The 57,862-nt window shown below is 32.3% G+C and overlaps 3 protein-coding genes across 4 annotated transcripts; 1 reads left to right on the forward strand and 2 right to left on the reverse strand.

The window, feature by feature from the left end:
* The first annotated feature begins 4,327 nt into the window (after nucleotides 1-4,327).
* LOC139527403 (uncharacterized) lies at nucleotides 4,328-8,363 on the forward strand. The gene is made up of 2 exons (XM_071322814.1): nucleotides 4,328-4,428; nucleotides 6,450-8,363. Exon 2 carries the CDS (start codon nucleotides 7,148-7,150, stop codon nucleotides 8,183-8,185), a length of 1,038 nt encoding a protein of 345 aa, XP_071178915.1. The 5' UTR covers nucleotides 4,328-4,428; nucleotides 6,450-7,147; the 3' UTR covers nucleotides 8,186-8,363.
* A 5,658-nt stretch (nucleotides 8,364-14,021) lies between these two features.
* Nucleotides 14,022-34,272, reverse strand: LOC139527404 (sodium/glucose cotransporter 4-like). Of its 2 annotated transcripts, XR_011665355.1 has the most exons (15): nucleotides 34,115-34,272; nucleotides 26,735-26,803; nucleotides 26,111-26,215; nucleotides 25,886-25,945; nucleotides 25,396-25,500; nucleotides 24,839-24,947; nucleotides 24,011-24,091; nucleotides 23,292-23,521; nucleotides 21,678-21,813; nucleotides 19,818-20,076; nucleotides 18,817-18,979; nucleotides 17,262-17,483; nucleotides 16,412-16,517; nucleotides 15,155-15,616; nucleotides 14,022-14,629 (listed from the first exon to the last, which is right to left on the reverse strand). XR_011665355.1 is itself a non-coding variant. In XM_071322816.1 (14 exons), the coding sequence occupies exons 1-14, from the start codon at nucleotides 34,205-34,207 to the stop codon at nucleotides 15,393-15,395; spliced, it is 1,962 nt and encodes a 653-aa protein (XP_071178917.1). In that variant the 5' UTR covers nucleotides 34,208-34,272; the 3' UTR covers nucleotides 14,022-15,392. The 2 variants fall into 2 exon arrangements, 1 of the variants encoding a protein (XP_071178917.1); XM_071322816.1 differs by having other exon boundaries at nucleotides 14,022-15,616.
* Nucleotides 34,273-37,450: 3,178 nt separating this feature from the next.
* LOC139527405 (uncharacterized) lies at nucleotides 37,451-45,250 on the reverse strand. The gene is made up of 3 exons (XM_071322817.1): nucleotides 44,696-45,250; nucleotides 42,686-42,745; nucleotides 37,451-37,894 (listed from the first exon to the last, which is right to left on the reverse strand). The coding sequence occupies exons 1-3, from the start codon at nucleotides 45,210-45,212 to the stop codon at nucleotides 37,533-37,535; spliced, it is 939 nt and encodes a 312-aa protein (XP_071178918.1). The 5' UTR covers nucleotides 45,213-45,250; the 3' UTR covers nucleotides 37,451-37,532.
* Nucleotides 45,251-57,862: the final 12,612 nt, after the last annotated feature.

Genomic DNA, 57,862 nt, shown 5'->3' on the forward strand with positions numbered 1-57,862 from the left:
AGTCCACAAAACACTACACATATTGTATGCACTCTCACATTCATCTGAATAAAAAGAATACTAAATCTTTCTAGTTTCTTTTTTAAACCTTTATCCTTACAGGTGTAGAAAAAAACCGGTTGTCTTCTATTCCGTCCGCAATTTTAGGGAAATTAAGTCTATATTTAGAATCATGGTTGAAACTGAAACTACACTGACATGTATGATAAAAATAGAACATGTTATTTTTGCCTTATCAAATATTAATTTCGAAGGGATAGCAATTTTTCTTTTGTTGTGCTTTTGTCACGTTTGTTTATCTTTTTAAATTTTTTGATCAAATGCAATTTTGAAATAAATATAAAAAAAAGTGTGGTGCAACAGATAATTGCAAGTGACAAGTGAAAATGTTTCTTCTCAAGTCTCAATTCAAGATTATTACTGAATAGAGTAATCATTTTCTATAATAATAAGGGGCTGAAAAAAATAGTGTGTTTAACTGAAAACCAGTTGTATCTAATGTTCATAACCTCTGCAAAAATACTAAAAGAAGTTATATGTTTATCGAACTTGATTTCACAGTATAAGAATTTTGCACAGTCAGCTCTATTTTATCTCTCATGAGTCGTGGTTCATTGCACCAAATAGTTTTGTTCTTAGATGTAAGGCCTAGGTCAAAAGGCGAAGAAGTTATGGCCTACATGGTTGTGTATTCACGAAATACACAACATAAAGTAGACCTTGAGGTCACATTTGAAGGTCACACAAAGGTCATCATGATGCAAGACACTTAACCCCGTGATGATACATCCACATGCCAAATATTGAACTTACAGGCCTAGTTCAAAAGACGAAAACAAATATGGTCATTATGTACTTTTTAAATAGATTTTGCTCTTATTTAATGAACAAATGTGAGTGTGGGACGTATTTAAAACTTCAAAACCAAAAACTCTAACGGATAAATTTATAAAAAAAAATTGCAAGAACAACCGACAAGTATAGCAGTCCAAATGCTTAGATTTAAAATTTAAAAAAAACAAAAAATTTCTTCAAACACTAGAAGCACAGCATTCACTTTTCGGGGCTGAATCTGATACCCCCTATTAAAGTTCTGGCAAAATTTTATATACGGAATAAAAGACTTACAAGAAAAGGGTATCAGTGAACTAATATTCACCTTAGCTATATTATTAGCTATGCTATTATCATTTTAGGATCAACGTTCCCAATTCTTTTAAACCTATGGTTTAAATCTTTTAAAGATGTTTAGGTTGACCTAGTATATCAATGAAAAAAATTAAGAAAAATTAACCGACAGGATTTTGTTGGGTTATAGTGTTGGGTCCTCCCTTAAGACTGCATGCAGCATTGACTCTATCTTATTTTTTTATGTGATATGTGTCCTTCAGAAAAATTTTGAAGATTCAGAAAAGGTAAAATAAATATTCTTGTTTATAGAAGTAAGAAGATGAGGTATGAGTGCAAATGAGACAACTCTCCATCCATGTCACACGTTACAAATTTAAACCATTAGAGGTTAAAGTAAGGCCTTCAACACAGAGCCTTGGCTCACACCGAACACAAGATATAAAGGGCCCAAAATATAACCAGTGTAAAACCATTCAAATGGATTTGTTTTTTTGCTAACATACAGTGACAAATATTTCATGCATATTCTGGTTCAGAGCACAATCAACGGGTTTAATAAATCGATTCCGCAAAATGTTGAGTTTGGGACGTGGTATGTAAAAATTACATTGCAAATTGAATCAGGTTTGATACTGTATAGAAATAGATATTTAGACCTAGATGGCCATTTTTTTACAAACAAAAGAATGATTGTATGGCTTAAATAACGCACATAGAGTGTTTAACTATTCAATCACTGGCCCAGATTGTAGAGTTTCTATTCCAATCTGACCTGCAGCAAGGCCTTGTCTACCGAATGGAGTAATTCCGTTATGTCGATATTTCTATATCTTTGCCAAGCCTTTGGGTCAGGTACATGCGCTTATAGATGCTTAGAACCTAGAACCTAGTATATATTTGAACTATTCCTTTTACAAAATATAATGCATTACTTAACTTGAATTGTTTTGTTTTCGTATCATTAAATTTGCTATACCAAACATAAACGATCTACACCATATGACATTACACTGTTAATAAATCATCTGTTGGCGTATGATATAATACGACTTGAAGAATTGTATAGAACAATAGTTTAATTTGGTTTTCAGCTATTCTGTTTTCGTAAATCGGAAGAGGTGTACTTAACCATGTAAATTTTCTTCAATGACTCAGATGTTCAGTTCTGAAACAATTATTTCTATCCTTTGTTGTTGAATATTTGTGGTTTTTATAGAGATGAAGTGCACAAATAAACAATACATGCACTCTCTAAATGTTTACTTGTAATTGTACAAAGAAGAATACATATTTAAGCTAATTGACACGTACATGTATAATGAATCATACGATTTAAATGTTTTAACCATGTTAACACTAACTGAGAACTAGTAGATATACGAACCGATTGAGATTGATGCCAAAGGGAGTTTTACACTATAGTTGCATGTTCCGCCTTCAATATTATCATCTTCTGGTTCTAACGAAAAAATCATTTACAAATTAAACGGTAATGGTTACACAACAACCAAATTGTATCAGTATACAATAACCGATTGTCATCGAAAGTGGTGGACTAATTGTCCTCTTTTTAGATTTGTAAAGATAAAAGAATGTTCAAAATGTAGTATGATATTAAAAATTCAAAAATTAACCACTTAGATCGAATGATGATGTATTAATATACGTATTCCTATCTCCTTTCAAAATGTTCATTAACCAGAAGAAATCTTTTCATCTCGCATATGGAACATACCCAATATTTGTCAGAGAACTAAAAATAGAGCTTATATTTATAGTTTTTATATGGTATGCAACACAAATGGACGAATCATTTGCATTTCCCGTTTTGATTTTATGTTTTCTTGTCTAGTATAAATATATATACAAACCCGATGTTATCTGTACGTAGCAAAATCTTGCTATTTCTTAAAAGAGAAATCCACATGGACATTTCTATTAGCATATATTCCAAGAAAATAAAAATCAGCTTGAGAAATAGGCAAAATACACAAAGTGGAGATAAGACATGTTAATAACTTCATCAAAGGATATGTACTGAACAAATTTTTCGTTGGGATTGACAAAGTTATCCCTGCTACTACCGTTTGGTAAATATACCGACACGTGCATTACCAGCATAAAATTCCCATCAAATTTATTGACCAATCCAATTGGGAAAGTCTGCAAAGTCGATAAAGGCATTTATCATGTTTATTCAAAAAGGACTAATATTCTACCTAAACTGATTTAGTTTCGAATACGTTTCTGTTTCCATCAGTTCAGCTGATTTAAGAATTAAAGAAATACAAGAAGTTCTAGGAATGTTGAACGATTCCTTTAACCACCTAATACCAGTGGCGGATCCAGCCATTTAAAAAAAGGGGGGTACCAACCCAGATTAAGGGGGGTTCCAACTATATGCTCCCATTCAAATGCATTGATCGGCCAAAAAAAGGGGGCATTCAACCCCCGGACTAACCCCCCCCCCCCCTCTGGATCCGCCACTGTAATACAGATGAAGAAACTTTTGAGTCAGGGTATAATTTTACGCATTTATCCAATCGAGCAAACTTTAGGTGTTCTGCCAAACTCCCATAAAGCGTCTATTTTGTCTTTGGGGTTGATAACGTTGTCTGTGGGAATGTAAATTAGACCTCAATGTATCCACTTTCCCTCATTCTGAAGTTGAGGGATGAATACATACATGTACTGGATCTGGTACTGTTTTGATGTACAGTATATTTATATATATAGACACATATTTTGCGGTTCCAATATAAATGTATGTGTTAACTGTCAATCATAGAGTGTAAAATATGCAATAAAACGACGTGTCAACAAAACAAAACAATGTTAAAATGTTAATGTGAAACGAATTTAACAAACTCCTTGGCCATTTAGTATTTTTAATTTCATTCAACTTCGAATGTTCATTTAATTGTATTGCTTTCGACATTATAGTCGGAATAGATATACAAACAACAACAGTTTCCTCATTCGACTGCGTTTTTTGGGGGGATTATCGAAGAGGGACAAAAGATACCGAAGGGACAGTCAAACTCATAAATCGAAAACAAACTGACAACGCGTGGCTAAAAATAAAAAAGACAAACAATAGTACACATGACACAACATATACAACACAAACCCCACCAAACTATTCACAATAATGACAGTATTTGTGTACCGTAGTTTTATTTTACCAATTGAAGGGACGTAATCCAAATAATTTGACAAAGGTTCAAAGGACAGAAAGACAAACAGAAAATGTAATATCATAACGGTTACTCTATCATGTACGATAGTTTGTTTTGTGTAAGTATGAGACGATTGTCTATAATTTTTTACCGTTGTATCATAAATGTACACTACACACTTTTCAAGCAAAACATCAGATTAACCATTTTACTTCCGCGTTGTTAGATATGTACTCATTATATTTATAAAAAAAAACACAAGCTCATATCAACGTTCGTAGTAAAAGTATACTACTGAAAACTGTTGGAGAGGTGTGGGATCTTGTGTTTTCGTATTGAACAGTCTTAGCGTTACAGTCGGCAATCAGTTTGGTAACAGAAAAGGCAAATAAATAATGCTCGTAAATGTTTTTCTTGCACCATTTATGACCATTATGGTTTCTGGTCTTTGCGTCCGTCCGTCTGTCTGTCGTACCGTCCGTCCGTCGTACCGTCCGTCCGTTTGATGTGTTTGAGCTTTTGGTGTTGCCATTTGATTGGGGACTTTCCTTTTTGAATTTTCCTTTGAGTTCAATGTCTTTTTACTCTTTTTTTATGTATACAAGAACATGCCTGTACCAAGTCAAGAATATTACAGTTGTTTTCGATTCGTTTTATGCATTTGAGCTTTTGATTTCGGAATTTGTTAAAGGAATTTCCAGGTTAAATTTTCCTTGGATTCAGGTAGTTTTGTTATCTTATATTTCATAAGATTCTCTTTTATCAGAATTTTATATTTTTATTAGTTTTTTTGTCTATTCATTGTCCTGAAACTATTATTACTACACTTGTGATTGTTCATCAAATATTAAATTTTGATTAACGTTCGATTATGGTCAATAACAAGCACTGACTTCAACAGATAAAAGTAGAATAAAAAATATTCCTAGTTGTTTTTCCACTATATCCAAAGAGTTTTACAAATTTCAAGCATTATTTATTTCCCTTTAATTTATGTTAACAAACTGATTACCCTGACTTAAATTACCATAACAAAGCTGTTAAATACGAAAATATAACATCAACTTACCCTTCCAACAGTTTTCAGTAGTATGAATTACTACGAACGTTGATATGAGCTTGTGTTTTTTTTATATAAATATGATACTACGAGGATTTTGGATAAAGTCCCTTCAAAAAGTAAAAGTAATGAAAATGGGGTCAAACCTTTAATTTGGCAGTAAAATTAGAAAGATCATGTCATAGGGATAAACTCATCATAAATACCAGGACTAAATTTTGTATATACGCCAGACTCGCGTTTCGTCTACAAAAGACTCATCAGTGACTCTCGAATCCAAAAAAGTTAAAAAGGCCAAATAAAGTACGAAGTTGAAGAGCATTGAGGACCCAAATTCCTAAAAGTACCAAGTTTCATGTTGATTGGACTTCAGCTCAATCAACAAATACCTCGACCAAAAACGTTAACATTACCTGGACCATAAAGTTAAACCTGATAGCGGGACAGACTGACGAACGGACGGTACGACGAACGAACTGACGGACGAACGAACGAATGGACATCAACTGTCACATTTCTACCTTGGTACAGCAAGTTTCTTATGTAGACAATGGTGAATAAAACCTGATTTTAAAGCTAGCTAAACCTCTCACTTGTAGGACAGTCGCATCAAATTCCCTTATTTTGTCAACGATATGTAAATAAAAACAACAGACAAAACAAATCATAATGTAAAAAATAAAGGTACATCAGTCGAAATTGTGTTATAATCTTAATTACCATAAAAACAAACAAATATGTAACAAAGAAGCTCAAAAGGGCATATAGACAAAGCACATAAGCAAAAATAGAATGATGATGGAAGGACTATATATTATAAATAGCTTATTAAATTATAAAGAATTGACTTATTATTTGAAACTGAATCAAGGGAGAAAATCATAAATTTTAAAAGTCACCACAGGTATCATGTTTTATAACTATTTGGAAAAAAAACATTAAAATATCTCGCCCTAAACGCTCTTCAACTTCCTACTTTACTTGGCCTTTAAGCCTTTTTGATTCGAGCATAAACTCTTGAAGACAAACCAAGCGTCTGACGTACAAAATTGTAAGCGTGGTACATTTTTCTTTTTCAGAAGTTGTACGTACTTTTGAAGATTATCTTTCGAAACAATGGCAACTAAAAGAGCATTAAATTGCAGTCCTTGTGACTACAAACATGAAACAACGCCAGCTGTAAAATGGTGTATAGATTGCACAGAGGCTTTGTGTTCGACATGCTTTGATGTGCATAAAGGTTTAAAGTTCTCAAGAAATCACATTGTTATTGGAATAGAAGACCAGGATACCCTGCAAGGAATTATATTGGATTTACCGGAAGATCAGAGATGTGACTTACATGATAAAGCTTTGAAATATTTTTGCCCTTTACACGATGAGGTAGTTTGAATCAAATGCATTCAAACCAAACACAGTCAGTGCACTGGTTGGTTGCCAATCTCAGAAGCCGCATACGGGGTTAAATCATCGGTAACAAAAGAAACAATAAATAAAGATATTGAGGACGTGATTAGCAATTTTGAAGATTTAATTAATAACCACAAAAAAGAACAAATAGCGAATCAAAACGCTTGCAAAATTTTAAAAGTTAAAGGTTCTAAAGTTGTTCAGAGTATTATTGAGAAAGTAAAAGATCTTGAAGCAGAATTTGTCAATACGGTTGAAGAACAGGGGAAAGATATTTCTGGAAAAATAGGCAGCCGAATTTTGCAATTTCAGAATAAAATGCAAAAAATAAAAGCTTTAAGAGACAAACTTAATAGTTTAGAATGTTATGCTTCTGATACTCAGATATTTTTGGGCATCCGTAAGATTTCAAAGGAATTTATTAAACGATCAAACTGAAGAGGTAAAATCCGTAACTGAGGAGCCTATTACTATTTTGAAAGAACTCCAGTTAGCAGCCCCAATTCAGACTTTTCTATCGGAAGTTAAATCGCTTGGCCATGTTCAAAATGACCGTAAATTTATAACATTACAACCGACAACACTTCATACGGTTCAGTCTCATGTTTTTGTTCCGCTTTCCAAACCAATAGAAGATATAGAAATACAGAATATAGTCAAAGTCGATGCTTCAAAATCGCAGACAAAAAGCTCGCAACTTTGGAGCACAGCTGTCTTGCCAAATAGACAATTAATTTTCAAATGGAATGAAAGTAACAATGTTGCAATATTTACATCAGACGGAGAGTTTGCCAGATTTCGATCTGTATATGGCAACGTTAAATATATGGCAGTCGTGGACTCAGAAAGACTCGCGTTCACCTATGAAAATAGCAATGAGGTTGGTATTTTTAACATGCAGACACTACAAACTGAAAAGACAATCACTTTCAAAGAAAATTGCTACGGATTATCATATGATGGAAGGAACTTATACATAGTTGGAGCGACAAAGATACTTTGTACTGAGTTGGCAGATGACCGAGTGAGAATATCATCAGTTCAAGTGAACACAAACAACGTTGCCTTTCTCTCTGTTCATGGAGATAGACTTTATTATTCTGACTACAAAAATCATATCGTTTACTGTTCTAAGAAAAACGGTGAAGAAATATGGTCTTTTAAAAATGAAATAATGAAGAATCCCATTGGCAATACTACTGATCAGTATGGAAATACATACGTTACATGCGGACTTTCAAAAAACGTTCTTGTAATTTCAGCTGATGGAAAACACTATAAAGAACTTCTTAACGTCTCAGCTGGGCTTGAAAGCCCTAGAGCCATATTCTATGACAAAATGGATAATCGTTTACTTGTTTGCAATGCACAAAATGGACACGCATTATTATGTTCAATGAAATAACAAATATATTTTGTTTCAATTGATAATATACATCTCATTTATGTAGTTTTACCTAAATTATGGTCCAGAGCATCGATATATTTGTAAACTTTAAACGGTAGTCTCATTTTCACAAAACTGTCGATTGGAGAAGGTGCAAATACATGTGGATTTGTGTGTGTGCAGAAGCATAAATTGTTCCGCAAAAATCAAATTTAAATAAAGATATTATTTTGATCATTTTAAGGCAAAAATGTGCATCTATTCCCGCCGGCGGTAGCTTTTTTGAAAAAATCCCCATACCGGGTAATGATTACACCGAAAAAGGACAATCGAATACACCTGTTTATGTTCAGTCGTGTTTGAGTTGACTTTTCTGTCTTGAAAACGTATTAACAAAATAGTTTATATTACATATTTATTCAGATTCTATTATTTCTATATATTATGCTATATATATCATGTATATGTAGAAACTATAACATCTTTCTAATAAGTCAAAACAACAGAGTAGGTGTGTTCGAATTGCAAATTTGTTTTCTAAATGTACTTGACGACAGACCTTACAACTGGATCTTGAAAATGCATAAAGTAGTCATCAATAGTCTTAGTCTCGATTATCCAGACGCTCCTTATACATATGTAAGGAACGATAACTCTGGTGCATCGAGACTACAATAGTCCTCAATTATATCCATAACTATTTTGAAGGTATGGTTCCAATTGATGTGTTGATGTTCTTTTAACTAAGATCAATGATATGTAAACTTTCGGAGATTTTTATGTTGAATTATATTTAGATTCCCAGTAATAACATTTTATGTTTATATCGCTTATAAGACCATCGGAGATATTTGGATTTCACCGCGATAGTTACTTAGATGGCGTCAAGACTAAAATGCACAAAAAACGCCGCTACAGATTTGTTTTAGTGCAAATTGGTAAATTGTTTATTTTAGACTTTTTAAATTTTGGATTAAAAGATCTTAAAAGAACATTAAATGACAGGTGCCGCATGTGGAGCAGGATTGCTCACCTTTCCGGAGCACCTGAGATCACCCCAAAATTTTGGTGAGGTTAGTGTTTTATCCAAAATTGCTTAGTTCACAAATATATTGAACACTCATGTGAAGGAATGATGGACAAAATAGAGGAATTAGATACTGACTACGAGTGCATTCTGCTGCATGTCTTCACAAACAATATTCGAGATGATACAGTTGAAGAATGCGTTCAAAAGACAGAAGAGTTAATAGATGCACTACGCAGACATTGTCAGTTTGCAAAAATTATAATATCTTTACCTTTCCTTACAATACCTGACAAGGCATTAGATAATAAAATTGAAGAATGTAATATATTATTACAGTACAAGTTCCTTAAACATGTATATGTTACAATTAGTAATAATTCTAGATTAAGTAGTGGTAATGTACCAATTAAGAAATTTTATGAAGTAGATGGTTTACACTTATGAAATAAAGGTGTCAGTGTATTTGTAGCCGGTATTAAGTTTCATATGAAGAATATTCTTCAGGTTACTGAAACACTTAAAATGAGACAACAGGCGTCAAAACCTGAAAGAGGGCTTAAGCAAAACAGACATGAACGGTCATTCTAAAACCAAAATCATAGTGCATCTCAGAAAGCTAATGACCAATCACCTATGTCCCCCTTTTTCATGTATCCGTGGGGACCAGGATATAATTATAACCAAATGATGTATCCCCCTCAAATGAATGACTTTCATAGGAAATGGTAAATATACATGAATATTTCCTAAATTTAGGACTTTATGATTTTATCTATCGTGTTGATAATTAAGGTGAAAAGAATCCTTGAATATTGAGTTTAGCATGTTTAGTGTTGTGGGTTATTATATTTGGACATTTTGGGTACCAATAAATTGTACGTTATAAAGGTACAAAAATGTATGATTTTATTAGAAAAAGTTACATCTATACTGATTTCTATATATATATATATATATACATATAAATTGCACTTTTGTACATGTATTGTATTGTCATGAAAATTTAAAAACTTTATTGTCATGACAATTTACTTAAACAATATATGTAAAATTAGTTTAGAAAGTTAGTGAAAACTGTTTCTTCTATATTTTATCAGAAACATTAAGATTATTATCCATGAAAATAAGAACCAAGTGATGGTAGGGAGTAATACAACTACAAGACCACCCCCAGTTTCTATTCATTGTATTATTATTAAAAAAAAATTATATAGAAACATGATAAGCTATAGTTTCTAAATTTTTATTATCTCCCTTATACCATGCATACCAGGGATTGGTGTGTAGTGTTATTTTTCATTATTCAATTATTATGCAAGTATATGTAAAACAAATAGTTTATATGTGACAGGTTCTGTTCAATTTTATTTGTTCATTATTCATATTGACTCAAACATGTCAAATGTGTTTAAAAATAGCAAAACAATCACAATTACACATTGATTGTTGGAATATTGTTGGTCATAAAAACAAGGGCTTTGACAAATACAGTGGCCCACTATTTGTAAATGAGATATGTCATAAAGATATTATTTGTTTAATTGAAACTCATTGTTCTCTAGAAGAATCCCTTTCACTTGATGGTTTTACACCAGTTCATCTTACTAGACCTAAATCTAAAGGCACTTATAAACGTTCAGGAGGAATCTCAATATTTGTTAAATCAGAGTTACGACCAGGTGTAAAATTTTTGGAACATGTAAATAATGATTACATGTGGCTGCAATTGTGCAGTAACTTTTTTGGATTGAAAGATGACATTTTCATTTGTTATATCTATATTCCTCCAGAAAATTCTTCATATACAAAATTTCTACAAGAAGATATTTTAGACCTTATTGAGAAAGACATTTCCAAATACTTTGATACTGGAAAAATTCTATTAGCAGGGGATCTAAATGCTAGAACTGGTACCCAGGTCTTAGACTTTATAAATAATGACGAATCACTTGATAATATACCAGTTTTTGATAAAAATTTCTCCAGATCTTAACCTTCCTGTACGTTACAGTATGGATGAGGTATTGTCCACACGTGGCAAAAGTTTAAATGAGATTTGTATTCAATCTGGATTGAGAATATTAAATGGTCGTACCCCTGGTGACTTTACTGGCCAACTCACAAATTTATACATGCTTTTAATAACATTATAATATAAATCACTGATGCCATATTGTCTTAGTTTATAGAAGAGACCCATATGCCAAACTGTATCAAATGCCTTTTTGAAATCGACAAAACAAGAAAAGAGAAGCTTAGGGCCCATTTGAGTATATTTTTCTATTAATGTTTTGAGTAGGTCACATTCGTGAAAAAGGAAGGGTATTGTAGTTACGATATATGGATCATATCTTATGTTATTTGTCAAAAAAGTTATGAAATAAATATTTTCAGAATGATCCATTTTGTCCGCAATCATATAACGAGATCAATACTTTCAAATATGCTGCATATCAGATATCTCAGATACAGACACTAACAAATAAAGGGCTGCGCTTTAGCGTATGATACGCCCGTTGTCTGAAAGACGACGGGCGTATAAAAATGGCAAAAAAGACTACAATGACAATGAGGAGCAGCAAGAAGATAACAGGGAAAGTGAAGATGGTGAAAGTGACTCTACTGAAAGTTATGATCTAAATGAGGAAGTAGGTGATGAAAGTAAGGATTTCATTGACGACGGGCGTATAAAAATGGCAAAAAAGACTACAATGACAACGAGGAGCAGCAAGAAGATAACAGGGAAAGTGAAGATGGTGAAAGTGACTCTACTAAAAGTTATGATCTAAATGAGGAAGTAGGTGATGAAAGTAAGGATATCATTGATGATGAAGATAAAGATTTCATTGATGATGAGGAGGCCTCTTCTGAGAATGAAAATGAGGATTTTTCTGATGATGAGGACAATGATTACAGTGAAGAAGACACTGATGATTAAACCTAGTTCAGCTTTTCAATATTTAGCATAAAAAACAAATAACATTAACATTGGCATATAACATATAAGTCTTCAATGCAATATAAGGAAAGTGATATATGATTATGGGTTTTAGTAATTATATGGCTGATTTCCAAATTTTATAGTAGTTTGAAAGAAGGTAATTTTCTTAGGCTATATTGCTCATAGTTAGATTCTGTTGAACACAGTAAGGAATCCATACTAAATTATACAAAGATGTATGCAAAAGTTGTTCAAATGGTGCTTAATATGGTGGATAATGATTATTACCTTTTTATTGTTTAGAATATTCACAAGATGATAATATTGATAAATGTTTTAGGAGACTTGATTTCCTTATTTTTTTCATAAAATGACACCCTTTAACATTGAAGGAATATTTAGTCACATGTTAGGATTTTTATGTTGTCACTTGTTCACTTGTGCTATTGTAGACTAGTTATGTTTTATAACATTTTTTATTGCGCTCAACCCTTCCACCGAAACCGAACTCTATAAAAAAAAAGCTGCAATGCTAAGGTATCATTTGTGATTTCAATTGCAACCAATTTTAACAAGAGTAAAACATCCTATATGCAAAAACAGTATTTGATTTTCATCCATAGCTTAGATAGTAAAAATGTTATCATAAAATGATATATGACTCAGGGAACAGTTAGTATCTCAGGGACTGCTAATGTGCTTTCATCCTTGCAACCATTCAATAATAGTACAAACGTATGACATTCATGGAACCTATGTTTTACAAGAAATTTAATGTTTTAAATTGAACTAAAGATTTTACAAATTTTATGTTTTCATCAGATTTTATTAAGTATTATTTGTTACATCAATAGATATAAACAATTCACCAAAGTTTCATGGATACTGGTGAAATCCTTTTTGAGTTATTGTCCGAAGTGTTAAAAAAAAAACCTTTTTTATGAATAAAGCCCCATAAATCCAAAACTTAAAATCTGAAATTATAAAAATTGAAAGGGAGCTTACATCAATAGATATAAACAATTCACCAAAGTTTCATGGACATTGGTGAAAGCCTTTTTGAGTTATTGTCCGAAGTGTTAAAAATCCCCCTTTTTTTTATGAATAAAGCCCCATTAATCCAAAACTTAAAATCTGAAATTTATAAAAATTGAAAGGGAGCTTACATCAATAGATATAAACAATTCACATAAGGTTCATGGACATTGGTGAAAGCCTTTTTGAGTTATTGTCCGAAGTGTTGAAAATCCCCCCTTTTTTATGAATAAAGCCCCATAAATCCAAAACGTAAAATCTGAAATTAAACAAAAACAAAAGGGAGCTTACGTCAATAGATATAAACAATTCACTTAAGTTTCATGGAAATTGGTGAAAGTGTTTTTGAGTTATTGTCCGAAGTATGGACGACGGACGGACAGACGGACGGACGGACGGACGGACAACGGTATACCATAATACATCCCGTCTAAAAGACGGGCTTATAAAAACCAAATAAATTACAATAAAAAAAAGAATGACAACATTAAATATTTTACATGCTCAAATATAACTGAATGTGATGATGTTTATTCATTTGTTGGTTTAGTTTCTCTCTAGTTTTAAAGTTATATGACAATTTTCTTGAGAAAAAACAGCAATATGCAAATATTGATTGCAGGGTATCTGGAAATATCGACAATTTTCGTTGTTTGATTGCTGTTTCAATTACTTTTACCCCACAACTAATTTCTTTTATTCATTTGCATTTTCGATAATCAATATGTTTCCATGTTTCATTTCTGAATTTGGACCTGGTTGTCGTATGATTGGGATTGATCACTACACGAAACGCAAATGTTTTAAATATGCCCTTTAAGTTTGGTTCGTGATTTTTACAAGTTACAATTGTTTTATCCGTTTATTTAAAAAAGATACATGGTACAAAATACATGAAATATACACAATTTAGTTATGTTCATTTATAAAAATATATATAATAGAGCATTGGCATTATAAAAGATGAGACAAAGGACAACTAGTTTGAGTTTATACTTGTTTACTACAAAAGATAGTTATATTTAAGTCTAACTCCATTCAAAGGCTTGGATATAGACAATAACGTATTTTGATTTCAACTAGTACAGAAATTATTTAAAATGAAAGTTGTAAATGAATTTCCCTATTTTTGAAAATTTGAACATGAACGTGTATTGCTATTATATGTTTTGAAATGAACACCATTATTGGTATCATTGTTGTCTATGAAATGTAATAAGGAATGTGAAGTCTGCCAATCCAAAATATATAGTAAACATTAATTTCAGTTTCCTGTATTTGACTATTACTGACATCATCTTAGCGGCGTATGACCTAATGACTGTCTAAACAGGTTTTTTCCTAATTTCTAAACAGAAATAAAATAGAATCTAATAATGAACTTGCATTGGCATCTATTTCAAACAAAGGAGTAGGTCCGGTAAGGACCGATTTTGGCCTCAAATTTCAGGTTCATCTGACGAAAGATTTTGACTACTTTTTAAACACATTAGTGTTTATTTCATTTGAATCAATTAGTTTATGTGAAAGATTTTAACTGATTTAGTCATTAAAAACGATCCGATTCAAGCTCAATATGAAAAATCTACCAAATATGCCGAACAATGTCACTTTTCAGATGTTTTTTGTCAAAAATGAAAGTGGCCGCATCCGTGTTCATCCTCAACCTTTATTTACGTTATCTATTATCATAAAATACAACTAACATTTCAATATTAAGGATGAACACGAATGCGGCCATTTTCGTTTTACACGAAAACCGTCTAAAATTTAACTAAAATGATAGAATTGTGAAGATTTCAGTAATTTAGCATGACCTTATGGTGCTAGTACCCGATATATATGCATTGTATTGTCAAAAACAGCCAATATTTCTGTAGCAGAAGCATTTTACTGTCCAATAAATAATTAAAAGTTTACATTTTAACAATTTGTAAAACTGCTATATTTTGGGGCCAAAAAGGGGGTTTACTGGACCTACTCCTTTATGAAAAAAGCTGAAAGTATGGCAGTATGATTGAAGTAAAATCTACTTAATATAATTCAAAAGATCTATCAATATAGCAGCTTCTTTACTGTGTACATATTTTCGCTATTTACTCTTGATTTAACATATTTATATCCACGATATTTCCAAGGTATGACATGTGATAACATGTGAAAACATTTTTACAAACAGTGTTATAATACATTCCATTGACCTAATTTATGGTCAAAATCTATGCATAGAATCCCCATAAAAATACTGCTAATGTCATCAATACAACAGCATTTATATTGAGAATATATCTCCATGTTTTGGTTTCATGAATAGAGTTTTGTTTAGCTTCAATAGCTTTCTTTTCTTCTTCTGACAAGTGTGGTGCTTGTTCCATTTTTTCAATTCCACATATCCATCTGAATGCCCTCGTGTAACATGGGAGAGAATCAAAATCTTCTTCCGCTGCAAAACATTATAATAAGAATTAACACATGGCATAGAACGATAGCGCATTTAATATAAAAAAAAAATAAGATAATTGACTGAAATTAGATTGTCATATGCTTCTAGTTTTGTATGTCAAGACGGTCGTTTCTTCTACAGAAAACTCACCAGTAACGTTTGCAAAAAAAATAAAGTACGAAGTTGAAGAGCATTAACTCTTCAATAGATTAATTTTTAAACTTCGCTTCAGTTATTGGGAAGTTGTCTTTTTGGTTTAATGTGTAAATGTTATTGAGACGGTTTAAAATGGACAAAGTGCCCTAATAAGTGAATTGTATGTTTGTCTGAAATGATGAGCGGACTTATCTAAATGACTAATTCCGGACCAAAATCGGATATTTTTTCCATATTCGGGTATCTTCGTAGATTTTTTATTACAATCCGTAGAGGGTATTTGACACGAACTAAGTAGTACTAAGTAGTAAAGAACTTAAATTGATTTATCAGCATTGCACATCGTAAATTCTCCTGTCTATAATTCAGGTAAGAATAATTAATCTGCTTCGCAAACACAAAAAACATAGACATTGAGATGCGTAAACGTGTTACAATATTCCGGCATAAAATTATGACCGATTTATTTGATTTCTATAGGTAAAGAAAGACGCAGTAGATTTTTTTTCGGTTTCTCTCTATATAGTTGTGGACTAAACGTTGAATATCTGGTAAATCGAATCAACTGTTATAATAAAATTAAGATGTAGTACAAATGCATGATTGCCAGTACATAGACACAGATGTAAACACACTTACCAAATTGATCCAGTTTAGTTTCATGGTGACTCGACCTATCTGGTTCAGCATCTAAATCCTCTCTTTCTTCTGTACTATAGCGATTCCAGAAAGTCAGACGATGAAGCTGTAAGATATTATGTTGGTTTTTTTTACTTTAAAAAAATATTTGTTAAAATACAGCTCCTGAACTTATTACATGTAGGTAATAAGTCACACGTTTGTCCAACATCTATGTAATTGGTTACTAATTAGGTATGTGCCACTCATTACGTTACGTCATTTTCGTTTTAGTGGACATATAAGAGCAGATAATTTTCTCACAATGCTTCAGGTTATGAAACGTCGTAGTGTTTGAGTATTAAATATATATTTTTTATATCAAATTATATTATCTCATTGAAGATACTGCAATGTAATGTTAAAAACACACGACGGCTTACCTATTTATTAAATGTTACACAATCAGAATTAATCATTTCAACAGAAAGCATTGTTAATCCTAAAATTAATAAAAATAACAGGGAAATGTCGTTTAGTCTATTTATGATCAGATCGTTCAGACCTAATAAAAAAAGTACCTGTACAAAACAAAAACTTACTGCAATGTTTGAAGGTCTACTGAAATAATCTGGATTGATTTCGTTTTATTTTTTTACTGGATTGGAGTACTGGCATAACATTAATGAAAGTCTCTATACAAGATTTGACTTGTTCAGTTAAAATTTTTCTAATGGTGTTAAGATCAAAACAACCGTTAATAACTAAACATATGTGTAAGTGATATCGGCATAAAAGTATTATCGCTCCAATCGTTTTGAAATTATTTTGGTTGTATGTTTTAGAAATTTCACTTCTTAATTATACTTACATGTTTATCTGGAATAGGTTTAGTGAGTAGACTGATGATAATTGTTGCTATAAAACTAATTCCAAAGAGAATAATACCAAAGTGAAGGTAATGAACTTTGCTGATGATGTCCGGTCTGTTGTCGTCTGCTTCTTCACCACATGGTGGGACTGTGTATGCATATTCCCAAATGAATCGAGTTAATCCAACAACTAATCCTATCATTAGTCCCCAAAATGCACCCTGAAATTTAAAGGTTATAATTAATAATAAAACACAGTTTGAGATTTTTATTATTACAATGCCATGTGTTTCGTTTAACAATGTTGCATTATAAATAAAACATCTTTTCAATTACCTTCTTTTATAAACAAAATAATCCAGAACAGAAAATACTTTCATAGTTCATCTAACATTATTTATAAATTTGTTTAGGGGTCCAAAATATTCCATTAAGATCTCAGTCAATTTCAAAAAGAGTTCTCCTTTTGATATCCGGAAATCACAAAAAGAATTAAAATGTTTCAACAAACAAGTTCTTTAAGTCTGGATTATCCCGCTTACATGTTTAACCCCGCCACAGTATGTATGCATGTGTCTGTCCCAAGTCAGGAGCCTGTAATTCAGGGGTTGTCGTTTGTTTATGTGTTTCATATTTGTTTTTCGTTCAATTTGCAAATAAATAAGGCCATTAGTTTTCTCGTTTGAACTGTTTTACATTGTCATTTCGGGGCCTTTTATAGCCGACTATACGACATGGGCTTTGATTATTGATGAAGGCCGTACGATGACATAATAGTTGTTAATTTCTTTGTCATTTTGGTCTCTTGTGGACAGTTGTCTCGTTTGCAATCATACCACATTTTCTTTTTTTATAATTTATTTTACTTTAATCGAACTTGTCATCCATATACTATATTTTTTCGAATTAGTCATCAAGCAAGAAAAAAACTTTAGAAAAATAAAAAACAAAAACGACGAACTGGATTTAGTGGTCCAAAAATTTCAATGAAATCAACAACTTTCAAAAAGGAATGCGCCATAAACAATCAGAAACCAATAGAAAGTTGTTTTCCAACAAATACGTACCATACAGTAAAAGTGAAAGCGATAAAAACTGCAACTTGTTTTTAAGACAAAAGTCTTTTATGATTTTCAATTACTAATTCCTGTTGTTTTCAATATGTTCTTTTTGTATCATCTGGAATCTAAAAGTGTGACACACGAACGAGAGGATATTCTAAATTCATATATAACCCCAATTATGCCAAGCAGGCGAACAAAAGCGTTATCTGATGTACAGTAGTTGTGGTCTATTTATGTAGTTCATATGTGTTTCTCGTTTCTCGTTATTATATGGTTGAGACCGTTGGTTTTCCCGTTTGAATGGTTTTACATTTACTTATTGTTTAGGCCCTGTATAGTGTGCTTTTCGGTGTGGGCTCTGTGTTGAAGGCCGTACATTGACTTATAATGGTTAACTTTTATAAATAGTTATTTGGATGAAGAGTTCTCTCATTGACACTCATACCACATCTTCCTATATCTATAAACATATGTTTTTCAATTGACAAACCTGTTCATTGGTCCGTTTCCAGAAAACAGCTAGAACATAAATCGCACATACTGGTGGTGCTAAAAAGCTTGTTATTGCCTGAATATAATGGAAAAGTTCTGAGATATTCTGAATAATTGGAATCCATACAATTGAAACGACTACCAAGATCAATACACAGCATCTACAAAAATGAAAAGAAAAACTGGTAAAAAAAGATATTAAACATTTCGTATTCTTGGCAATGAAGGACTCTGGCCTTTGTTAGTCTTGTATTATTTTTAACTTTAGTTTCTTGTGTATAATTTGGAGTTTAGTATGGCGTTCATTATCACTGAACTATATATATATTTATTTAGGGGCCAGCTGACGGAAGCCTCTGGTTGCTGGAATTTTCTCGCTGCATTGAAGACCTATTGGTGACCTTCTGCTGTTGTCTGTTATATGGTCGGGTTGTTGTCTCTTTGACACATTCCCCATTTCCATTCTCACATTTATAATGATGTTTGTTGGGGTTTGTGTTGCTAAGTCTGTAGTTTTCTATGTTGTGTGTTGTATATTGTTCTTCTTTTTTTTTGTATATTTCGGTTTTGTTCCATGGCATAGTTGATTCGATTTCATCTTCGGAGTTTAAATATCTCTTTAATTTTGTTTGCCTCTCTTTAATCCCAACACACACGACCCTTCCTTTAAAACAAGAAACGGTTAATTTAAATAAGGGCAACAGTAGAATACAGCTGTTGAAAAAGTTACAAATCAATGTCAATAGGTCTTTTTGTGATTAGATGTCACACAAAACCTCCTTATTGTTCTAAAACATTACAGTTTAATTTTTGTTTTAATCAAATTTTATTAAAAAGCAGCATAACAGGCGGATAACATATTTCAACCGGTTGGGTTCATATTGCCGAGACTTTAGTTTCTATGTTGTGTGTTGTATTGTGTTTTTTTAATCATTTTTGCTTTTTCGCTAGTGCATTGTCAGTTTGTTTTCTACTTGAGTTTGAGTTTTATTCACTTACCTTCCAACAATCATAAGTTCTACGTCTGATGCCTGCTTACGTATCCTTAACCATATGTCAATAGTAAAAAGAGTACTACTGCTGTTGAATATAGACGTCAGTGATGAGATCAAGGCAGACATCATTACAGCTAACATAAGACCTTTCAATCCCGTAGGCATGATCCCTAACACTAGTTTAGGGAATGCAATGTTACTGCACCCGGCTCTAGAGCCACATGCCTCTTCACAAACATCTGGATCAGCACAACCAACAGAATCTGTACAGGAAAAACACCCATATTAATGATTAATATTGCGTGTAATTTTAATTAGATTAAAAAAATAATGACTATATAAATAATAGTTTTTCTTTGACAGGTAAATGAACACAGGTCTGATATAAATTTTTCTCATTAGTGCGTAAAAATAATTTCCAATATTTCTAATAATTTAGAGAGGTTGGGGCTATAAGAAGCAAACAAATGGTCATGTCATTAAGTAACCCTAGGGAATGTGCAGGAAAATACAAAATAAATTTTAGCCATTGTTTTGTTTGAACGTAAGTACATCAAATAGTTATCAAAGGTACCAGGATTATTATTTAATACGCCAGACGCGTGTTTCGACTTCATAAGACTCATCAGTGACGCTCAGATCAAAATAGGTATAAAGCCAAACAAGTATTAAGTTGAAGAGCATTGAGGATCCAAAATTCCAAAAAGTTGTGCCAAATACAGCTAAAGTATAAATCTATTCCTGGGATAAGAAAATCCTTAGTTTTTCGAATTTAAAGTTTTGTTTCAGGAAATTTATAAAATGACCATATAATTGATATTCATGTCAACACTGAAGTGCTGACTACTTGGCTGGTGATACGTCCAAAAGCAGTGGCATCGACCCAGTGTTGTAAATAGTTATCATGGCGTTGTCAGTTTATTTTCGATAAATTTATGAGTTTGACTGTCCCTTCGGTATCTTTCGTCCCTCTTTAATCAAAGGTACCTGGATTGTAATTTAATACGCAAAGAGTCAATTAAGCACAGCTACTATTAATATTAAAACAGAATTTTCAAGTATGGATTAAACAAATTCGATCAGAAAACGTTCTGTTTTCCAATCATGCAAACCTTTCTGGTGTAATTTATCAGTTAGTAAGCAGTTATCTTAAATGATGATGTATTCCTACTATACGGAAAACACACCATGTTCCGTGAACAAAGAATGTCACGTTTGTATTCTTTACCAATGCATTTGAATTAATAAATTTAGTCGGTCGTTTACAAAACGTGACAAGGAAATATTCAGTATTGCTATATTGGTGATGAAAGAAATACAAATGCATATGTCTGGTTTTTAATATTATAGTCTTATACCCACAATTAATTCCAATGTTTTGTAATAGAATATTAGAAAGTTAATAAGTGTTCATTACTGGAATTATTTTTTTCCGCTGCGAAAAAGTTATTTCATACAAAAATTGTTATGTTAAGACATTCATAAAGCGATTATTCAAAAGAACATTAATAGTTTTAATATATGGTACATGTAAGTGGAGATCTTCCATGAATCGTCCACTTTACGACTAGTTCGGCCATATTGAATCGGGGACATATTCGTTTTAAAGAGGTGGAACTAGTATATTAGTACGGTTAAAGCTATGCATTTTTCCATGCAATTGCTCTGTTTTATTGATGTTTTTGTGTTTTAAGAGCAATTTTACCTCCAATATGAAAACCCGCCCCTTTTTCAATATGGCCGAACTAACCGTGAAGGGCATATTCGATGCACCGAGCAGTATTTAAATTTAATGTGAGTATATTTTTATACAAGGTCGTCCTTATTCTTCGATTTGTAATCGGATAATATATAGGGTACTTACCTCTGTATAAAATTCTTGAAATCATGCCAGGAAATACCATTATCCATAGAGGCAAAAACTTCAGATAACCAGCTAAAATTGTACCAGCTTTTGCATGTGATAAGTTCTTTGCTGCTAGTGCTCTCTGTACTATTACCTGTCAACAAATAGATACTACAACGGTAAATATAAGTGTTATCTTTGAAAGAGAGGCGAAAGGGAGGCGCGAAAGATACAAGATGAATAGTCAAACTCATAGATCGAAAATAAACTGACAAATAATTACACACAATCGTAACATAGAAAACTAGAGACTAAGCAATATGAACCCGTAAAATACCAAAAGGATAGTCAAACGCATTAGTCGACAACGAACTGAAAAAGCCATGGCTAAAAATTGAAAAACTATCAAAAGACAACAGTCATAGAAAAGTATTTTTTTAGATTGTGCCAACGACAGAAAAGAAAGATACAATTTAATAAATATTTGTACTTTTTCTTAAGTATAAGTATTCCTATAATTGCAGATGTTATTAAACAGTTCGACATTGCACTTAGTTAAAAGATAGGTGAAATATACGGGGATACATTCATACTCAGTTAAGTGGGAAAATTAACTGACAACGCTATGTCTAAAAACGAAAAACACACAAACACACAAACAACAGAACACAAAACACAACAACGAAAACTAAAGACTGAGCAACATGAACCCCAACATACATCTGGAGGTGATCTTAGGTACTCTGGAAGGGTAAAAAACGGTGATAAGTTTTATTCGGTAGGGCATATTTGAGCAAAAGTGGTAAGGCTTGACGTTACGATAATTGGAACATATCTTTCGTCAACTGTGAAACAGATATTCCATAAGTGTCAACTAACTCGTGATGGTGGTCGTAAATTTTATGAAGGGGTGATGTCAACTTCACCACTTGGAACTCGTTTCATAGCTTCCTTAGCAGAAGCAGCCATTTATTAAGGAAATTTAGATAGGAAATTCAAGCCCTGGAAAATCGTTTCAGTTGGGAGATATATAATAATCCCTATTCAGGCGCTGCTCGATTGGTGCTACATAGCATTGGAAAATTCATAATTGGCATGCTAAATTCATTTCTTGTGTGGTAAATTGTTGTTCTCAGCCCTCATGGTCAATTTTTTAAAGTAAGTCAAGATGGAAGGCAGACGTATTTGTATCTGATGCATCCTTAGCGGATTAACACTTAATTCGGTGGATGTAAGCAATGCCGAAAAGATAATGTCTTACTACAATACCAAGAATTACCCACGATTTTGATACATTTCTACCCTCATACATGTCAGTACTCTTCGGCAAGATTAAACACTTGTTATATTATATTTTCTATTAATTCAGTACTGTTTATTACTGTACTGTACAATTACTTATTCTATAAATTTAGTACTGATTTTCCAGCATTGCTTCAATACTAATTTCATCAGTGGTAATTCAATACTGATTTTGTCAGCCCTGTTTCAGTACTGATTTGTAAGTCCTGTTTCAGTACTGATTTTGTCAGTCCTGATTCAGTACTAATTTCTTCAGTGCTGATTTAGAACTAATTTTGGCAGTCCGTTTTCCGTACTAATTTTGACAGTCCTCTTAAGCATATAACTTACCTGATCAGAACACCAATACCAAACAGCAGAGATTGTCAAACCAAACATTATTCCTGGCCAAGGTAAACTTCCATCTTCAGCAGATCGAAACAGATGCATGGCGTTATCCGGTGGTATTCCACATTTAGCATATTTATAACTAGAATTTCCCATGTTATTTATCGTAGTGTCAGGAAAAGAGGCAAAATATTTCTGGATCATAGCTTCATAGCCACCAACCTCAATAAAACCTACGATTATAGAAGAGGTAAATGAATTCATTTGTACACGGTAACGGTGGTACCCGCTACTAAACAGAGATAAAGCAGAGCACTCTGCTATATATAGGAATTGAATTGGTCATATGGAGCTTTTTAATGAAACTTTATTGAGGATATTATTTCAATGACAGGATTGAAATATGACTTGTTTCACAGACATACCACGGAGACCCGATGTAAGTGAAGATGGTTTACAGAACTGAAAGGCGGGACATTTTGACTGCTACTTGAAAAAGATATATATATTGGATAAGAGCAGATTTTGCTTTGCAACAGTTCACAACTGTACCATTGAACACTTTTTTTATACATAAAAGTTCTTTAACTGACAAAAGCGGGACAATTTTTGATGACAAGGCATCGGATTTAGTATCGTCATGTTGACTAGACGTGACTGTGTACTTATGCATGCACCCTGAAAAACCGTCCTCGCGAATCTACGTATGTTGATAAACTTACTCAAAATCATCATAATGAAAGCTCCAATGATCATAATGATAACTTGAATAAAGTCCGTCCATATGACAGCAGTCAATCCACCTAGAAAAAAAACAATAGGCGCATTAAATCAATCACGTGGCAGACAAATATATATATGTTTGTAATAGTAGTTTGTGGTCTTTTGTTTGTTTTTGTTTCATTATTTTATCACTACAATTCTAGTGCTGCTATATATGAATATAAGTAGATTTAAGGTTTACGTAAACAGCATCCACAAAAAGCAAATGCACATAATGAGGGAAGCAAAAAGTCTTCTATTTATCTCAGGTGTGATTGAAGGTTGCCGCCTGTTAAAACGTTTAATCGCGCTGCATTTGAATTTTGTACCTGTCCTAATTCAGAAGCCTGTTGCTCAGTAGTTGTCGTTTGTGAGTGTGGTTCATAAATGTTTCTCGTTTTTCGTTTTTTATGAAAATAGGTCCGTTGGTTTTCATGTTTGAATTGTTTTACACAAGGCACCGTCACGTGTCGAAGGATGTAATTTTACCTATAATTGTTAACGTTTTATACATTGTGACTGTGACTTGGAAGGAAAGTTGTCTCATTGGCACTTATACCACATCTTCTTTTATTTATATTCAATATGTATGTATATTAATACAGTTTCGTGAACATGTGTGGTTAATGAATGGAATTTAGGCAAAATAGAGACATTTCAATATTATGATTCAATAGTAATTTGCAAATGCAATACTTGATAAACAAAAAGTGATTTTGAATCCAGGAAACTCAGTTGTGCGTTTTATTTCATCTGTTATTTCATGAATGATTCAAACATGTACTCACCGGCTATTGTAAACACAGCAGATATTGCGAGTAAGATGATAACAGCAACATAGAGATTCAAATCCTTGAAAGATTGAGTTATAAAAATGGCCCCAGAGAATAAATCGGCCTGTAAATAAAAATAATACAAAATGAAAATATCATTAAATAACATATGCTTATTAAACAATAATATGATTCTGTATTCAGCAGGCAAATGAGCCAAAATAGGACAATGATAATAAAACAATTGGATAATGTTTCCAAAGATATTTGAAACCATGACATATGGACTTCAAGTCATTTAATTTTCTATGGTAAAATTCAACTATAATTTACTAACCTCATAAAATTTTGTATACATAACACTATGTGTTGTCTATAATGATTGAAGTAAAAAATTAAAAATAATTCTCGTAGTCTATGTTGCTTCAGAATTTTGCATTGGAAGATCGTACGAATAAAATAGAAAATAATTGCAATTTTATCATGGTTTATGTTGTAAGGTTGCCTGTCTTGTTGATGTATTTATACTGTATATATATTTCAATGTATCTACATTTTACATGTTTACTTACCGAGAGCTTTGTAAAGACGTACAGCAACAGTGCTAACACAGAGAGGTACACCCGGATTCTTTGTCCTCCAAATCTTTTTTTCAAATATTCTGGCATTGTAAACACCTAGTAAATTGTAAAAAAAAAAGGCAAATATATACTTTAGAAAAAAGGGAAAATGTTTTAAAACAAAGCAAAAAGGTTAGATGACATGACCACAGAAATATGTTGATAGTACTGTAAGTAATGCCAATTAAGATGAAAAGATGAATGACAAATGTTTTGTTTTGTTTATTGATTGGTGGTATCAGCTAAAAAAAAAATCACCGCAATGAATTAAGAAAAACGTACATATTAAAATTATACTTGAAATATAAATAAAACGAAGGTTTTCGTGGAATACTTTTTTTTAGTAAGAAAAATATTCCATTATCATGCATTATCTTGAGATATCATTACAAAGATTCGGGACGACATATATAGCATATTCAGTAATTGTGTCGAAACTTACCCCAGCTGCTGTGTAAACAGGTACAAAGAACCATCCTAGAACCATTAAAATAAATATTGCCTGGAAAAAAATATAAATTTTCATAAGTATTTGCAAAAATTATTAATATAGAGATTCATAGGTACTGTAACAATAGTACGGTATTATTTAAGTTCTTAGTTTACCGAATGTGATGTTACAAATGAACGAAGAAGCTAAATATCAGTCTTAAAATAATTAACTTACATTTAATTCAAACACTGCAATACCTATACCACTTGCAGCACCGGAACCTGCCAAACCAACAAAATGGCCGCTACCGATGTTACTGGCAAATAACGAGGCACCAACCTGTCAACAGAAAATATTAATTCTTTAAGAGAAATTGAGGTTTTGGGAAGAAAATATGTAATGGATATACAGGGTACAGTCTAGGAAATTTTTGGGAAACATCATAATGTGTCTACTTTAATATTGTTCGTGTGTTACAGTAATGTATTTTGCACTACGAAAACATATTTAAACAAGAATGTATCCCTAGTACATGGATGCTCCATCCACACTATCATTTTCTATGTTTAGTGGACAGTGAAAATGGATTAAAAACTCTTATTTGGCATTAACATTAGAAAGATCATATCATAGGGAACATGTGTATTGAGTAGTTTCAAGTTGTTGGACTTCAACTTCATCAAAAACTACATTTTTTTGTACCTTGACCAAAAACTTTAAGTTGAACCGGGACAGACGGACGAACGAAAGAACGGACGAACAAACCAGAAAACATAATGCCCATAAATAGGGCATACAAATAAAATAAAGGACAGAATATATACAAATGTAAAACTAAGATGTACAACGAACACATACCGGTATCCAATGCATAGATCGCCCTGCTAAGAAATATCCCTTCACACTTCCTCGGTTCCGACATGATGACTGAAAATAAACAAAAAAGGTTTGAAAGATAATTAAAACGTTTATTGTGTGTTACCTGATGTATGTGTTACCTCGTGTATGTGTTTTAATTCTAATGCTTCATCTTTTTACGAACGAAAATGAGTCGTAGAGAACATATGATTTAAAAAAATATATATCGTGCCTGTTAATGTAACAAGAACAATTTTTTAACAGGCATATAACATGGATATATTTTTTTATAACTGCAGTTGTTATTGGCTTTGAACTAGCTGTCTGTAACTACAGTGCTCTTGTGTACAATTTGAAAATAAGTATGGCGTTCATTATCACTGAACTAGTATATATTTGTTTAGGGGCCAGTTGAAGGACGCCTCCGGGTGCGGGAATTTCTCGCTACATTGAAGACCTGTTGGTGACCTTCTGCTGTTGTTTTTTCTTTGGTCGGGTTGTTGTCTCTTTGGCACATTCCCCATTTCCATTCTCAATTTTATCTCAGATATGTACTAAGTGTCTTTTTGTTGTTGGGATACATACAAGTATCCGACCACGTCCACTCTGTTGCTATATGTCTTTCTAATTGTATCCATCTTGTCAGTTTTGAAGCCTTTTCGGCTGATTTTTATAGTTCGTTCTTGAACTGTACTGTTACACAACCGTCACAGGTTAGGGGAGGGTTGAGATCCCTATGATATATTTAACACAGCCACATTTTGTATGTACATGTAGATTGTATGTGCCGGACCCAATTCAGGAGCCTGTAATTCAGTGATTGTCGTGTGTTGCTGTGTTACATATTCGTTTTTCGTTCTTTTTTTTGGTACGTTAATTAGACCTTTATTTTTCTCGTTTGCATTGTTTTACATTTGTAATTTCGGGTTCTTTTATGCGACATGGGCTTTCCTCAATGTGTACGGCCATACGGTGACTTTTGAATATATTTTTAGTTTCGCTCATTCTAACAGCCATTTTGCATTTTCTTGTATAAAACAGACGAGGTCAAATAACATAATAATCTTTTATTAAAGAAATCGTTTGGTTGCGTGTTGTTTTACATAATTATTATAAATATGCCTTGTTCTCATATTTAGTATTTTATTTTTGATTTATTTTATACAAAAGCCATTTATATCAAAATGACTATCTATTTTAAATAAAGGGCTGCGCTTTAGCGCGTGATACGCCCGTTGCTCTTTTAACTTGTCTTTTATGCTTTAAATGAATTTATATGATCAACTAGAAATATATATACAAATCAAAAGGGATGTTACATTAATATATTCACCAAAGTTTCATAAAATCCCCCTTTTTAAGTATGAAAATTCATTACTTAAGAAAACGTAAAATCTAAAATTTATAAAAATGGAAAGGGAGCTTATGTCAATAGATATAAACAATTTATCAAAGTTGCATAAAATTTTGTGAAAGTGTTAGTTAACATTTTTTTTTCATTACAGAACACACCGAGATAATCCAACGATTATACAAGGGTCTACATGAAGTGTGTACCTAATTTGTCCCAAAATTGGAAAATCCCCCCTTTTTTAAGCATAAACATTCATAACACGGAAATGTAAAATCTGAAATTTATAAAAATTGAAAGGGAGCTTACATCAATAGATATAAACAATTCACCAAAGTTTCATGGACATTGGTGAAAGCCTTTTTGAGTTATTGTCCGAAGTGTTGAAAATCACCCTTTATTTTATGAATAAAGCCCCATAAATCCAAAAATTAAAATCTGAAATTTATAAAAATTGAAAGGGAGCTTATAAACAATTCACCAAAGTTTCATGGACATTGGTGAAAGCATTTTTGAGTTATTGTCCGAAGTGTTGAAAATCCCCCTTTTTTATGAATAAAGCCCCATAAATCCAAAACTTAAAATCTGAAATTTATAAAAATTGAAAGGCAGCTAACATCAATAGATATTACCAGTTCACCAAAGTTTCATGGACATTGGTGAAAGCCTTTTTGAGTTATTGTCCGAAGTGTTGAAAATCCCCCCCTTTTTTATGAATAAAGCCCCATAAATCCAAAACTTAAAGTCTGAAATTAAAAAAAAACGAAAGGGAGCTTACGTCAATAGATATAAACAATTCACTTAAGTTTCATGGAAATTGGTGAAAGTGTTTTTGAGTTATTGTCCGAAGTGTGGACGACGGACGGACAGACGGACGGACGGACAACGGTATACCATAATACGTCCCGTCTAAAAGACGACGGGCGTATAAAAACGTGCTAAAATGCATACGGGTACATACATTGTAGATGTAACATTATTAGGTAGTATCCCTCAATTTGAAATGCCTAAAATATGGTTCAAATCTGTTGTTCTGATGAATATATTGACTGTTATCGACTATTCATGATCATATAGAAATAAATGAATAAAAGAAATTGTTACCAAGGTCAAACTTCGATCGGAAATCAAGCTATTTACTGCCTTTCAAAAATTCATTTCGGTTAAGAATGCCATTTGAATATAAAATAAACTTGACAATATCATCGAAAATATTTTCAACAATCAAAAGCTTTTAACAGTATTCTTTTTACAGACAAAGAGAAATTGGTTGTAGTTAATGTTATTGTTTCAATTGATTGATATATTGTTGTTTGCTTTAAGTCCAGTTACAAACATTTCATGGATATTCATGACATATTTTAAGTAGATTAAGTTTGAGTTTGGAGCTTTTAGCGAGTAAAATCTTAGAAAATGTCTCCTTTCTCCTAACGTATTCGAAATACAACAGTTTAATGTTATAATTTCTAAAATTTCTGTAGATGATTACAATAACATTTTTTGATTTTCATTTATGAATTATTATATATCGTTAAAATATCTTTTTTTTTCTCTTTCTTGACTTTAGTCGGAAGTTACAGCTAAACCCATATCTACATCTATGGTCATCAATGGCATAAAGATATTTGGGGTGTCGGTCGCTTACTTTTTAGATAAATAAAAGGAATCAATAGATAATCAATTGATATAAATGGCTTTTGTATAAAATAAATCAAAAATAAAATACTAAATATGAGAACAACGCATATTTATAATAATATGTAAAACAACACGCAACCAAACGATTTCTTTAATAAAAGATTATTATGTTATTTGACCTCGTTTGTTTTATACAAGAAAATGCAAAATGGCTGTTAGAATGAGCGAAACTAAAAATATTTTCAAAAGTCACCGTATGGCCGTACACATTGAGGAAAGCCCATGTCGCATAAAAGAACCCGAAATTACTAATGTAATCATTCCTCATACATGTACAAAACATGTACGGGTGAGCATAGTCGTTTTAGTCTAAAGTAGGTCAAATTTTGTTTTATTGATTTGATTTTTAACTTTATGTCATTTTTCACTTTTTATATGTTGACTCTGATCACCTGAAGTTGAGGTAAAATGCTGAAAAATAGGCCATGTTTTAAAAGAGGCGAAACACCCTAGTGCAGTAAACTGACAATGCATATCCACAATTACAAGCTTAAACTCCTTTCAAGTGTAGACATAATCGAATTTTCGCAGGTGAATTTTATGCTAATTCATGTAAATTTGATATTTAATGTTCATTGACGTTATGGATGAAGATCTTAGTAAATTGTTAACTTCTGACATTGAATATAACTTTAGTAATCAGTGGGTCGTCATGAGAAGTGTTATATAAACTTACATGGTGGATTTCGCACAAAAATGATGAAATTATCTAATAGAGATATAGTTAAATAAATTATAGAAATAAAGTTACACGGTGGATTTTATATGAAATGATTACATCATCTGATAGAGATATATAAGTCCCCACGAAGAAATTAAACAAATTATAAAAATAAAGTAACAAACTGTATGCTAAAGCCTTTTATTTAGTATGAAACTAGATCTTTGTATTTTAAACTTGCAATAATTTAAAAATGTATAAATTGGGTTATTAAATCTGAGATATTCGTTTTAATATGCATTATTTGTTTATCATTTTCGTTTTCTGTTTCGACTTTTTGTCTTCTGCTAACGAGACGAGTGTCTTGTGTGCAGGGTTTTGTTCCTGGTATCTGATCAGGGTATCTGTGCAAAGTTCCTTATTTAAGTTCAAATCCCTTTGATAGTTTAATAGATTGAAGATTTTTCTTATCTGTATATCATTAAAAACTTTCACCAAGTAAAATATAACAGGGGTTTAATAAGATTGATAATGTGATGGGTATACATGTGTTTATTTTGGTTATTTAGCTTCTTAAGTGTTAACGTAGTTATACATCCCCAGCCTACTTTACCACTTTATTAATGTATTTACAGCTATAGCTATTGAATATGTGTATGCTCCGACGAGCAAACTAGTACTGAAACTTTATACACAAATAAATTTCGAAAGGTTCAGACATTAAAGTTAGTTGTGTGTGAATTCAGAAAATTATAGTTAAAGGTCGAGGAGAGGGCAGCTATACAAAAATAAGAATGTTAGCAAATATCTGAAACATGTGAAAGTAAAGCTGAGAATTACCACGAGATTACGTGAAACCGTCACAAAGTTAAATAGGCAGAAGTTTGAAAATTCATGCAACGAATGTATGAACATATTAAATAAAAGATTTATGCTGTGAAAAGGGCAGTCAAATATCCTTATAGACAGATATGAAAGTTCGTCATACAGTCTAAGACATAAATCGACCCGAATATAAGCAAAATGTGAATAAATTACTACAAAGGACTAGACAGAATTCGTCTGTCCTTATAAATGTATAAAAAAAAAAATTACATTTTAAAGATTTATTAGATTCAACTTTCATTCTCGTCAAAGAAAGCAAATTGCAAAATCAATAAAAAGCAAATGTAAATTAGGAAATATATGAATATACAGACGAATTCGGTCATACAAAGAATTCGTTATACACACCAAATTGTTTACCGTTAAATAACCTTAGTTTGTTTCAATAAACTGGTTTTTGAATAGTATAAGAAAAAAATACTTAAGACCTTGACAGTACTGCACTTATATATATATCAATCTATGAATCGGTTGTATTTTAACTTGCGCATTTAAAATTTATTTACAGTTTGCATGATCAAAAACCCTTTATGTTATCGAGAACAAACAACTTGTACTGATATATGATATGCGATATGAATTGTTTATTTGATTACTCCCTTATGACAAAATGCATTTTTATCTTTTTAGAAATTTCACCTATTGTGAAAAATTTAAATGACAAAAATTCATTCAATGTTTACAAGTCCTTTTCCAAATTTTATTTTAATATGATATGGTTATATAATCAAGTTGGCATGTTTATTTTCATAACAGATTTGTTGTGTGTCGTTAGGCTGCTGTCTCGTTGACGCATACCTAATCTTTCCCCTTTATTCGCCGTTCAGACAATCTGTGGTTCGTGTATGTATTATGTTTGATGTTTATCTTTGCATTGCTCATTGGATCTTATATCTTAATTATGGACGTATACATCAAAACATTAAGTGTTTCAATAATAAGCTTAAACAGGTGCGAAAAAAATGCATCTAAATTAGTGCATTTGTCCATACAACAGGTTTATCCTCTCGGTGCCCCAGTACATGCATAATTTACACAGTACATTATTTTACAACTACAACTATGTAACAGGACAATGGTCTATTACAGATCTTATATTTTGAAAATAACATGTACACAATATCAAATATCAAATGTCTAAAATGTCTTTACAAATCTAAAATAGCTAATATCTATAAAACATATCTAAGCTAATCTCAGAAATAACTTAATATCGATAACAGATAAAACCAAAAATTGATTACAAATATCACCAAATATCGATCATTAATGTCGATTACAGATATCTCCAAATATCGATCATAGATCAAACTGAATATCGATTGACAGCTTTATCCAAGTATCGATGAAATAGTGTACCGATATAACCAGATGTCGATAACAGATCAAACCAAATATCGATTACCGATCTATTCAGATATAGTTGACAACTCTAACCAAATATCAAAAAATATAGCTAACCAAATAACGATAACAGATCTAACCAAATGTAGAAAAATATCGATTACATATCTTACTAAATATCGATTACAGATATAAACAATTATCGATTAAAAAGTCTAACCAAATATTAAAGCAGTTCTATTTCAATTCTTAAATACAACATATCATAATTTACAGTTCTTAGATATAACATGTACATTTCAGATCTAACCGATATGAAATGCAGTTCTACTATACAAAATATCGATTACAGATCGAAACGAAAATTCCTGGTCTAATATACGGAATATCGAATACAGATCCAACCAAAATCAATTTCTGGTCTAAAATTAAAAAAATATTCATGCCATATCTAAGGACAATTCGGAGTTGTCCTATTAGAAAGCCATTCCTATTTCATTTGGGAGGGGAATATAATTATGTTGACGACAAGACTGAGATTTAATGTGAAAATGTACGTTCAAGCTCACTGATTTTCCCATCGTATTATAAAAGTTTTATTTAACAGTTATATTTAACTGAAATTTGACACTTCTACCCATCACCCCGTTAACGCATGTTAGTTAGTTAAAGAACTGGTCTCCTTTGTGTTGTGTCGACAATAGTATTTATTTGACAGTTGAAGTTGGTTTTTTTTTTGTGGGTATTTTGTTTGTTTGTTGTTGTATTTTTTAACCGCTCTTTTTATGTAATATAGCAGAAAACACACAATACAGGAGCGTTTAACTGTGTCTCTCTCTTTAAAATTTAGTATAATAGATTTTTTAATGTTGTCAACAATATTTTACACAAAAATTGTACCAACGCCTACTTTAATGTGTTCTGTTCTCCTTTTTAGGTGTGATCTAGACTTGATTGATACATGTAATATTAATAGTAGTTTCACTCAGTCTACGTTATTTTACAGGTGCAGTTGTTCGGGCGGTCATATCCTTGTTTCGCTTTAGAATTAAAACTGACTCATCTATGATTTCAATAACCAAATGTATTCACGTTTGCAATGCACGTATAATTATCGTAAATCGAGTTAAATATTCACTTAAGAGATACATGAAATTTTATAGATTTATTAGCTAACATGTTTCATTTAGCCGCAAATTGCAACCCATAAATTTCTAGCGTCAATATTTGTACAGAAATATATCTGTACTTTCTATTATAAATTCCGTACATAGTGATAGCCCAATTTTCATCAGATGGTTTATTTTATTTTTTTCATTATTCTCTATAAAATAGAAAATAAAACTGAAAATAGAGTATAAACCATAACGAAACTTTTAAAGTTCGCAGAAATGCATATTTTTTTAATAACATATTTATTTATTATATTTTTATTACATACCAATATACCGACAATAATGACTGCTATAAAATATCCAATGACCACTAATATATCTCCCCAATGGAGGGTGGTGTCTACATCGTCCACCGCCATGCTTCTCAATAGACAAATTGTTTATACCGGTACACACCTGAGACAGGTAGAAATACAAGGAACATCTCAAAATGTATAACCAGAGTTATCGGTCGTGTACCTATCAACTTATGTGACAGTACGCTCCTACACATTAAATACTAATTAGAGATAAATTTATAACTAACTTCCTTAAAGGATATTTCAGTAAAACATTGTTATCTTCAACAACACGTTTGTTTTAAATTGTCACAAAATGAAAGAACACCTTTTTTTTATGAATTGCACTTTTAGGAATTTTGGTCCTCAGTGCTCATCAACCTCGTACTTTTACTGATGAGTCTTTTGTAGACGAAACGCGCGTCTGGCGTAAAAAAAATCAATCCTTGTATCAATGATGAGTTTATTTGCATGCGTCTGAGGCATTTTTCTGGATTGACTTTGAACAGTAAAACCTAACGTGATATAAGCTTAGTGTTTTCGTAGGGTGACTGTTATGGAATATTTGTTTGACAGTCCGATGATATCATATATGTGTAATATCGTAACTACAATCCTGATTCCTTTTAACGAATGTGACTTACCAAATTATCGGGTTTGTAATGACATAATCAGCAAAAAAACGGGTGACACGTGAGGAGCAGTATATGCTAACCCTTCCGCTGCAACTAAGATCACTACCAGGTTTTGCTTAGTCTTCATTTTGCTATATTGTGTTTTGTGTACTATTGTTTGTTTGTTTTTTTGTATGGCTGGTTTTTTTTTTTTTTTTTTTTTTTTTTTTTCTTTTTAGCGATGGTGTTGTCGGTTTATGCAATGATATAATAAACTTAATTACAAGCCCATTTTCAATTATTATTTCACGCTCTAAACATATTTTGGAAATTGTTAGATTTAAAGCATAAATAAGTATCCCCTAAAATCAGGGTATAAAAGTTCGTACGCTTTATGACCTGAGATTTTTTTCTTCAATGCAAGTCATGCCCTTCGTTTTCATTTTCATAGCTTGACAGGTATGATTATAGTGCAGATGAACATATATGTTGAATTGATTTAAGAAAAAAAAACTTAATACAATGTTTAAGTGTGGCTTAACAATTATGCATGACACTTTTGCAATGTCGTTATAATTATTACTTTCTAAAAGGTCATGCATTTCTTTAAAACAGTAAACCCATTTGATGTCTACTGATTGATAGTTTAGTTGGAGAAAATGATTTATTAAGGATGTTTGCTCCTCTACTTTTTGAATTTCTGCCAGATTTTCGGAATCCTCTGGTTTTATCCATGTATTAACATTAAAAAAAATTGCCCACTAACCCCTACTTTTCTTTTCATATTTTTATTGCATATTATTTAAAAAGCCATATTTCAAAATCTTATGAAATCCTTGTTATTTTTTCATAGTTTTTTAAAGCAAAAAGGTGCCAATGTTAAGTGAAAGTAAAATCTAGAGAGAATTATTTCCCGCCAAATTTTCAACGGCTTATATCTCGTAAACAAGCACATGGACCCTCCATTTTTTTTTGCTTTTTTATTTTCTTTATTTATATACTTTTAATTTATAACAGTCTTTTAAAAAGCTTGTTATTTTTAAACAGAGTAGCGAACATCCTTAAGTAGCTTGAATTGGCTTTGAACTGGCTTTCAGAAACTACGTGTGCTCCCAATCGATACCTTGTATTAGGGGAGGGAAGGGAGGGATACTATTAAACAGGGATTAACCAGGCACACTCGTTACGCTCCCTTTCCAATTCAGAAGATTGTAAGTTGGTACGTCCTTTTGTTTTTATTGAAGATCCTATCGTTGTGCTTCTTTTTAAGTTTTATAATATTTTATGTTGGATGACCGTACTTTATGATCCTTAATCAACGAGGTACCAAATTAACACTTACTACGTTAATAAATTTACGAATTAAATAACTTTACTAAAATCCTTCGAGACTTATTTGAACATAGTTGTTGTTGTTAAAAAGATACCTTTGAAATGCTCCCCTAACGGTATGTCATTAAAATAGTCTGATTAATAGAGCAGAAATATTGAAAACATGTAATGAATTCAGCAATAAACATTATTTATTGGTTTTCAAGGGGTCATCCAATTTGTTGACCGGACAGTTAAAAGTTTAAATTATACTTCTGAATTATTTAAAAGTGTAAAACTTTTATATTTAAGAAAATACTCAACAGAGGATGGATTACAATAGAACCTGCATTATTTTATAGCTTTCAAAAAGTCAATACTTTTGAAAACAATAAATACGTCATGATTACAAGGATTGTTTGAACAGACGCAATATTTAAAGCATATAAATAAACAATAGAATAGTACATAAATACCCATTGATTATGTATTCTGTTTTAAAAAAGATTATCAATTAAGGATACACATATTACGTATTTTACTATTAAAATACAAACATGATATGTAATGTAACAAAAAACGAATATAGTAACAAACACTTTAATTTATTGTGAAACATAGGTCTTTAGAATATGCATACAATGTATATAGGGGGAATCTGATACGTTTAAATATTTAAATATTTATTTATTATACAGAATTATCATAATTTTATTTTATTCTCAGGTAGACATTACCCTGTCCAAATGTACTGCAATAAGGCAACGGTTACGGTGTCTTTATATAGTTATATGCTGAGGAATAAAGTTAAGCAACACATGTTTTAATTATTATTCATTAGATATTTCGAATACTAATAACAGTTTAAACACTCATCTTTGTTACAAAAACAATATGGTGCATTTTTTTCAGCGAAAATTCTCGGGTGTAAAGATTTAAACTCTTGAAATTCTCTCTTTCAAGTTTTTAAACCAGTATACATAGGGTTCATGTTTGTGTACGGTCACTAGTAAATGTCAGGGTAGTTGGTTTTGAACCGATGAGAAATCTGATACTTTTCTATTTAGATTTCCGTGCTCGTTAATTCCTTACAAAATGTAGTTGAAATAAATTACTATTCGTCACTTGACCATACTTGATTGTAAATTTATATCTCATATAACACAAAAAGATCCAAATTTGATTTAAATATTAAAGACATTACAGGAACATAAAAATAAAGTCTTTTAACTTTTTCTATTCAAACAAGGTTTATGGACGGTAATTAGTCGGAGTTTTCTGAAATATATGTGCTTAAGTGTACATTGTAAACACTTATTTAATAATACTAAGGAATTCGGAAAAAATCCCTTATATTAATCCGTCTCCCTAAACACTTATTTTATAGAATGTGTATAATGAAACATTATTCGAGAGAAATTTTTACAAGAAAAAGCAAAACGGTGTCTACTATAGTTATAATTTAATTTTAACAATTACAATCAACAAAGTGCATGCATTGGTAGCAAACATCTTTTGACTATTTTGTCAAATGCTAGTCCTGAAGGACAAGGTTGTACATAAGGCATTCCTTGGAAACAGTTTAAAAACTTGAAGCAATCATTCGGATATGGGAAAAGTCCCGTGTCGTCTGGACAGGAAACTCCCGTGTAGCACGTGACCGCCATTTTGTGATTGCAAGTATGTGTCCTTGCGTCAAACATATTTCCCGGTTCACATTTTAAATGTACACTTGTCCCACGTGTACATTTATAAAAATACGCACAATTCAACGGATCTTGGAATAATCCATCTTTGGCACAGGAAAAGTGATTTTCTGTTTCTGGTGGCTTGTACAGTATTCCTGCAAAAATAAAGTAAAACAATTGCTTGGTATCTTAAACAACTCTACAAATAACCGAGTATCAAGGTGATCTCGAATTTGTCATGATAGTAACTGAATAATGACAAATGACTTGGACAATATAATATGTATATGCGTCGGAGTTATAGAAACACAAAACAGATATTTCTACTCCGTTTAATGGAATCGTATATTATAATTATGACATAAGACTCATAGATGATAAGTTACTGGTAACATTAAGGCATGCACTCCCATACTTTCAAATATATTCTGTAAGAAATGCAAAGAATAAGATTTTTTTTTGTTAAAAGTGTATATTTAGTTATTCACTAAAATTGTTCTTTGACATTTATCGGAGCAAGATATCTGAACCCAACCTAGTATACTATAGCAGTGAGTCGTGATCAAAGGTTTTATTTTTCTGAGAAGTTTTAATTGCCAACACTGATGGATTATTTTCCAGGTGTACAACATTTCAACACTTCAATTATGATAACTTTTTTTATGTTAGTGGTTTAAGATTGCTTAACTGCCTTACGTCTAGTAACAAATATTTCACGCACATCCAAGACGAGAACAAATTAATTCAATTGACATCTAGTATGTTTAAATTTGGATAACTTGAGACGACAATTTGGGCTTCCACTATGTGTAAATAATGGTATTTTATAAAGAGGCAGAATGTTCGCCTTGCAGCGTACAAACTACGAAACATTTACAATGATGTTGCAAGGATTCTTTACGTCAGAAAGCGTGGTACGTACCTTACACGAGGCTTCAGATTTAACATCGCGTGCCTGTCGTATCCGTATTTATACATCTTATACAGACAAACAGATACATAATTTAGCAAGGATTTACTACTGCACGAGAAAACTCGAGGGATGACAATAGTTCTATATCCCATTTAAACTTTAGGGAAGTTGTAAGTCATACAAATATTCTTCGTTTTCTAAGTCAATAAAAATGTTTTATTTCAAATATTGTCTCTAAAGCAACTTGACTTCTTTGATAATTGAAACTTATTAATTATTCGAAAAGATACAAACATGATCCTCCCCCTCCATAAAAAAAAAAATGAAAATAACACTTCAAGCATTTATTCAGCTAAAATAATTTCATTAGAAGTTACGGTTACATTTTGTGTTAGAAAATAAATATAACACTGTTATCTCGTATATTTTAAATACATAACTTCATATCAAAGAGAAAAATCACTTCAAGAAAAAAACCTAGTCACTACTAGGTTTCAGATAAGATTTTGATAAACCCATGCATGTTATTGTGTCAACATGCATAAACAAACATGTCTAAAAGGCTGGTAAGAAGGTATCTATGCTGAATGAAATATATATTATATGATATCAAATTCACAAAAGTAAAAACTGACACTTTGATTAAACATTGAGTAAGGGGCATACTTAAAAAGTAATACATTAAAGATACGTTTTTCTCTAAAAAATCGATTTTTAAGTATATTTAGTTTTATTGAACTAAACTTCAAAATGTACTTGGTAGCCGTGTAAAGGGGGTTGTTTATTTGCAGATAAATGTATTTGCACTTTTAACAATATTAATGCAATAGAAATTATCATATGTTTTCAACAAATACATAGTTTAAACAAAATTTTATTCGGAATAGGGTAACAAGCCAATACTTTGTAGCCCTCCTCCCAGAAAAGACATTGTGTACAGGTATAGGTCTATGAAAATGAGATGGGTATACGTAATAGTTAAATTAGTCAAACACAGTCCTTGAAAGTCTAGAAGTCAGTATGCGACCTTCAATGAATGAAATGTGCACATTCCATACATATATAAATTAGGCCATTAGTTTTCTCGTTTGTATTGTTTTACATTTGTCATTTCGGGGCCTTTTAAAGCTGACTATGCGGTATGTGTTTTGCTCATTGTTGAAGGCCGTACGGTGATCTATAGTTGTTAATTTTTGTGTGATTTGGTCTCTTGTGGTTAGTTGTCTCATTGGCAAACATACCACGTCATCTTTTTCGTATGTGGTTCATAAGACAACAAATGAAAGTTTTTAACGACCTTAACTGGCTATATAGACCTTACACGGTCGGTAGTTCATAAGTGTCTCCGTTTGTCATTTTTATTCCACCGTCAAAGGTATACAAATGTCCAGCGTCCGTCTGTCCGGCGTAAACATGTTACACCGTAACTTGAGAACAACTTATCCAAATTTCACGAAACTTAATATAGTTTTTTTTTTACATGTCACGCCGTTCACGCCGTATCTCAAAAACGATTAATGATTATTGCACATAACTTTACATACTTCTTAATAATATTAATCTAAAGATCTGTATACTTTTTGGTTATGATTCGAAATCTTATTTTAGAGTAATTGAGTTTTTTGTAAAACAAAACAAAAAAAGGGGGGGGTCACATGTCGCGTGATGATTCTTTATTTTATTTTTATTAAGCTTTTTGGTAAAAACATAAAAAACATGTTGTGATCAATTTTTTTCCTCAATCTTATTTAAACTTCCTATTGAACAGGAATAAGGATTGAGTCAGGATATACTTAGCATGACTTCCTGTGCATTCCCGTGTCATTTCAAAAACATTCATGAAATATGGAGTTTTTTTCACAGGACGACGGCTGTATCATACGATCGTGGCGCAGCTGTTTATTTCTTTATAGATTAACCGTTGTTTTTTCTATTTGTTTTACCCTATGTCATTTTTCGGGCCGTTTATAGCTTGCTGTTCGGAGTGAGCCAATACTCCATGTTGAAAAAAAAAGAAGATGTGGTATGATTGCCAAGGAGACAACTCTCCACAAGAGACCAAACTGACACAGAAATTTACATTTATAGGTCACCGTACGGCCTTCATCAATGAGCAAAGCCCATACCGCATAGTCAGCTGTAAAAGGCCCCGAAATGACAATGTCAGGCAAGTATACATTCGATGATGTCGCGACAGTAGAAAAGATGGTGCATGTGATAGTGGCTACGGCAATTGAAACAAAACCTTGTCCATGTGTCAAACAGATACTTTTAAAGTTCAACCAAATCAAGATCGTGTCCATTTTATGCTACGTTTCACTACATCTACCAATGTTAAAATAAAAAATGGAATAAACGAGGATAACTAGAAAATCTATGAACCAAGTTGAGACATATTGGTAAAGATAAGAGTACTTAATTTGTAGGTAATGGTTTCTGATTTTCTATATCGATGGATTGCTGTCTCGATTATGTGCATCCCACATCCACATTTATTATATCTATTTATATAAATAAAAATGATGTATGTATAGGGATAATGATACAGCAAACCAACGACACAGACACTCAAATATACTAACTATAAAGAGGACTAACTATGTAATCACAGTATGATACAGTGACCGCATGGAAAGCTGGTACTCGTTTATAACATGGTTTGCAGATAAGTATTTAGTTCTGAATTCATTGATATTCATGTCATGCCTTATACATGTATATACAATTATATCTTTTGTATGAGGTCGATACCCGAATATATTGACCTGAAAGAAGTATATGGACTGAGGACGAAGTTAGTATTCACCTCATAGAAAAGATATAATTGATTAATAAATAATTACCTACAATATTTGTATCAAAATCGTTAGCAATTATAATTATTTTCTTTTTTTTTTCATCATCAAAATTTGTTGGAATTTCATAGATATAAAATTTTACAAGGCGCAGTCGAAAATATATTAGGAGAAATGTCATAAGGTAAGCCATCTTACACAGTGAAAGGCAAAGGACGAAATGCATGATTACATGCAGTATCGATTGGAACGTCTCTTATAAACACAATGTATTGTCATTTAGAATTTAACACGAACGGCATTGTTTAGAACAATAGTTCCACAAAGCGATGTGATTTCAAATAAAATATACTATTTTTCATAGTTTGTCTGCTTTAATTTCCTTGACAAATGTTACATGTACATGTACAAAATGTAGGTGGTTTACTTTGTAAATTTTTTTCTACTAAATATATTCCACGCCATCACGTCAATAAATATTATACAATAGTGTACGTACACTAATAAATTTTGTAGGAGGGACGTGTCTTTGACTTAATCATTATATAATCAAAGTTTAAATTAACCTAGTGTTATATCTGAGTACAAATAGCATTTCACTTAATGTATTATTATTTCAAGAACCCATATTTCTTTTAATTTAAAATGTCTAAATGCATACACTTCTTTTTTTAATCAGATCCGTCTTATTCTTGTTGGTTGTGACGTCAAGTGCTAAATGTGACATTAATGTTCCTTATGTCGTAACTACAGTCCCTTTCCGTTTCCACGAATGTGACCTACCGAATTATACTATTATACCGTCTGTAATAATATGAGCAACATGACTGGTGCTACATTTGGAGCAGGACCTGCATATCTTTCCAGAGCACCTCATATCACCCCTAGATTTTGGTGGGGTTCGTGTTGCTTAGTCTTTAGATTTCTATGTTGTGTCTTCCGTACTATTATTTGTCTGTATGTCTTTTTCTTTTTTTAGTCATGGCGTTGTCAGTTTATTTTCGATATATGAGTTAAGATCTTCATTCTTACCATTAAGATTAGTCACAGACGTGGCTTTATATTTATACCTCATCACAGCCAAACAGACCTTTGCCCAATTGAGAACCTTCGTTCCCTTTGTATGGGTTCTACTTCCGGTCGGGATAAGTTCAGCGATATTTCTATTTCAATTTTTACGTTTTAGAGGACTGAAAGAGAGGTTTGTAACTAATTGAAATGTTAATACAAACCATTACCTATGTTACAATTTCCAAGTGTATCTGGACCAGAAGTTACAGCAAGTCTGGGATCAGAAGCTGAAACAAACAAGAAAGAAAGCTTATTTCAAACGGGATATCACATCCTATTCTTTATGAAGATGTAGTTTCCCGAGCCCAGAAATTTCAATACGATACTGGTAAACTTATATATCCTTTGAAAAAAAGTATTCTAAAAGGTCACTAATTTAACACAGTGACAGTATAGTTAAATCTTTGAATATTGTTTTTATTGGAATTGTTATGAATTTTATTATGATATCAGCAATTAACATCAACCTTAATGTTATTTCTATGACTTTTTGTTCATATGCACATTCATGCTCTACAATCTGTCGACGTACCTGTATCTTATAAAAAAGAAGATGTGGGATGATTGCCAATGAGTCAACTGTCCACAAGAGACCAAAACGACACAGACATTTACATCTATAGGTCACCACACGGCCTTCAACAATGAGCAAAGCCCATACCGCATAGTGAGCTATAAAAGGCCCCGATATGACAATGTAAAACAATTCAAACGAGAAAACTAACGGTCTTATTTATATAAAAGAATGAACGAAAAACAAATATGTCACACATAAACAAACGACAACCACTGAATTACAGGCTCCTGACTTGGGACAGGCACATACATAAATAATGTGGCGGGGTAAAACATGTTAGCGGGACCCCAACTCTCCCCTAACCTGGGACAGTGGTATAACAGTACAACATAAAAACGAACTATAAAAATCTGTTTAAAAAGGATAAACTCATCAGATGGACAAAAATACAAGTGAGCGTGGCCGGGTACTTATACATCCCGACACATTAAGACACAATGAACAGATATGAGAGTACTCGCAGCTATCTGACAGCTAGTTCAAAGCCACTAACAACTAATAAAAAAATCATGCATCTAAGACTTAGCATTGTATAATATAAGATCATGTTTTTCTCTGACTGTTAAAGGCGTCTTTAAACTAAATGCATTGCATGTTGATGTGTACAGATTGATGATTTCGTCTAAGAGGCATACTTTTTATTAATTGTTACGGATTTTAACTAGTCTAGCTGTCATGCAGGAAATGTAAGTACTTTCAGATCTGTACTTTGTGCGTTTTGTCAGATAAAATTAAGAATGGAAATGGGGAATGTGCCAAAGAGACAATAACCCGACATTAGAGCAGACAACAGCAGAAGGTCACCAACAGGTCTTCAATGCAGAGAGAAATTCTCGCACCCGAAGATGTATTTCTGCTTTATATCCATTTGAAGTTTAATCCCTTTTCAACTGATGTTTATAGTTTGTGTTTATGTTGTTCAGTTACATCACTGTCCTGGATTGGTCGATGTTTGCCGCCTTCAAACTAGTTTAACCTCGTCACGTTCTATATTACAGTGCCTGTCCCAAATCAGAATCCTTTAATTCAGTGGTTTTTTGCTATATTTAAAAATATAGTTGTTTTTTTCTTTGCAATTTTTCTCTTGTGGAGAGTTATTTCATTGGCAATCATCTTTTTATTTTGTAGCTATATAGGTTATAGGAATATCTACAAATAAGGGAGATGACCGAAATCAGACAACAGCACAAAGACAAAACACATACATGTAGGCTAGCTATAACACATGATCTAGAGGGCAACATGCAGTTAACAGTTTTTTGTCTAAATAATATATTTTTTTGTAAAGCTCTCAATTCTCAAGTCTAAAATAAGTAAACAGATGTATACATTCAAAAATCTAACATTGATATCCAATTTTGAAATAAAGAGTTTGCTCAAAAACAATGGTCAACCCAATCAGTAAACAGGATACGTTAAAGATTTTTTTGGCATTATTGTTTTGGCTCATACGGAGTAGTGTTTTCAAGAATGCTTAAGAAACGACTTTTTACATACAAACATCTTCAAAAATGTATTTGTTTTTGATACCGGATTTTAAAATTAAAACAACAACTTTAATTATATATATGTTATATGTTAAACATGAATATATACTTACCGAGACATATATTATTTCCAAGGTCACTAATGACGTCATCCATACCAGATTTGTAATCATCAACTACAAAGGCTTTACAAGGATCTGACGCTAGACTCATAGCAGTGTCTACACTTCTTTTAAATGACGTCACTACATAGAATACGACTCCATTTTGTTTCATATATTTTGCATACCATGCTGACGTTGTATGATCAAATATAATATTATTTAAAAAGAGTACAATAACTTTCTTTCGGTATATTTCTGTCGTCATATTTAGCATTTCTAAAGCATCCTCTAATACTGGTTTTAGATATATCCCGTTGCTTGTTATTTTTGTCCGTTTGATCCCTAATGAGGAAATTTCGGTATTTGCTGATTTTCGCGAAGTCAAGAATTTACTCTTGGTGCGAGAAATTGGACTATATTCCAAAATTTTAATCTTGAAGTCATATTTTGATATTTCAAAATAGTTAATAATCTCAAGTAAGAAGTCTTCCAAGTAAACTGTCATTGTTGATTTCCAGCGACTCATAGGTACCGCAAATACTACGGAAGCTCTGTTCTTACATCGAGAAACTGTAAAATTATAAAAGAAAAATTTTAAAAAAATCATCGGTCAGTATAATGAAAACACGAAGACTAATTGGTGGCCTTCGGCTGTTGTCTGCTCTTTGGTCGGGCTGTTGTGTCTTTGACATATTTCCCATTCCATTCTCAATTTCATATAAATATACAGATCTTGCTGCAAAATACTTCTATTGCTATCCTTGGTATTTTATCTTACCTTCTTACCTTTCCTACTTTTTCTGAAAGGAGATAGAAAAACGGTTTAATCTTTTATGGGGCCTGGGAATAAAAATTGCCATGGCAGTTAAACTGTTTACTACTGGTCCGATTTTTGTAAATGTCCCAAGTCAGGAGCCTCTGGCCTTTGTTAGTCTTGTTAGTTCATTTATATTTAATGGACTTTACTAGTGTGATGTCCAGTATCACTGAACTAGTACACACATTTTATTTAGGGGCCATCTGAAACACGCCTCTGGGTGCGGGATTTTCTCATTGTGTTGAAGACCCATTGGTGGCCTTTCAAGATGGCTGTTTTCTGCTTTTTGGTCGGGTTGTTGTCTCTTTGACACATTCATCATTTATATTCTCAATTTTATTTTTTAGCTTAATGATATGAAAAAGTAAAATCATAAAAATACTGAACTCCGAGGAAAATTCAATTGGAAAGTCCCTAATCACATGGCAAAATCAAATGACAAAATACATCAAACGAATGGACAACAACTGTCATATTTCTGACTTTATAAAGGCATTTTCAAAAGTAGAAAATGGTGGATTGAACCTGGTTTTAAGAGCTAAACCTCCCTACTTGTACGACAGTCTCATCAAATTCCGTTATATTTACAACGATGCGTGAAAAAAACAGACATAATAAATAAAATAGTAAAAAAATAGGTTACAGCAGTCATCACTGTGTTACAATCTTAAAACAAACAAGACACAAAAGCATCTATCAAATTAAAAACACATGCATTGCTTCGCTTGTCTGACGTCAGAAAATTTATACGTCAAATAGGAAGAAATTTTGTCGTCAATGTTTATACACAACAATTTTATAATTTCACATTGGAAATGTTGGCATACAGGGTAAACAATGAAAATTATGTTAGAATTATCTTCAGAAATAGACCGAGATTTGAAATTGAAAATTGAACTTAATAAGATTGTTCAAAATCACAAACTACACGTTACTTACGTTCACTCTGATTATCTGCCAACGAAATCCCAAATAATAAAAGCAAAAATAATAGAACCATGTTCATTGTTAAACGATTTCATTTGGAGGGATATTTTTTTCATGAATATACAAGAAAATGATATTAGTTGTGTATTCGACAAGAAATAAATGTCAGTACGTATTGTTTGCACCAGTTAACATAACACAGTAATATTAATGTCAATCAAATTAATTCAGTGACATGTTGGTGGCCATTAACTGCAAATAATAATCTATTTATCCAAATCGAACATATCTTAGGGCGACCTTAATAGGTGTCTGCGGTTTTTAGGTTTCTGGACTACACACGAGGGTTTTGAAAGGGGTCCTACCATTCTTCATTCTTCAATTTTTAAACCATATTTTTTAATCTTTATAAATTTGGCCCATTATACTCTTTTCTACATTTTTGGCCCATTCTTCTGTGGTATTGGACAATTATTCTCTATATATTCAATACTCTATATACACATGTTTAACCCCGCCGCATTTTTTAGCCTGTCCCAAGTCAGGAGCCTCTGACGTTCGTTAGTCTTGTATGTTTTATTAATTACAGCTAATTTCCTAATGCATGTAAAGCAAAACTTTGGTTGGCTTGCTTGCTGTGTTTGTATAATTGTTTATACAAGCTTTGTAAATAAGATTGACATCTTTAAACAATATATTTAGGCATAGTTTAACCTGTATATATGATATTTGAATTTAATTGGGTGTTATCCTAATGATTGTACAATATAAAAACAAAGCAAGAAAGCTAACTAAAGTCTTGCTCTACATGCTGTAGGAAATTAGCTGTAATTCAAATTCATTTATGTGTTTTGGAGTTATGTATGACGTCCATTTTTCACTGAGTTAGACTAATAAAGTACACACATTTTGTTAAGAAGCTATCTGAAGCCTGCCTGCGGCTGCGGGATTTTCTCGCTGTGTTGAAGACCCATTATGGCCTTCGACTGTTTTCTGTCCAGTGTTTGAGCTGTTGTCTAAATTTACATTCTCTATTTTATTTATATTTATTACCCCGTCATTGTCTGTTCTTTATTTGTTGTCTTTTATTTTTGTCTATCTTATATACGTGGTACATTTTCCTATAGCATTGACATGTTATACTATTCAGTCTATAAACTTCATCTAGACCCTCATACTGTTACTATGGTATAAACCATCTACAACACTATCAAATCATAATGAATCTCTTAGTTTTCTCTCTTCGTCTTTTGTTATCTGTAGGTAGACTAGTTTAACCCCAAAACATTATGTATGTGCCTTTCTCATGATAAGAACCTGTCTTTGGTACATTTCTGTCATTTTTTTGTTTGTCGTAAATTGTAATGTCATGAATTCGATCGGTTCTTGATTTCAGTCTAGTAATTATTTTACAATATTCATGTCGGAGCTTTTTATAGCTAGTGATTTTCTCATTGTTGAAGGCCGTAGTTGTCACATCGGCAATCTTACTATATTTCTTTTTTTTCCATATATATTTATGTAGTCGTTGTTAATTAATTTCAACTTGAAACCCTGTTACGAGCCGGTGAGGTAAAAGTACACTATAAAACATTACATTAATGACTAAAAGGTAATATTGCTCAACAAAGTACATGTACATTTATGAACAGCCTTTATTGGAGCATGTTCAGAATAATGTATAATTGTGATCATTTATTTCTTTTAGACTTCTTTAAGTTTAACTAATAAAATTGCTCTATTTTATATACTCTTAGCCATGCACACGAACCTTCAGTGAAACACATTCTAAAGATTAATAAAATAGTTTACATTGAAGGATAACTACATGTATAACCCAAATCAAGCGTTGCATTCGAATTACATCCCAGCTCCTCAGGGGTGATCTGAGCCGGATCACCCCTACCAGATCACCCTAGTTTGAGTTTCTTTGTTATGCATGCTTTCCTTTGTTCTGTAACATTTTGGCGGGAATGTCAAATCCACTATAAAACTATTATGCGGAAAAGACTATCTATCAAAGTTCCCGTAGAAAAAATCCAGTGTATATGCTGGGATTCGAACTCAAGACCTTTAGCATATCAAGCCACGATACAACCACTACACCAGGACGACTGGATACGAACTATCAGTAATTTAACATACTTAAAGGTACTTATAAGTGGGGCGAGTTGGCAGACCTTATTCAGTGGAGTTTAAACCCTTTTCGTTAATTAACTTTATTAAGAGTAATTGAAGATTGGAAATTAGCCTTAGATCAAAATAAATACCTTGCAGCTATCCTTATGGACTTGTCAAAAGCATTTGACTGTCTCCCCCATGACTTACTGCTACTGAAACTAAAAGCTTATGGTCTATCCAAATCCTCACTTGATATGTTATATAGTTATTTAACAAAACGAAAACAGTGTGTGAAAGTAAACCAAAATTTAAGTGGTATGCTTGACATATTTATAGGGGTACCACAAGGTTCTATCCTTGGACCCATCCTATTTAAAATTTTTATTAATGATTTGTTCTTTTTTGTAAAAAATTGTTCTTTATATAATTATGCTGATGACAATACTTTGTCAAAGTCTGGAAATTCCTTACAAGATGTAATTTCTGCTCTTGAGGAAGACAGCAATTTTTTAATACAGTGGTTTTCTTCCAATAAAATGCAGGCCAACCCAGAGAAATTTCAAGCTATCTCTCTTGGCAAAAAAACACATGATAAAAAGATTGTGTTTGATTTGAATGGTATTTCTATATCATGTGAGGATGAGATTAAACTACTTGGAGTTACGATTGATTTTAAATTAAACTTTAATTTACACATTTCAAATATTTGTAAAAAGGCTGCAAGGCAATTAAATGTTTTGAAAAGAAATTCACTGTGTTCAAAAAATAGTTTCACTTTTTAACTCTTACATGTATGTATAATTGTGTATTTCCAGTCTTATACATGTTACAGACACATTGTACCATTTTATCAAAAATATTGACTAACATTTATAAATCATTGTTAATCATTTTTTTCGGGCACAGGACGTTTTCGCTTTTTACCCGTAAAACAATAGGACATTTGCGCTTCAAATTTTATGGACATTTGCGCTTCATATTTTGATTCACCTGCATTGAAGTGATCGGACATTTGCGCTTTAGATTTTGATTCACCTGCAAGTTAAAGTGATCGGACATTTGCGCTTTTGACTGATGTATAAGTGTACCTACTAGATGTTCCAACTTTTCAAACTTCCTGACAGAATATTATGTGACAATTGAATTACGATTTCCAGCCATCATACAGTAAGCGTACGACTAATGGTCCGGAATCCTTCCATGCCAACTATATTTATTTAATGATCAGTTTTACTTGACTCATCCTGCTATTTTTATCTTTTTGAAGAGTATCAGTGAACAATCGTCGGTGAATTACATTAAGATTTGTTATATTGATAAACAGGCACTCAAGTCAAGAATTCAGAAAGAGAAACTTTATGTTTGTATTAAAAATGTGAACGAAAAACTAGACAGAACAAGAGCAAGAGCTATTTTTTTCACTCCTTAGGCTGCAGATATCAAATATGATATGAAATGTACGTACTATGAAAAGATATTTTTTTAACCATATACAAAAATATGACTTTTACTCTGCCAGGTCAAACCTGCTATTCTCAAGCTCGTATAAAAGAGGAAGGAAGTCATCAACGTCATATATCAAGGTCGTTAAAAACTTCCATTTGTTGTAACGCCATACATTGCAAAAGCGCAAATGTCCTATGATTTGAAGCGCAAGTGTCCAAAATAAAAAATGTCCTATGAAAAAGCGCAAACGTCCCGCGCCGATTTTCCGGCGGAATAGAACCCAATTTAAAAAAATCCCATGGTAACTACATGTATTGCTTATTTCTTTGCTCGCAAATTTATACCTATTACAAGGTATGGTATGCATTATCACTGTGTATCATCGCCACCGGAAATTGGGTACTAACGAAGCGGAGAGAAATAGAAAAAAAAGTAAACAAGTTAAGAATTCATTCAATTTAAAGCATTTCCAATCATTTGATGAGGGTGACGCTTAAGAAATGATTTTCTGATATATAATTCTTTAAATTATTAGGCCGATAAGTACAAAATCAATACAAGATTTTGTGTAATACTCCAAAACTTGCCACTTAGTACCGGAAAATTTCGAGGTCTATCGTCCTCTGTCGCCCCATTCTCAAGATATTGAACTGTTTTTAATTTTTTTTTCCAGGCACGTTTTTAGATTATTATAGTGTGACATCATATTTACTGTAATTTGTTGTCAAAAACATGTTTTTTAAAGAATATGGACAAAACATTGTTTGTTTGTTGTACGGCGAATTGCAGGATGTTGTACGGCGAATTTCAAAATAACAACTTTTGTCTGTACGGCGTCTTGCAATATATCTTAATTTTAACAGGAAATTAATCCCTGTTTAGATAATATCAAGTGACGATATTTAGTTGATATCAAAGCTTTACGGGCTTACAAATATACAAAATGTCTTACTTATCAAATATTATTAAATATATGCCGTTAATTCAGTTCAGAAGGCCTTGTTGCGTACTTCTTTTCGATTTTGTACAAAAAGTTATTTTTTCAACCATATTATCCTAAATACATTCATATATCGTTATACTACTAACGACTGTTGTCTTATTTGTTGTTAGGGTGAAATTTTGTGGAGATGTGGTATGATAGCAAATATAAGATAACTATCCATCAGGATCAAATAAAGTGTATGTAAGCAATTATATGCTATCGTACGGACTTCAACAACGAAAACTCGTACCTTATAGTCGGCTATAAAAAGCACCCACCGAAAAATGTGGAAGGACTCAACAACACCTCGATTTTGGCAAAAACAGTTAACAACAAATTTTAAATGCTGATAAGAGTTAACAGCATCCTTAATTTACCCTTTTTCCAAACGAACCCAAAAGCAATGAAAAGGGGAAGTGCATATCTTCAATGTATTCAAAAGTTTGAAAACCACTGAACAAAGTCGCAGAAATGCCAAGCTCCATAAGGATTCTTTTATAAAGCTGAATACACACGCAAGTACCATATTTTTTTATTGACACATGGACAGACAATTGAAAGGATGGAAAAGCAGACGGAGTGATTGACTCCAAGAAAAAGGACTATGTCATGAATAATCGAAAATGCTTCAAACAGCAAAAGGGAGGCTTCTTCTGGTTATGTATATTGTTGAGTAAATGTTTTATGTCAATCAGTCGTGGCAAACTTGGGTTATCGTCATGACGTAGGAAAGTGTAACAAACAGATAGAATGAGTGAATACTATAGGGTGCGAACATTATTTTTTTTTTTGGCGGGGGCTCTTTTAAATTATGGTTACATCTCAGTCAGGGTATTCATACGACTCATTGCTTAGTCTTAGATGCATGATTTTTTATTAGTTGTTAGTGGCTTTGAACTAGCGGTCAGATAACTGCGAATACTCTCAGATCTGTTCATTGTGTCTTTTTGTGTCGGGATGTATAAGTACCCGGCCACGCCCACTTGTATTTTTGACCATCTGATGAGTTAAGCCTTTTTCAACTGATTTTTATAGTTCGTTCTTATGTTGAACTGTTATACCACTTTCCCAGGTTAGGGGAGGTTTGGGATTCCGCTAACATGTTTAACCCCGCCACATTATTTATGTATGTGCCTGTCCCAAAGTCAGGAGCCTGTAATTAAGTGGTTGTCGTTTGTTTATGTGTTACATATATGTTTTTCTTTCATTTTTTATATAAATAAGGCCGTTAGTTTTCTCACGTTATAATTGTAAATTTTACATTGTCTTATCGGGGCCTTTTATAGCTGACTATGCGGTATTGGCTTTGCTCATTGTTGAAGGCCGTACGCCGACCTATAGCTGTTTTTGTCTGTGTCATGTTGGTCTCTTGTGGACAGTTGTCTCATTGTCAATCATACCACATCTTCTTTTTTATATTACATGATTTTATTAAAAGGAATTATGAAGGGTTACTGATTTTTATTTTAAATCATCAAAACCAGTGTATAAATGGAAGGTGTCACAAGTTAAAGCACTCTTTCATCTCCAATTAAGAACTCTGAGATGATATAAAAAAAAGCCTATGTCCATCTTCACATTTCTGAAGTCTTAGACTAGCAAACTTGACATCAATTTGAGAACCAAGACCTCTTTTTTCGGCCTTTTCTACCAGGCCACACTGTTCAGTTATTTTACGAATTTGCAAATTGAAAAGGTACTGTATTTTTCACAATTCCGTCCAGGTACTCTGGGTCAATATAACTTATCAAAAATTCCATATGTATACATCTGAATTATTTTCATCATAGGACTGACCAGGGTTTTAGCTGGAAAAGAAGTGGCCTTTCCTTTTGACGTTTTGGATACATTACAAATAGAAGCCAGAAATAACTACATTGGTTAGACGTATAAAGAGGGGCATGATATATCCCTAAACAGGTTTAACACTGCCGCATTTGTTGCACTGCATGACCAAACTTGAGTCCGTAACCTTTGCTAAATAGTCTATTTATTTCATTTTTTAAATTTTGGTTCATTTATAGGTTTCAAGAAACAAACATTGAACTTCTACCACTTTTTGTATAGTTAAATGATTGCTCACTTAGGAGACAGCTTTAGGTATACTAATACACAGTTACAAGTTTAGTTTCGCATTATAGCCATGGTGAATTTTCTAAATATGAAAGCTTTTGTACAATTGAATTGATTTTTTTTAGATAGTTTAATAATAATATAGCCTTCCTAGTGGGTTTGTATGAACATTTATATTGATTTTAGCATGTTTAATAAGCCATTTTTCAGTTTGACCGTCCATACGTTACTATCCGTACCGCCATAGATTTAGTTTTGTATTGGGTCTCAAACAAAGATTTGACGCTCGATCAGAAATGCATATGATTTTTGTTTACCTCACGATAGATTTATGTCTATGGTTTCAGGAAAGGTATCACTCTTATTGATTGAAATTTTCCTTTGGACCAAATTTTTTAGATCTTTGTGACATGTTCAACCCCCTATTTTGCAATATTTGGTATCAGATAAATGCTGATTGTTGCCATGGTTACACAAAAAAAAAAGAGATTATATTTGACCATTATTACTATTGGAAATCAAAGCTATGGACGATTCTCTTTCCATAAATATACACATGCATAACTCAAATATTAAGCCTTATTTATTAGGAAGGAAGGAAAAGAGGGTGTTTAAAAATTATGAGTGTCAATTCTAAGTTTTTTTCCTATCTGTGAATTGACACCCACTCTAGTGCATAATTTTCTCGCTGCGTTGGGTTGTTTCTTCTATTTGGTCGGGCTTCTGTGTCTTTGACATTTTCCTCATTTCCATTCTTAATTTTATCACGGATTTACCATACTCAAAGATTTTTTAAAGACATGTACAGTTACATATACGCTGTTTATATCACTCCTTTGCGGAAGCAACGTAAAGAAAGAGATGGGCAGCAAATTTTAATGTGATTCTTGTAAATAACCGTTAAGATCAGTTAACAGAGAAAAGAATGTCAAAAACAGTACACTTCAAGTATTAAGTAACAGATAACAGGAATCTCAATTTCAAATAAACAGTTAACAACATTGAACATTTTAACAAAACAGATTACAGACAGTGGGTCGAAAACAGCTAACAGTTTTTAAAATTTATCAGTCAAAAACAGTTTTAAACAAATTTAAACCTTGACAAGGACAAAGGCAGTTTAACATAAAAAGGTACCCCCTCCCTTAGATATTTGAACTTAATACTTTATTTTCTTTGAAAGGACGGTAAATATCTATTAAAATTAGCAAGTTGCCATACAGTTGAAAACAAGTTGCCATACAGTAAATTTGTCAACACGAGCAAGTTGCCGTACCCTAGACTTTATTTTTTATGGTCTATATTCTTTAAAATACATCTTTTTGACAACAAATTTCAGTAAATATGACGCCACACTATAATAATCTAAAAACGTGTCTGGAAAAATAATGAGAAACAGTTCAATATCTTGAGAATGGGGCGACAGAGGACGATAGACCTCGAAATTTTCCGGTACTAAGTGGCAAGTTTTGGAGTATTACACAAAATCTTGTATTGATTTTGTACTTATCGGCCTAATAATTTAAAGAATTATATATCAGAAAATCATTTCTTAAGCGTCACCCTCATCAAATGATTGGAAATGCTTTAAATTGAATGAATTCTTAACTTGTTTACTTTTTTTTCTATTTCTCTCCGCTTCGTTAGTACCCAATTTCCGGTGGCGATGATACACAGTGATAATGCATACCATACCTTGTAATTGGTATAAATTTGCGAGCAAAGAAATAAGCAATACATGTAGTTACCATGGGATTTTTTTAAATTGGGTTCTATTCCGCCGGAAAATCGGCGCGGGACGTTTGCGCTTTTTCATAGGACATTTTTTATTTTGGACACTTGCGCTTCAAATCATAGGACATTTGCGCTTTTTACATAGGACATTTGCGCTTTTGCAATGTATGGCGTTACAACAAATGGAAGTTTTTAACGACCTTGATATATGACGTTGATGACTTCCTTCCTCTTTTATACGAGCTTGAGAATAGCAGGTTTGACCTGGCAGAGTAAAAGTCATATTTTTGTATATGGTTAAAAAAAAAATCTTTTCATAGTACGTACATTTCATATCATATTTGATATCTGCAGCCTAAGGAGTGAAAAAAATAGCTCTTGCTCTTGTTCTGTCTAGTTTTTCGTTCACATTTTTAATACAAACATAAAGTTTCTCTTTCTGAATTCTTGACTTGAGTGCCTGTTTATCAATATAACAAATCTTAATGTAATTCACCGACGATTGTTCACTGATACTCTTCAAAAAGATAAAAATGAGTGGAAATGCTTTAAATTGAATGAAGTTCTTATTATTAATAACTTGTTTACTTTTTTTTCTATTTCTCTCCGCTTCGTTAGTACCCAATTTCTGGTGGCGATGATACACAGTGATTATATAAATTATTTAAATGACAGTTTCGAGAAAACACACAGCTAAACTAGAGGCTCTAAAGAGCCTGTGTCGCTCACCTTGGTCTATGTGAATATTAAACAAAGGACACAGATGGATTCATGACAAAATTGTGTTTTGATGATGGTGATGTGTTTGTACATCTTACTTTACTGAACATTCTTGCTGCTAACAATTATTTCTATCTATATTGAACTTGGCCCAGTAGTTTCAGTGGAAAATGTTAGTAAAAATTTACAAATTTTATGAAAATTGTTAAAAATTGACTATAAAGTGCAATATCTCCTAAAGGGGTTAACTGATCATTTCGGTCATGATGACTTATTTGTAAATCTTACTATGCTGAACATTATTGCAGTTTACAGTTTATCTCCATCTATAATGATATTCAAGGTAATAACCAAAAACAGCAAAATTTTCCTAAAGTTACCAATTCAGGGGCAGCAGCCCAACAACGGAATATCCGATTCATCTGAAAATTTCAGGGCAGATAGATGTTGACCTGATATCAATTTTACTCCATGTCCGATTTGCTCTAAATGCTTTAGTTTTTGAGTTATAAGCCAAAAACTGCATTTTACTCCTATGTTCTATTTTTAGCCATGGTAGCCATCTTGGTTGGTTGGCTGGGTCAAGCCACACATTTTTTTAAACTAAATACCCCAAAGATGATTGGGGCCAAGTTTGGATAAATTTGGCCTAGTAGTTTCAGAGGAGAAGATTTTTGTAAAAGATTACTAAGATTTACGAAAAATGGATAAAAATTGACTATAAAGGGCAATAAGTCCTAAAGGGTTCAACTGACCATTTCGGTCATGTGACTTATTTGTAAATCTTACTTTGCTGAACATTATTGCAGTTACAGTTTATCTCTATCTTTAATAATATTCAAGATAATAACCAAAAACAGCAAAATTTCCTTAAAATTTCCAATTCAGGGGCAGCAACCCAACAACGGGTTATCCGATTCATCTGAAAATTTCAGGGCAGATATATCTTGACCTGATATCAATTTTACTCCATGTTAGATTTGCTCTAAATGCTTTGGTTTTTATGTTATAAGCCAAAAACTGCATTTTACCCCTATGTTCTATTTTTAGTCATGGCGACCATCTTTGTTGGTTGGCCGGGTCAAGCCACACATTTTTTAAACTAGATACCCCAATAATGATTGTTCGGGCCAGGTGAGCTAAAAAATGAGGTTTTATCACTGATTTATATTTTACCGCGATATTATACTTATTTATAACAAGTACGCATTGATCACGTGAACAACATACCTGCCAGCGACATTTTCTTGATCTTAGGCAGGGGCGGATGCAGGAATTTTCGAAAGGGGGGGTGCTAACCCAGGGCAAAGGGGGGGTGCAGGGGGGTGCAAAACATATGTCCCGATACAAATGCATTGATCGGCAAAAATAAAGGGGGGTGCGCACCCCCGGAACCCCCCCCCCCCCCCCCCCCCTGGATCCGCCACTGTTAGGTACATTGTATATATTTGTTTGTGATACTTATAACGACATTTTGTCCATTTTATTGATTCGTTTCTAACATATCAAATCAATAGAAGATTTGTTTTTAAATATTTAATTCGAGAACAAATCAATAAATCAAAGTTTTTGCATTCTACTTTCGTTTTCTTACTGAGTGTATTTATAATATTCATCATTAATAATTCACAAATAAGGCCATGCATGTTTTCAACACAATATTTTACTCGAGTTCAGACAAGGCTTCGAAAAAATATCTGAAGAGATTCTTATATATATAATCTGTAACGATTATTTGATAAAAACATTGTATTAAAAAATAAAACCGATTAAACTATTAGTATAATAATTTTCTATATCTGTTTTTACCCAGATGAATTCGTTTTTTTCAGAATCTAAAGGACTATCATAATGGATAATCTCATTGTTCGTACACCAAAATGAAAATAACGTTACGTCATTGGTTAAATGTCCATTGTTTTAACGTTTTAAGTCTTTAGTCTTTAGTAAGTGTCAACTTGACACTATTATAATAATCTCTCTGTATTTTTTTTATCACTCTGGTAATTTTATGTCGCTATTGTATAAAACTCATTAGTACGTAAAACCAATCACAACGTTTTGGTGTACGCATGGTACGCTTATGAAAAAAATAGCCAGAATGCATTATATTGTGAAACGACAAATTGTCAACGTCCAGTTGGTACCGGTTGTTCAACTATAACGCTCCGTTAAATTTTGCTAACGTAACTAACCGGCGTATCGATAAAATTTAATTTGAGTGTATTGTAACGCTGGTCGTGGCAGCATGAAATCATTTAACCGAGATATAAATTGAAAACCGGCCCCAGTTGTATTTATTTACATTATGTATTAGGAGGGGAACGATTTTCAGACATGTGGTTGTGATTTA

The sequence above is a fragment of the Mytilus edulis genome, chromosome 6, assembly GCF_963676685.1.
Source record: "Mytilus edulis chromosome 6, xbMytEdul2.2, whole genome shotgun sequence".
In the NCBI taxonomy this organism is placed as follows: domain Eukaryota; kingdom Metazoa; phylum Mollusca; class Bivalvia; order Mytilida; family Mytilidae; genus Mytilus; species Mytilus edulis.

Bases quoted from the DNA above. Each gene is read 5' to 3' on its own strand.
- LOC139527403 (XM_071322814.1), top strand. From the start codon at position 7,148: ATGCTTCTGATACTCAGATATTTTTGGGCATCCGTAAGATTTCAAAGG.
- LOC139527404 (XM_071322816.1), bottom strand. From the start codon at position 34,207: ATGGCGGTGGACGATGTAGACACCACCCTCCATTGGGGAGATATATTA. The intron at 18,980-19,817 runs GTAAGTGAATAA...TCATTTTTGTAG, and splicing joins GAACTTATGATTGTTGGAAG to ATGCTGTGTATTGATCTTGG. The intron at 16,518-17,261 runs GTAAGTATAATT...AATATCTTACAG, and splicing joins AACCTATTCCAGATAAACAT to CTTCATCGTCTGACTTTCTG.
- LOC139527405 (XM_071322817.1), bottom strand. From the start codon at position 45,212: ATGAGTCGCTGGAAATCAACAATGACAGTTTACTTGGAAGACTTCTTA. The intron at 42,746-44,695 runs GTAAGTATATAT...TGTTTGTTTCAG, and splicing joins TGGAAATAATATATGTCTCG to CTTCTGATCCCAGACTTGCT. The intron at 37,895-42,685 runs GTAATGGTTTGT...TTATTTTTGCAG, and splicing joins ACTTGGAAATTGTAACATAG to GAATACTGTACAAGCCACCA.